This window comes from Furipterus horrens, unplaced genomic scaffold, assembly GCF_987537825.1.
Source record: "Furipterus horrens unplaced genomic scaffold, mFurHor1.1.pri manual_scaffold_7, whole genome shotgun sequence".
NCBI classification, from domain to species: domain Eukaryota; kingdom Metazoa; phylum Chordata; class Mammalia; order Chiroptera; family Furipteridae; genus Furipterus; species Furipterus horrens.
The window spans coordinates 2,501-59,601 of record NW_028327177.1 but is presented as its reverse complement, the minus strand read 5'-3'; the positions used below and the strand labels follow the sequence as shown (position 1 = coordinate 59,601).

The following is a 57,101-nucleotide window of genomic DNA, read 5'->3' as shown; positions in this document are numbered from 1 at the left end:
AGGGGACCCTCCATGGAGGGTCAGGGCAGAGCGGGGAGGGGACCCTCCATGGAGGGTCAGGGCAGAGGGGGGAGGGGACCCTCCATGGAGGGGGAAGGGCAGAAGGGGGAGGGGACCCTCCATGGAAGGTCAGGGCAGAAGGGGGAGGGGACCCTCCATGGAGGGTCAGGGCAGAAGGGGGAGGGGACCCTCCATGGAAGGTCAGGGCAGAAGGGGGAGGGGACCCTCCATGGAGGGTCAGGGCAGAGCGGGGAGGGGACCCTCCATGGAGGGTCAGGGCAGAGCGGGGAGGGGACCCTCCATGGAGGGTCAGGGCAGAAGGGGGAGGGGACCCTCCATGGAGGGTCAGGGCAGAGCGGGGAGGGGACCCTCCATGGAGGGGGTAGGGCAGAAGGGGGCGGGGACCCTCCATGGAAGGTCAGGGCAGAGCGGGGAGGGGACCCTCCATAGAGGGAACAGGGCAGAGCGGGGAGGGGACCCTCCATAGAGGGAACAGGGCAGAGCGGGGAGGGGACCCTCCATAGAGGGAGTAGGGCAGAGCGGGGAGGGGACCCTCCATGGAGGGTCAGGGCAGAAGGGGGAGGGGACCCTCCATGGAGGGTCAGGGCAGAAGGGGGAGGGGACCCTCCATAGAGGGTCAGGACAGAGCAGGGAGGGGACCCTCCATAGAGGGTCAAGGCTGAGCGGGGACGGGACCCTCCATGGAAGGTCAGGGCAGAGCGGGGAGGGGACCCTCCATGGAGGGTCAGGGCAGAAGGGGGAGGGGACCCTCCATGGAGGGTCAGGGCAGAAGGGGGAGGGGACCCTCCATAGAGGGTGAGGGCAGAGCGGGGAGGGGACCCTCCATAGAGGGTCAGGGCAGAAGGGGGAGGGGACCCTCCATGGAGGGTCAGGGCAGAAGGGGGAGGGGACCCTCCATGGAAGGTCAGGGCAGAAGGGGGAGGGGACCCTCCATGGAGGGTCAGGGCAGAGCGGGGAGGGGACCCTCCATGGGTTAGGGTTAGGGTTTAGGGTTAGGGTTAGGGTTAGGGCTAGGGCTAGGGCTAGGGCTAGGGTTAGGGTTAGAGTGTTAGGGTTAGAGTGTTAGGGTTAGAGTGTTAGGGTTAGGGTTAGGGCTAGGGTTAGGGTTGGGGTTGGGGTTGGGGTTGGGGTTTCAGGCAGAATCAGTAGCTCTGCAGGCAGTGACTGCTTTTGTTGCAATATTTCTGTGTATTTGTGTCTTTGGAGGTCTATCAGTTACCATTACTCTAGTAGTCATTTGTGGAATAATCAGAATGACCCCGTGCTGGCACTTCCATGCACAGTTTTATTTCGTCCTCACCGTGGTCAGTTTTACAGAAGGCAAAACTGATATGCAGAGAAGGAGGTAACTTGCTTTCAGGTCAGACAGCAGGTGTTAGAGGCTGGAAGGAACCCAAGCCGTCCACCTGAAAATCCTGTGTTCTTAACCAGCGTGCTGTTATCCCCTCTCTTCATACTCAAATCTGAGTAAGACTAGGTCTCCAATTTTAAGAAGCGCAGGCTAATGCCTCATCATCCTTAATAGCAAATTTCTGCAACTAGGTGAAAGTTGTTTCGCGACCGACGATGAAACTCCGAATATTGGAAAGAAAAGGGAATTGTCAGATGGTATGGACTCGTGTATTCATTCGTGTATGCATTCAACAAAGTGAGCACCTACTATGTACTTCGTATATCTTTGTATATTAAAATCATGTATGTCTGGCTGGTGTGGCTCCATGGATTGAGTGAACTAAAGGGTTGCTGGTTCGATTCCCAGTCAGGGCACAGGCCTGGGTTGCAGGCCAGGTCCCCAGTCAGTGTGGGTGCATGAGAAGTAACCACACACTGATGTTTCTCCCCCTCTATTTCTCCCCACTTCCCCTCTAAAAATACATCAATAAAATCTTTTCTAAAAACATGTAAATTAAAGCACGTTTATTTTACATCTACCGTTGATACGTTTATTTTACTTCCATACATGTTTTCTAGGTTTGAAATTTTGTGTCAAGCAACCCCCTAACTGGTCATTTAAAGGCTTCTGTTACTCGGAAGTTAAATAAGTCTGTACTAAGTACCGAGTGCTTCTTAGGGAACTCTGCCTATTTCCATGAGAGTCCTCTGATTTAACTTAAAAACATACCTGAACTGGAGTGCTCCTTATTGATCACAAAGAATTGTATTAATATTTCATCTTAAAAGTACTATTAATAATAGTCTAACTAATAGTTTGGTTCACTAATGATGACGAACTTTTAAAAGTTATTTGTAGGAGAGAAGCCAGTACGCTAACTTTTAAAAATTTGTTAGACAGGATTAGCCGAACCGTTCTTTATTGCAAAACATGAAGATAGCTTGTTCAAGGATTTATTTCGAGGCGACGAAAGATGGGTCCGTCCTGTGGAACACCCACGAATGACAAGATAAAAATCCAGTTTGGCCTCGCCATATCTCAGTTAGTGGGTGTGGTAGGTGTGCATGTCATTCTGTATTCAATGCCATCCTCCTCTGTAGGTCAAATCGCTCGGGGGGCCGTCCGCTAAGCTATTTATTCTTCTGTCCTCTCTGCGACTATAGGGACGCCCGGCGGCGGCACTCTAGGGACGCAGAGTGTACGTCCAAGCTTTACGAAGCTGCCGTTCTAGCTGTGGCCTCGGTATTTTTTTCTACGTAGCAGCTTCACAGAGATTCAAGTCTGTGCCTCAGCTCCTTGGGTGTCGGTAAGCTTGGAGAGGAATACACTGGGAAGGAGGACAGGGCGTGTCGGGGTCTGAATAGGATGGTCTGGAAAGGTGTCCCTGAGAAGCGGCCTGCCGTGGGACTACCCCAGGGAGGGTGTGTCAGGCCGGGGAACTGTCGCGAGTGCAAAGGCCCCGAGGCTGGCGTGTGCCGGTGTGTTTGCGGAGCAGCGAGGAGGCCCGTGTGGCTAGAGGCGAGTGACCCCTGGGGAGGAGTGCAGGAGATGAGGTCAGAGAGGCAGTGGCAGGCTGGCCACTCGGAGATTTTGGCTTTGACAAAGATTTTGGCATCAGAACCTGGCGGCGGCTGGAACGCCCACCCGGACTTTTGACGTACGCAAAGGAACTGCATGCAAATGAACCTAGTCCCAGCATCTCCCAGAGGAAATAAAAATGGACTTGGCTCCTTCTCAGAAGAAATGTTGATGGACTTAGCATGATATATGACCGGCCTGGCGGGGAGAAAAGCAGGGCGATATAAATAGCCTGCTGAATGTGTCGCCGCGTAAACTCGCTGTAAGTGAAATGTACTGTTTGGAAAGATGTGGAGGGAGGTCTTGCACCGCCTCCGCCCCGCTTCCGATAGGCTGCCGGCACCTGGTCCCCGCCCCTGGAGGGCTTAGAAGCCGCCTCCGGGGAGGTCTGACCTTCCGCCGCACTTCCACCACGCTTCCGCCACCTTGGTCCCACCCCAAAGGGCTTCCCGGTGTTCAGCCTCGCCCCGCTTCCGGGAGTCTTCCGCCACCTTGTCTCCGCCCCCGAAGGGCTTCCTTGTCCTCGGCCCCGTCCCCGGAGGACTTCCGTATCTTCGGCCCGTTCTCCCCACCCCCCCCACCCCGCGAGATCGTTCTGCACACGCGCGTGGGCCACATGGGCAGCGGACACTCGGCGGGGCGACAGTGGGTTCTTCCTGTGGCGTGAGGCCCTTCGTGTAGCCCTCGATTCCAGTTTTTCTTCTCCGGTTAGTACCTGCCTTCGGGCGCCGCGGGGGTACCGGCTGCGCCGGCCGGCGTGGAGCATGGGGATGAGGACTCTCCGGCAGCCTGGTCGCAGGTCACTGCCTCCCAAAGTGCCAGGCAGGCCCCGAGGCCCCGGCCCACCTTTAAGAAATCTCGTCTGGGCGCGCCGGTCCTGCGGCCTTAGTCTGGTGTTCCGCTATTTGGGAAATGTGCTCTGGGGGCCGAGGTCGCCCCACGCCCCCACCCCCAACCCCCCGCCTCCTTCCGCATGCAGGACCCCGGCCCTCCCGGGAGAAGCCTCTGCCCCTCTTCACATGTCCGTCCTCCTGGACTCCGTGGTCAGGATACTGCCTTAGCTTTCGAGCGGCTGCGATTCTTTTTTTTTTTTTTTTTTTTTTTGAGCTTCGGCCGTTTGTCTCTTGCCCGTGAGGCGTCTGACTCAGTGTTTTCTGCTGAAGCTTCCTGCTCCGCCTGGACGCCCCGTTCTTTCTCCTTCCCCAGTTCTTCCTCTTGGACCTGCAGGGTCTCATCCCTCTTTCTGCCTCTACCGTGTCTCATTTGGGCTCCTTTTCTGCGTTGGTTTTTTTCCAAAAAAGGGCTTTTTCGATTTTCCCGTCCAGCCCCGGTGCCTCGGTCTCCACCTGTGTCAAATCGTGTTTGCGTCCCTCACCTCGGCCAAAGAAGGGGGTGGACGGAACGGTTTTAAGCCGTGGAAATGCTTTTTCAGTTGTAACTTTCGTTTTAGTAAGGATCTTACTTTCTTTTGACAGGAGCCGTAAAGTTCAGAACACACGGTAAGTTCCGCACACGTCCGTAAGCTATCGCCTGACAAAGGGTCTGGTACTCAGCTTACAGACCTGCGTGAGAAAATGGGGGTGGGAAGAAATGATCGGTTCCCTGCTACACACTGGACTCTGGGTGCCAGGATGTGTTTTATGCAGGAGTTACTTTCAGTGGACGGGAGTCATGGGTATATATTTTCCTTTGCGGTCTCGAAGCTATGACTCCAGGACCACTATATTTTCTCCAGGAGGCAAAGTAGGAATTGTAGAATCTGTCTCAAAAGTATTTTTAAGTGCTTGACTTTTGGGGGGGTGGGGGTGGGGGGGCGGAAGTCAAGACACTTTTTGTATAGTTCATGCTCTCTTGTGTTTTGATGTCATTATGGTCACCAGGTCGATCGCGCGCAGCACGAGAGAACGAGAGAGGGACTCGAGGGTAGAGCCTGTCAGGGTTCCCGCTGACTCTCTTGGCCCAGTGGTGCAAGCACCCAGAAGGGAGTCTCGGTTTCTCACTGCTTGTGTTTTGCAGGTCGCTTGTACCAGGTTGAATACGCCATGGAGGCCATCGGACGTGCGGGCACCTGTCCGGGAACTTTAGCGAACGACGGTGTTTGGCTTGCAGCAGAGCGACGCAACATCCACAAGCTGCTTGATGAAGTTGTTGTCCCTGAAAAAATTTATAAGCTCGATGATGAGTAAGTGAGCTCACAGGGGGGAGAGGGTTTCGATACCTCACGTGCTCACATACGTAGGACCTCACGTATTTCGGGAGGCCTGGCCCGTGTGCCGCAGTAAACTTGAAGCGAACGCTTGTTATTGTGCCTTTACTGGTGGACATTTTTGATTCTTATTTGAAACTTCCTTGAGGCTTCGGACGATGCGTTATCCTTTTGACGTGCAGGGCTAAGCCCTAGGTGGAGAAACTATTCTATACTGTTCGGAGTACAGGCGTGGTAGGTGTGCAGATCTGGGTTAAGTCTGTGTGGCCTCGCGCCCGTTGCTTTCCTTCTCTGGGCTTCGGTGCCGCCTCGAGTGGTGGTGGCCGTTTAATGAACTAGAGTGAAACGAGTGAAATACACTGGCGCAGGGTCTGACACGTGGCAGGCTCCCCGAGTGTTCAGAACGGCTACTCGGGAATTGTGTGGAAGTGTCCTGAATCTTACCCCTGGAGGTCTGGGAACAGTTTAGATGAGCCCCGTCAGTTTTGCGTCATTGGGCGTGCGGGACTCCTAGCTGGCGGGGCACTGGGTTTGCCTGTCAAGAGACTTCCCCCCTGAGTGGGGGACGAGGCGGGTGCCGGTTCTAGGGCCTTTGGATGCGTGTCCAAGGAAGCGTCATCCCTCCAGAGTCACCGCCGGGCCACGGGCCGCTCGGCAGCCGGCAGGCTTGCGGAGGTGTAGTGACAGCAGGTGACAGAGGGTGCCAGCTCTAGGGGAGCCAGCGCAGCCCTCGGGGAGCGGCAGCAAAGAAAGGAAAGGCGCCTTTCCTGGGAGCCTAGCCCCTGAGCCCCCTCCCTCCGCCCCGGCCAGCCAGGCCTTTGGAGGTGAGAATACCGATGACCCAGGAGTGGGGTAGTTTTTCTTCCCCTCTGGCAAAACCTCTGTCTTGCTTCTGGACCCTCTCGGGACTTGCTTTAGCTTCCTAGTGCTCCTTCTCTCGCCCTGTTCGGCGTCGTGGCGCTGAATACGCCTATCGAAGAACTGGAGGGGGCGCTGTGTATCTTTCATGTTATAAACGACGTCAGGTTTGTCCTGCAAAGATAAACCTTCTGTAGTTTCTGTCTGTTCAGAAGAAAACCAGAGCATTGACGCGAGCATGGTAAACTTATCATGGAACTTGGGGCTTTGCAAATACTTCTTAAAGGCCCTCTCAGACACCTGCTCTGCTTACAGACACATGAATACATTTTTTTTTTTCTTCCTCCAGGGGCATGGCTTGCACCGTGGCCGGCGTAACTTCTGACGCTAACGTTCTGACCAACGAACTGAGGCTCATTGCCCAAAGGTATGGTCAGAGAGAGTGTGACTGACGATCTATAAGTCAGTTTGCTTGATATCTCTAAGGAGAACTCGTTTTTGCCAAGATGAGAGTCATCGCAGATTTATTAATTGAAAATTGCTTCTTTTTTCTAACCCGAACTTATAAAATGCTATGGTCATAAGATTGTTAGGATGTTGACATTCCCCTGCTCCCCTTTCAAATGACAGGTGACTGTCAATGTCCCCCCATGGCGCAGGTTTATGTCCAGAATATGTTTTGCTTAGATTTTTGTGTCTTAGGAAAAAATGATGACTATGCCAGTGTTTTCATCCTAGGTATTTATTTATTACAGTATCGGGAGCCAATTCCTCGTGAGCAGTTGGTGACAGCGCTCTGTGATATCAAACAAGCATACGCGCAGTTTGGAGGTAGGAAATCTGGGGCATATTTATTCCAGAAAGGGGAAACATTTTCTAGGTAATAATTTTTTTATGAGATGGTAAAAAGAAATTGAAAAGTAAGTGAAAAACTTTTTGTACATTTGCGCTTCGTGGTTTCCGCGATATGTATTATCATATGTTTTATTAATAGACCATCGAGAGGCAGAAATAGCCTTTTTAAATCTGGAAACCGATTGCTTTTCTTACCTAATAATTAAACTCAGCACGGAGTAGCGGTCCTCCGGGTCTTAACTCCGTCTCCTGGCTGTGCCCATCTCCCGGAAGCAAGTGGACGTTTTGGTGGGCCTTAGTCTGTGGTGGCCAGAACAGAGCCACTTACGAATGCTCAGCTTCACAAGAAAGGTGCTTCAGCTACGTTCGGGGAGCTCGAGTGACTGTAGCGATACTGCCTTTGGGCGGCTGATGTGCTTGACGGTCCTCTTTTCTTGGTTAAAGGGAAAAACGTGCCTTTGGCGTCTCGCTGCTGTCCATTGGCTGGGATAAGCGTTACGGCTTTCAGCTCTATCGGAGCGACCCAAGCGGAAATTACGGGGGATGGAAGGCCGCACGCATTGGCAATAACGGCGCCGTGAGTATTTCTGTGTTGCTGTAAAACCTAGCGATAGGTACCTAACGTGATTTTGCAACGGCGATGAATGTAAACGGTATTTTAAGGTAGCTGCAACAACTTTAGCACCTGTGATTGCTATAACGCAGCCGTGCGTGTGTGTGTTTGCCCCCAGTGGAAATGGCCACGCCGACCAGAGAGAATGGAAAGACGGTCATCGGAGTCCTCGGACAGAAGGAAGTGGAACAGCTGATCAGAAGACACGAGGAAGAAGAAGCTAAGGCTGAGCGTGAGAAGAAAGAAAAAGAACAAAAAGAAAAGGATACGTGGAAGACAGAATTGGGGGTCTTATAAATCTTTTGAGCCCCATTTCAGCCGCCCTCTTCCACAGTGAGCACGTGTTGGCTTTTGAACCCGGACGGTGGGAAAGAGGGATGGTAGCCTCTGATCGGGGCCTCGCCTTTCTGTAAGTTGAGCGGTGACTGCTCTTCATGGGCCTTTCTACCCCCCTCCCCCCTTTTCTGGGAATAAAACTCGGTAAGAATGGAAACGGTGAAGGAGAATTGTCTGTAGCAGTCACTGTTGTTCACCGGGGTTAGTGGGTCTGTGATCCTTCATGCTTCAGTGTCCTGGGGCAGCCCTGGAGGTGCCGGGACACAAGAGGCTAAAGTTGGTGGGTGCGAGTGTCATCAGCAGGGAAAGATGGGACTTGTGCCCTGAAGGCCTCCCTTGCTGTGTCCATACCGTCTTGGAGAACCCGTGGCCCTCGGCCTCTGTGGGAATCACATTCTTGTACCTGTTGCCAGTCATCGACATCGATGGCTCTTCCTAGGACCGGAAGTGTGTGCGTGCACATGTATACACACACGCGTTCACGCAAACCGCTCCGAAAACACGTGAAAGGCCCGTTTACAGTGCAAGCCCTGCACCCGCTACAGTAATCGGTCATCAGTGCTTCTGAGCACCTCTGGATCCCTCAGACCCCATTTCCCTCTCCCCTTCTACTCCAGAGAGAGAACTCGAGTTTACCTTTCCCCTTACCTATGGTTCTTACAATGCGTTTGTCTGTTCCTCTGACCCAGGTGGCACATCCCTCGGGGTAGCCGGGTGTGCCCTCTCTCCGTCTCCAGCGCTTGGTTTAAGAACGACCGTGGGCTGAGCCGACCCAGACCAGACGGGCGGGGGGATGACAGCTGCGGACGCCGCGGCAGGCCCACGGCGGGCACGTGGCAGGTCCTGTGCAGGAGAGATTATGGCCACAGAGGAAAAGGGGCCGCAGACGAGAGCAGTCGGTCTTGGCTGAGGCGGGGCGGTGGGTGGGGGGTGGGGGGCCCTGGTCTCAGCCCAGGAAGGCTCCAGGGCCACCGCCGCAGTGCCGGCCTCCCACACTTGTCCCCTCCAGCTCTCCTCAGAGCACATTGAACCCTTCCGTCGGTTCCCCATGCGAGACTTTCAAAGATCTGCTGCGAAGTGAGCGAAGCTTAAGCTTCAGGACCCCTCGCTTCCGAGGCCTGGGAAGGGACCCTCACAATGTGTTCCGTGCTCATGCTTTTTGTAAAGTCTGCAAAAGTAAGGTCTTCTACCTGCGGTTAATAAGCGCTACCGTCTGTTTCTGCAGCGGAACATACTTGTCCGCAGATACTTCCATGCGTAGTGAGGTTATTGTTACTCACCTCAGGGTCGAAATGGCTCTCGGGACGTGTTCCTCACCCACCCGATGAGCCTGCATACCCAGTATAGTGACAGGAAGGCACAGGAACAGAAGTTGTCACCATCGTTGGAAGTTCCTGGACAGTGGGAGAGGAACAGGGCTTGACATGGGCCAAGTCAGAAGCAAACTTCATCCTTAAGGTGTGTGCAGTTACCATCTGGGGATTCAGGTCCCGTGATGCCGGAAACGCCGGGGGGGGGCGGGGGGGTGCCTTACGGGTATGTCGGCTCATCGAACCACCGCGGTAATTTGGTGAAGTTTCTCATTCTGATTTTCAGTTTGATACCCAATTTTGTATTTGTACTGCCGTATTCTTTTGCTTTAAGAGGACACCCTCCCACTCCGCTACACACACACACACACACACACACACACACACACACACACACAGATAGTATCTTATATATAAACCCGAATCAGCCCCTGCTTTCCCTCGTCCTGAGAATGAAGTCCACTTTCTTCATTCTGACCTGCAACTCGCCACTGCCTTGTTGCTGATGCTCTGTCCTGGACCCCCGCCCCCCCTCTGGACCGCCCTCTGTCTGTCCCTCACCCTCTCTGGAATGCTCTTCTCTCTGCACTCTGTGTCTCCCGCCCCCGAAGAACTACCCCGTCCTCTTCCCTGTCCCCGTGGGACTTCGGGACCCTCTATCCTGCTCCCGAAGGTCTTACATACCCTGCGCCCCGCTTCCGACATGCTGCCGGCACCTCGGCCCCGCCCCTGGAGGACTTAGGAGCCGCCTCCGGGAAGTCTGACCTTCCGCCGCACTTCCGGGACACTTCCGCCCTCCCGGTCCCACCCCAGAGGACTTCCGGGCGACTTCCGCTTGCGGCCGACCCGCCATCTTGTTCCCGCCCCAGGAGGTCTCACGCAGCCGAGGCCCAACCCCCAAAGGTCTACGCAGCCTGCCCCGCCATCTTGGTCTCACCCCGAAGGTCTTCCGGGTGTCCGGCCTCGCGCCGCTTCCGGGTATCTTCCGCCACCCTGTCCCCGTCCCCGAAGAACTAGAACTACCGCGTCCCCTTCCCTGCCCCGCACTGGCACTTCGGGGTCCTCTATCCTGCTCCCGAAGGCCTTACACATCCTCCGATAGCGTTCCGGCACCTCGCCCCCGCCCCTGGAGGACTTAGGAGCCGCTTCCGGGAAGTCTGACCTTCTGCCGCACTTCCGCGGTCCTGGTCCCACCCCAGAGGACTTCCGGGCGACCTCCGCTTCCCGCGGACCCGCCATCTTGTTCCCGCCCTAGAAGGTCTGACGCAGCTGAGGCCCAACCCCAGAAGGTCCACGCAGCCTGCCCCGCCATCTTGGTCCCACCCTGAAGGTCTTCCGGGTGTTCGGCCTCGCCCCGCTTCCGGGAGTCTTCTGCCACCCTGTCCCCGCCCCCGGAGAACTGCCTCGTCCCCTTCCCTGCCCCACCCCCGCCCTGGGACTTCGGGGTTCTCTATCCTGCTCCCGAAGGTCTTACACATCCTCCGATAGAGTTCCGGCACCTCGCCCCCGCCCCTGGAGGACTTAGGAGCCGCTTCCGGGAAGTCCGACCTTCCGCCGCACTTCCGGGACACATCCGCCCTCCCGGTCCCACCCCAGAGGACTTCCGGGAGACTTCCGCTTCCCGCGGACCCGCCATCTTGTTCCCGCCCTAGAAGGTCTGACGCAGCTGAGGCCCAACCCCAGAAGGTCCACGCAGCCTGCCCCGCCATCTTGGTCCCACCCCGAAGGTCTTCCGGGTGTTCGGCCTCGCCTCGCTTCCGGGAGTCTTCCGCCACCCTGTCCCCGCCCCCGAAGAACTGCCGCGTCCCCTTCCCTGCCCCCCCCCCGGGACTTCGGGGTCCTCTGTCCTGCTCCCGAAGGTCTTACACGTCCTCCGCAATTCTATGGAGAGGTTTACGGTATCAAATTACAATAGTAAACTCAACATTTACTTAATCTGATGGTGCTCAGACTTTTTTAGAAAGTGCAAATCATCATCTCTCGATTCAGACACCAGGCTCTGGGATTGCCAAGAAGCCACTTAAGTCCACTGAACTCAACGCGCTTCACCTGCTCCTGTGCGCTCCAGAGGAACTCTTCCATCAACCTGTCAGTGTGCTTGCCGGCTGTGGCTCCCCGTCTGTCTCAGTGCTGCCCTCCTGTGGAGAACTCTGGGAATTACAGCTAAGGGAAGCTCACCGAGTCCACTGTACGGATAGGGCTAGATGGCTAGGCTCAGGGTTGATAGGTTTAGCGTTAATGAGCCTAGGGTTAACAGGCTTCTATCTTTAATAGACTTAGCCTTCCTGGATGGAGCTTCAGAAGAGCTAACAGATTTCCAGAAACGCTTCGTATGTACCCCATCATCAGGCCCAGTGCTCTTTCGGGGTGGCTGTAGGAACCCCGAAAGCGAGGAGTAAGGCCAGCAGGAGACTGTGCAGAGCGCACGTCTGTCCCACCACACTAAGTGTGAGTAGTCGTAGCGGGGGTAAAAAAAAAAAAAGAATGGCAAACTACCTAGATACTACCTGACTTAGTGAGATAATATAGCTTATTTAATTTTTTCTGCACAACAGTGAGGCAGCAAAGCAGAAGTTATTCTTTCTTATTAATTTTCTAGAATTAAAAAATTTAAACATACATAAAACATTCAAATATAATGACTTGAAGAGTTCTTGCCATACACTTTTAACAATTATTGACATTGTGCCAATAGATATCCATATTGATGTAGGTTAGGATATTGTGGCATGTGCAGGTTCACAGCTAAACGAGTGGTGGTGCCAAGTATTCAAAATAAGGTTTTCAGCTTTGCAGTCCTTTGTCCTTCCTTAATCACCAAACTTTTTAGGTAAATCATTCTTCTAACTCCCCAAATTTGAGACAGTACTAGAGAAATGATATTCAAAGTTAAAATTGAATTTGTACAGCCAAAACTTAAGTCTCTCAGAGTGTTAATGTCATGTTTCTTATTTATACCTTTTATGTATCCAGTTTACTTTGTCTCCTGTTATTGGCAATTTTTTGGTCTTGTTTTAAATTGTTGTTCTTTTACAGTTGTCCCAGTTTTTCTCCCGTGTTGTTTGTATTTTTAACTATTGGTCCAATACCTTCTTATTTTTGTTCTTATACTGTTTTTAGTGTGCGTCACTGCTTGAACCCCTTCACTTTTTTTTTTTTTGAAATATGTCATCTGTGTGCTATTAGTAGGTTGCTCTTCTAATTATCATTATTAGCTTTAAAGGGTGTAGACTCTGGGAAAGCTTCTTATTGAACTGTCATTGTACTGTGCAGAGAGTGCCCAGTTCCACAGACAAGCTCTTCCCTCGTATTTTGCAAGGTTCCGTTCCTCGGGTGATCTGTAGGGAAACGACCTTTAGTGGCCCTCCGGGAGGTTTCAGGCAGAATCAGTAGCTCTGCAGGCAGTGACTGCTTTTGTTGCAATATTTCTGTGTATTTGTGTCTTTGGAGGTCTATCAGTTACCATTACTCTAGTAGTCATTTGTGGAATAATCAGAATGACCCCGTGCTGGCACTTCCATGCACAGTTTTATTTCGTCCTCACCGTGGTCAGTTTTACAGAAGGCAAAACTGATATGCAGAGAAGGAGGTAACTTGCTTTCAGGTCAGACAGCAGGTGTTAGAGGCTGGAAGGAACCCAAGCCGTCCACCTGAAAATCCTGTGTTCTTAACCAGCGTGCTGTTATCCCCTCTCTTCATACTCAAATCTGAGTAAGACTAGGTCTCCAATTTTAAGAAGCGCAGGTTAATGCCTCATCGTCCTTAATAGCAAATTTCTGCAACTAGGTGAAAGTTGTTTCGCGACCGACGATGAAACTCTGAATATTGGAAAGAAAAGGGAATTGTCAGATGGTATGGACTCGTGTATTCATTCGTGTATGCATTCAACAAAGTGAGCACCTACTATGTACTTCGTATATCTTTGTATATTAAAATCATGTATGTCTGGCTGGTGTGGCTCCGTGGATTGAGTGAACTAAAGGGTTGCTGGTTCGATTCCCAGTCAGGGCACAGGCCTGGGTTGCAGGCCAGGTCCCCAGTCAGTGTGGGTGCATGAGAAGTGACCACACACTGATGTTTCTCCCCCTCTGCTTCTCCCCACTTCCCCTCTAAAAATACATCAATAAAATCTTTTCTAAAAACATGTAAATTAAAGCACGTTTATTTTACATCTACCGTTGATACGTTTATTTTACTTCCATACATGTTTTCTAGGTTTGAAATTTTGTGTCAAGCAACCCCCTAACTGGTCATTTACAGGCTTCTGTTACTCGGAAGTTAAATAAGTCTGTACTGAGTACCAAGTGCTTCTTAGGGAACTCTGCCTATTTCCATGAGAGTCCTCTGATTTAATTTAAAAACATATCTGAACTGGCGTGTTCCTTATTGATCACAAAGAATTGTATTAATATTTCATCTTTAAAGTACTATTAATAATAGCCTAACTAATAGTTTGGTTCACTAATGATGACGAACTTTTAAAAGTTATTTGTAGGAGAGAAGCCAGTACGCTAACTTTTAAAAATTTGTTAGACAGGATAAGCTGAACCGTTCTTTATTGCAAAACATGAAGATAGCTTGTTTAAGGATTTATTTCGATGCGACGAAAGATGGGTTCGTCCTGTGGAACACCCACGAATGACAAGATAAAAATCCAGTTTGGCCTCGCCATATCTCAGTTAGTGGGTGTGGTAGGTGTGCATGTCATTCTGTATTCTGTACCCCGTCCTCTTCCCTGTCCCCGTGGGACTTCGGGGCCCTCTATCCTGCTCCCGAAGGTCTTACACACCCTCCGCCCCGCTTCCGACAGGCTGTCGGCACCTTGGCCCCGCCTCTGGAGAACTTAGGAGCCGCCTCCGGGAAGTCTGACCTTCCGCCGCACTTCCGGGACACTTCCGTCCTCCCGGTCCCACCCCAGAGGACTTCCGGGCGACTTCCGCTTGCGGCGGACCCGCCATCTTGTTCCCGCCCTAGGAGGTCTCACGCAGCCGAGGCCCAACCCTCGAAGGTCTACGCAGCCTGCGCCGCCATCTTGGTCTCACCCCGAAGGTCTTCCGGGTGTTCGGTCTCGCCCCGCTTCCGGGAGTCTTCCGCCACCCTGTCCCCACCCCTGAAGAACTGCCGCGTCCTCCTCCCTGCCCCCGTGGGACTTCGGGGTCCTCTGTCCGGCTCCCGAAGGTCTTACACATCCTCCGATAGGGTTCCGGCACCTCGTCCCCGCCCCCGGAGGACTTAGAAGCCGCTTCCGGGAAGTTTGACCTTCTGCCGCACTTCCGGGGCACTTCCGCCATCTTGTTCCCGCACACTGCCGCTTCCAGCAGGCCCGCCATCTTGTTCAACCCCTCTTTCCCCCCACACTTCTCTTCCCTCTGCTCTCCACCACGCTGCAAAGTAGGCAGGGAACCAGCAGTGTCCCCATCAGAAATGAGAAACCGGGACCCACTCAGCCCTGATTCCAAAATCAGCGTTTCTATGGAATCCCCAGTGATTTGCAACCATGTCTGAGACCCGCTGTCAAGGAGCAAGAAGGGTGGGGGTGCTCAGGTCCTGAGACTCATCTGAGCAGGATGAGCCTCTCAGTGACCGTGGAGGCAATGTGACAGAACCCCTGGGCTGCTCCAATTGAAAACAAACCCACGGGCTCTTTAGTCAGGGGCCCGATTGCCCGCCACCAAAATGATAACTCTGAATACCAGAATTTAGTGAAAAGAAAAAGAATTGTTTATTTAACAGTTATCTAGATTTAGATTATATGTGGATTTCTGCTGTTAAGTATTATGTTCTTTAAAACACCCATAAACACATATCCTTGCCTCCCCCCTACCAAACCAGGCTAGTTTTAGAAAAGTTAGAGAAACCGTTTCCCCACTTTCCAAACACAGTTCAGTTTTGGCAGCAGCTGCCAATCACTCAATTCTGATTAGGGAGGTCCTTTCTGTGCTGTGGTGCCCTCCAGGTCTTAATGCAGAACCGCCTGGATTCTCAGCCTCCTTGGAAACTGCCTTCTTCCTGCAAAGCGCATGGATCTCCTCTCCTCAAAACCGCATGGCGAGAGCCTCTTAAAGCAGCCTGGAGACCCCTTCTCTAAGCCACATCGAGAACTTAGCTTCTTTATCCCGCATGGAGAAGGCCCCTTCACCAAGCCGCGTGCCTTTTATAGGCACCCGTCCCACTTGCACACTGGATTGGTGCTCCTCTAGCTGCTTTCCTGGCCGTTGTTCCCAGAGTGGGTGGGTGGGTGGGTGGGTGGGTCTGTGGACATTCAAGGACCTTGGGGTCCTTTTAAAAAAGCAGACTGTGCTGAGACTATCAGTTTCTGCCTCTGCTTCAACCTCCACTGGTTTGTATAGTCAGAAGCAATGAGGCTTGATTTTCCCAGGTGCTGGGACTGGGTGCTGAGAGGGCTGGTTTGGTGCTGGGACTGGGTGCTGAGAGGCCTGGTGTGGTGCTGGGAGCACTGCCCAGGTGTCTCTGCTGAGTTTTCAAAAACGTGTGGGTGTACTTTCTCCTGGCGTGCTGCTGTTGCCAGTGCCACCACACCGTGCCGTATCTGGCCATGCTGTGCTGCTCCTACTTGGTGAGTGTTTCTTCTCTCCACGTTAGTTTGCTGGACTTCCGTGCAGCTCGATGTTGTGGAGCTTTTGGTTGTGTCTACTTTTGAGGTCGTTGTATTCTTTCTCGGTTGTGGAGGGAGATGCAGCGTGTCCGTCTAGGCCTCCATCTTTGCTGGAAGTCCCTGTGGTGTTTTTTCATGGGTCTATGGAGCGGTTCAGGAATTTGCTTGTCATTGGTTTGTAGGGGCCATGCTCACGTTCTCATCAGTGTCTGAAGTATGAAGTTGGTCTGCTTGTTTTAGGTCCCTGTGTTTTAGAAATGATTGCCTTTTCCTTTTTAGAGCAGCATGTGATCAAAAAAACAGGTGTCTGTAGGCCATATCCCAGGGAAGGGTGAAGATATGCAAGTCATGTAGGAAGCAGGGAGGGATCCTCAGGGAGGCTTGGCCAAGTCTTCCAGTGTCATAGCAGGTGAGCTACTGAGAAGGATGTGTGTCCCCGAGTGGGGCCTTTCATGCGTGCCATCTGTCTCATGGGTAGGAGGGCAGATAGGGATGGGAGGTAGTCCTGTCTCTTGTCAGTATTCCACGATGGAGTGGGTTGTTGAGTTGGCCACTTTGGGTATGTGGTGGAGCAAGGTAGAGGATAAGTCATCGTTGTCTACTGAGGGGTTGGGTGCTTGGTGTGCTGGGGTCCAGTAGATTTTCCTGTGAATATAGGGGAGGCAGCCTCCCTTGCCTACTTTTGGGAGATGGGTGCGGAAATTAGAATGGGTGTCCATTGGAATGTCACCGCCAGTTACCCAAGTGGATCTATTCTTTGGCAGAGAAGAGATGTGTCTTTTCAGAATCTCTGGCTATTGTTCTGGCCTCCAAGTAGAGTTGATGGCATCGGAGTAGGGTGCCATCATCCCTATTCTGACAGTCAGGGTATGTCCCGTTGTCCCCTACGTTGTGTGGAGGTCCATCTGTATTGTACTGCAGAAGAAAATGAGCCTCTTTGTTGTGATACTTTTGAGTGTCCAAGTTGTCCTAGTTGAGAGTAGTGAATTCCAGCTGTGATAGAGCGGGGTTGGGGTGGGAATGGAGGGCATCTCTGTTTCTTGGCTGGTGTCCTATTGAGAAAAGAAAAGAAGAGAAAAGGCAAGGCAGGGGGAGGGGAGGAGGAGGGGGAGGGAAGAGAAGGTGAGAGAAGGAATGGTCCAGGAGAAAGAGAAACACAAAGATAAGAGAGTTCTGGGCTCTGAGAGGATCCCCGTGTCCTTATTCCCGGAGTCAGCTAGTGGGATGTAGGGTGTCCCTTGGGTTTTTCAGCATAAAGCTATTGGATATCTGTGGTGAGAGGAGATAGAATGAAGGCGAGTTGCTTGTTGTATTTGGAAGTGTCCCCCTGGATCACCTGAGGGGGTGGACAGCGGTTCACGGGGTGTCCCGTCGCTCCCCACCGAAAAGCAGTGTATGTGTCTGGTGACATGATGCTGTGGTCAGGCTGCAGAGATTTGTTGTATCCATGTTGTTTTCCAGAGAGCAGGGATAGTTTTAGATGAAGGTGGATCATTTGTATCCATGTCAGTGTTTTTCTCTGTGTGGCTACTTTCCTGGAAGGAGCAGGAGAAGGAGGGAGAGGGGGAATGGTAGAAGTTTGATTGGAGATGTTATGCAAGGAATGTCGGTTGGTAGGATGCTCTTGCACTGAACCGGAGAGGTTTGTAGTGTTTTAAAACATCTGCCCCCTAGATGTCTTTGGCTTACTCCACTTTAGCTTTGGTGGGTATATTTTAGGAAAATGGAGGATGCTCTTAAAGAGGAGTCATCAAGGCATCTGTGTAAAAGCATTCCTGGTGAGAGGTGGGCTGGGATTGTAGGCTAACCTGTTTTAGAAGGATCTCCTCTACGATGGTACTTGTTGTCTGAGGGCAGGGTCTGGAGAGAAGCAGTGAGAGGAGAGGAAGGTTCTGGCAGTAGTTGAGAAATGGGCCGAGTTTTACCGTGACCCTGTTTTCTATGCTGTGTCGTAGAGGCAGGTATTTGTCATTTTAAGTGTAGAATTGACAGCCTTTTGTAAGAAAAAAGGAAAAGCGGTGAGTCCCAAAGCAGTGAAAAATAATTAGGAGTCAAGGGCAAATGTCATTAGAGGGTCTGTAAGTCAGAATGGACTGTATTAGCCTGTTGACCAATGAGGAAAGGGGCTTTCCACAGCTTAACTCTGATAGCTTCTGAGGACCCAGGATATCGGAGATGAAAGGAGGGGAGGTCGTTGTCACCAAGGTCCTGGAAGTGGGAAAATGTAATTGGACAGCCCAGCCAACCAGAAGGAGAAAAGTGAAAGGAGAATCGGTGGCAGACCTATCACCGGAGCAACGTGAGTTAATTTTCACCTTGAGGGAAGTTAGGTCATCCTGTGTGATTGCCACTGTGGAGTATCCAGCATGAAACACAGAGAAGGAGGGGGACAGGGGAGGTGGGCGGCTTTAGATGCTATTAGGGACAGAAGCAGCCAGCTGCATCTCTTCATTATGTACGTAGGTTTGGCTTTTTTGGCTGTGGGAAGGGCTGCAGATCTGTGAATATACAACTGCCTCACTGAGCGGTGAAGTAATACCTGAAGGTGGAAGAGAACTTTCAGTAGGCTGTTATAGACTCTTGTAGAATTTCCTTCCTTGAGAAGCATGGGCAGGGGCTTTAAAGTCATCATGAATCCTGAGCGGCTGAGAATGTATTTTCTGTGGTAAGAAAAAGGTGAATCGCAGAGATATCGGAAGGACTCTTTGCAAAGTATGGGAGCCCAGTGGGAGGTGTTAGAGATTTAGAACCTTGTGAGCCTTGTCAGCCAAGGAACAGGTGTTGAGCAATTATGTCAGACTGTGGAAAGTGACGATGGAAGGTCTGTGACACCCGCACAGCCTACCCAAGCCTGGTTTTAGACTGTTGGGAAGCAGGAGAGTTTGAAGCTTAGTGAAGTAGTTCAGGAAGCAGAGGACATGTCATCGTTCTGCCAGGCATGACTGTGGCCATTTGGCAGTGGCAGTGTCACAGAATGGGGGGGGGTCCAAAAATCCGCAGAGACTGTGGGTTGTGAGATGGGGAAAGGAGACTCCTAGGAAGGTGTCTTCCCACGTGTTTGGATATGGGCTAGTGTCCTTGTTGTGCAAATCACTTTGGTTTTTCCAAGTCCAAGGCAATGGGAGGGGGTCAGGAACCAGGAACGGTGTGGAAGAGCATTCACAGTGTGTTGAAGGTTCTGTGAATGGTCATAACGGGTTATCATGTCCACTGCGTCCAAGGTGCAGTCAGGGATTTAGTAAGTGGCAGAGGTTTTAGGGACAGAACATCATGTGGCTTGGAGGTGAGAACACCATGCGGATTTAAAGGAAAGGGAGAATTCTGTGCAGTTCCCAAGAAGGCTGGGAACTGCACGTGTTTCTGGACGAAAAGCTGGAGGGCAGCTCACCATAGGGAATGAGTCCCCAGTCAGGGTCGAAGGATTTGGAGATGCCGATCAAGTTAAACTGTGTCTAGAAAGTAGAGTAAACTGTATGTGTGACTTTTTTAAGAGGAGTCTGGTTTCATAGGGGAGACCAGACTGTGTTTGAGGGTGTTTTTAGGGAAAATAAGACATAAATGCAGAAATTTTGCAAATCATGGAACTGTCTATAACTATGAAAGAAGGAAAATTTTTAATTGTCACTAAAGTGTGGTATGGAGAGTTATGCTTCTGGTGGTGGGCCATCGGGCACGTAAGAACCGCACAGCTTGTGGGATATGTTTCCATCGTAGAAACCCGTGGGTTTTGTTACAACAGAAAAAACCATGGCCTTCTTCATGTTTCTGTTAATCTATGCATTTCTTCTTTGTTGCTGGTTATTCCACTCTTAAAAAAAAGTGTCTGTTGTATGAAGGGAGGCGTGGGATAGTTCTTGGTGCCCTTGTCTGGTGAGTGTGGGTATAGGGGGTCTGGGTTCCATTCGTAGCTGAGAAGAAAGCCTAGGGTCAGTGAGGTTGTGGATGGTGTTCCCTAGGGTCAGAGGATCCTTTGGGCCCTTTGGGGGAATATGAAGCTGTTAGGGTAGCCCTGCTGTGAGAAATCACCTAGAGACTGCTGTGGGAACAGATCACTGGTTTATTGAGGGAGCCAAGGAAGAGGTAAGGGTGTTCAAGGGAAAGGAAATTCTCCGTACTGAATGAACGTCTCTTAGGAGCCAGGGAGATGGGTGGCGGAGGCGGTGGGGGTAGCTTCTGGTCCTCCTGGTGGTCCCGTAGGAATCGCCATGGTAGGTCCTGTCTTCAGGCAGCTATTTTTTAGCCCTTTCGGTAAGGGGGAGTTTGCTTATTGATATGTTTAGTGTTAGTCGGATATTAACATCTCATGGGTTTCCCCCTCCCACAGCAGCTTAGTTAACATTTTGGGCTAAGTCTATGAGCATTTCCTTTTGGAAAGTTTCAGTCTCTTCACCTATGTTTTGGGAAATGCTAGATGCAGGGTCTGTTTGATCACCAAAGTTCAGGTGTCCATGACCTGACAGAACATCATTTCCAGTTGCCTCCTCTCAAGGACCCAGAAACGGAATGAAGTGATTTGTGTATATCGATTGAGTCCTCAGGTTCAACTGTCCTAGGAAGAGTAAATTTTGTTTGGGACCCAGGTAAGCCTGCCACACAGCACCCACCCTGGACCCGGTGGCCATCCAGGGACGGGGTCCTCTGGTGAATGTTGCAGGCCGGTATGGTGTACGTCGCCATTTTTGTCACAGCAGGTTTTTTGTTTCCGAAAAAATGAAGGGTGTTCTGGGCTTTAGGCATGTTTCCCAATTTAGAGAATAAAGTTAGGTATGAGGTATCAGGAAGTCTGTTAGTATGCATGGAACGTTTGATTCGTGAAGGGGAGCAACAAGGGTAGGGTGGGCAAAGCTCAGGGTGGGAAGCTTGCAGTAGGTCGGCCGGGTTGCCCACGGCGTTCCAGAGCCTTGGAGTCCATGAGTGCCAGTCCTTTGCTTTGAGGAGGGACGTATTTGGGGGTGGGTAGGGGTAAGGGAGTTGAATTTGTACGGAGAGGGAGAGGTGTCTGCATTATAGGACCTTGGTCACGGATCCTTAGAAGTGTGAGTGGGTTTTCTCCAAGGTCCTATCTGAGGTTTTCCATGTATTTTGCCCTGGAATGTGAATATGTTCTGAAATGGTCTCCTCAGGTATTATGGAAGGATGCTTAAGAGTTTCAAGAATTTTTGTTTCTGCAGTCATTTTCGTTGTTGAAGCTGGAAGAGCAGGCAGTAGGACGGGAGAGGGCCCGGGAGGGTGGAACTAGGGTCCTAGGCACGAGTTTTCTATTCCATTTGTTCCCTATGAGGTGAGTGGTGGTCTCCAAAAATCCTTGGAGTCTGCCGGTTGGGGGATGGGGAAAAGGGAACAGCTTTGAGGAAGCGTTTTAAGGTACCTTTGCATGACAATGGCCAGTTGCTAGTTTCTGAGTTCTGCCAATCACTCTGGTTCTCCCAAGGCCCCCAGGCGATGGATGGAGCTTTGAGCATGGGAACGGTGCAGAAAGAGCCTAGAGCCTGCGCAAAGTTCTGTGAGTGGTCAGAACTCTGGGTTACAGGACGCAGTCAGGGATTCAAGAAAAGGGGGCAACATTTTAGAAGGGGCGATGAGATCCACGGCGTGTATCAGGAGTGCAGAGAACTTGATGGTGCTCTGATAGGGGCAAGCACACGTTTTCCTGGATTGTTATAAGGAGAGAGAGGACATCGTCCAGGAGATCCCAAAGGAGAGAGGTGACCGATCTGGGATGGGGAACTTCTGGGCCTGTTTTTGGCTTGGGGAGCAAGGGATGTGCTGGGTCCTGTGGGAGAAGAGGGCTAGTGAGCTGAAGTGCCTAATGTCTCCCCCAGGTTGGGATACTGAAAGTAAAGACCCGTTTTCCTCAACACTAGTTGGGTTTTACACCAAGGGCCCACGTGAAAGAATCTGGTTTTACTCTGTCACCATTGTGACGATGACGTATGTGGCTCGTGGAGCCTGTAGTCAGGTGTGCTCTGTGTCAGTTTCAGTGCAGCGGATGTCCATGCGACGTGTGCCGTTCCTACTTTCTTTAGGACAGCCGTGTTTGTTAGTACTGTGTCACCGTGGTAAAGCTGGTCTGCTTTTGAGTGGAGAAGTGAGAGGTGCCGTTTCCCCCTAGGATAGAGGGGAGGCGGTGGCTTTGTCTTTCCCAGACAGTGGACAGAGTCATGCTGTGTTGGTTGTTTGTAGTCACTCTTGTGCTGCCTTGTCTGTGTCGTGGTGCTGTTGAGGTGTTCATTCACAACTGTGGGGTTTGTTACCCGTGTCTCTTTGTCTGTGTCCTTTCCTCCCTCCCTCTGTCCCTGTGTGCTTCTTTCTCTCTGTATTTGCAGTGTATGTGGAGTTCCTGTGTTTAATGGTTGTTGCCTCTTCCTGAAACGTGTGGCCCTGGTGTGCACTGCAGTGTGTGGTGGCTGATGCCGGGCACTTGTGTACTTTTAGGAAGCAGTTTGTTGGCTGTGGAGTGGCCGTAGGTATGTGCCCATTGGGAAACTAAGTGCTGTATTTTCTGGGGCTGGCTGTGTGCCGGGGAGCACCCCCCCCATTGTGACTGGGTGGGGTCTTGGGGGGCCAGCTGTGTAATTAGATCTCTGTCTTTTACTAGGGCGTGGCTCCAGCTCTAAGATCTGAGGACTGGAAAAGCACCCTCTGAAGGGTTGTGGGAACCGGTCCAGCGGCACAGCTGTTCATCGTCTGGGGAGTGGACATCTGGATACCTTCTGAGTGCCTTAGGACTCCCGGTCCCTGCATGGATCTTCTGGCTGCTGCTTGTGAGTTGCAGTCAGTCGTGTGGAGTAGGGCAGCTGCAACAGAGGCCCTGTGTGTCCTTTCAAGCTCATCCTGAAAGGAGGACTATGGTTGGGGCAGCGGTGTGAGGGTGGCACTTGTAGACAGATGGATGGTCACCCTCCCCCATTTGTTGCCATCCTTGGGTTCCTTGGAAGTGCATCTGCTCTGCAGTGCTGCTGGCTTCAGGCAGGCAGGTGTCCCAGTCTCAGTTCTGTGCGATGGGACCCCCGGTGCCTTGGGGAAAGAGAGCCCTTAGCTGAAGGGCTTTTGGGGAGTTGGAATGAGCGGCCTGGGCCGCTTGCCTTCCTATCGGAGCCCTTTGAGTCTAGTGTTTGGTTACATTGATTCTCTGCCCTCCTGTGATGGGTCTGTGGGGTCCAACCTCTGTCACCCCTGCACCATGAGCTTCTCATCTGCCAAGTGTGCCCCTTAGTTGTTTGGGGCTGAGTCCAGCAGTCTTGGGTTATTCCCTGGAGGCAGCTTGAGTTTTGGCCTTGATCAGAGAAGCCTGGTTGGCAGAGGAAGAGGAGAGTGAGCTCAAAGAGACACTGCGGAGACATTGATACGAACAGGGGCCTGAAGGGAGGTCACGTGATTCTTGACCGGGTGTCCAGCATCTCAGAGCTGAGGAGGCTGGAATGGCTGGCTGTATGTGGAACTGCCATTGTGGTTTGTCTCTGAGGGTTCTGGAGGATGGCCTATTTTGGGAGCTGAGGGCCACTTGCGGTTGGATCACCCTTTGCACACTCTTCAAGATGCCTTTCTCTACCTTGCATGTGGTCCCTTTATTGCCCTGTGGTCCTGAGAGGGTGAGGGGGTCGTGGGTGTGTGGATGGTGCCAGGAACGTGCCTTTGACTCATCCTGGCATGGCAGGGGTTTGACCGCATCTGTGTTGTATGTGTGGAGGGTGCTCGGGAGAGGCAAGGACACCCCGGAGGGGGCCCGGCCCTGGTTCCTTGGGCCGCTGATGTGGGTGGTGGCCGCAGAGTGGGGGTTGAGGGGATCGCCTGTGCCTTTTTCTGTACCTTCCCCAACTAAGAAAGTTTGTTGCCACTGAAGAGGAATGTCGTGGGGGGCCTATGGAGAGTGACGTGCTGAGTGGAGAAGTTGGCATCTCTGAGCCAGAGGTGGTGGAAGGAGGGACAAGTGCTGGCCCGTGGTCCTGTCCATGACTGCGTGGGGAGAAAGTGGGTGCCCTGATGGAGGGACATGAGCTGGGGGGGCTCCTGGGGATCGTGCCTTGGGGACCTCGGAGCCTTCCGCCATTCCCCATAAGGTGCCTCCACCCACCCTCAGGAGTTGCTCCCGTCTGATGGCCTTGGCTACCCTGCAACCCAGGGCCCACTCCGTCTGCCCTGGCTCCTCCTGGCACTGCACCGTCATCTACAGCGGGGCTCTTCCCTTGTCTGGTGGGGTGTGTGTAGGAGAACCGGGGTGAGCCATCCCCATTTACCTTAGATCTGAGGGCGGACTGTCTTGTGTGAGGTAGCTTCCTATTTCAGTCCCTTGATGCTACAACGGTGGCGGTGCCGCCTGTGGGATTGGCAGCTGTTAAGAGGGGGATGTGGATGCCGCCAAGGAGGCCGGGCTCCACCGTTGCCTGATTCCCCGAGGGGTTTGGAGGGCGAGTTTCCTTGGTCTCCCAGTGCCACCCTACAGCCCTGGCCGCGTGATAGTGGCACGGGTGTGCGGCCTATATAATGTACGGCCTCCCTGAGCGTGGTTGCGAGATGTCTGCCAACACCTGCACCTTTACCCAAGTGCGGTCCTTGGCTTCTGTGATGCTTCTCCAAAGATGAGTTTTTTCCCTTTCACTCATCTTCCTGATTGAATGAGGTGCTTTCTTCTCATGGCTTTTCCTGTGGTGCAAAGGAAGTTTTCCCTTTCCATGGGAACAGTGAGCTTCATAGGGTCCTGTGTGCTTTTTGGGTAATGTGTATCCTGTCCTGTGAACGGTGGGTGTATGTGTGTCTCTGCGTGTCTGTGTGTCCCCACCCCTGCCTGGCTGTAGGTGTGTCCTATCCTATGGGTGAGGGAGTGCCCCCCCCCTTGCTGTGGGCACAGGAGCACCCTTCTGGAAGCCATCATGGCCCTCAGCACCTTTCCACCATCCCTGGGGCAGAGCCCCCCCATGGCAGCAGCGGTACTGCCACTACCCCCGGGGTCTCCTGTCCCTCGCGGTGCTCGTCAAGGCGGAGTCCCTGCAATCCCGATGGCAGAAACCACCCCACTCCCTGTTCCCTAGGTCTTCTGACATTCCAGTCACCTTTCCCACCCATAGCCGCCCCTTTTGTGTTATTTCCGCGGCCCAGCGGGAGCAGGGCTGTGACTCGCCCCCCGCCCCCGGCCCCAACTCCTCTGTGTGTGTGTGGGTGGTGGGGGTGTGGCCGGTGTAGGGCTCCTCGGGTGTCAGCCAGACAGTTGGTGGCGCAAAGGTGTGAAGAGACGGCGGGTGGAGGGGTTCCGGTGGTCGTCACAGAACTTTCAGAACGTGGCGGCGGGCGGATGTTATCTGTCCAGTGGGGGTCAGGAGGCACCGAGAGGGGGCGAAGGAGCGCGGCAGCGGTGAGCGACATTGCCCTTGTCGGAAAGCACTTGTGGCTTCCCGAGGCGAGTGTGTAGAGAGGGCGCAGCCTTTCCTCCCGTGACTAAGGTCAGAACCCGGGGAAGCGGGTCTGCCATCGGGTGCCTAGGCAGCAGCGGGGAGAGGGACACGAGCTGAGGTGGGTGGTGATTGTGCCTGGGCACCCGGGAGGCCCCCTGCCGTCCCGAGAAAGTGTCCGCCACAAGCCTCCCAGGATGCTCCCCTCTGAGCCTCGTCGGTCCTTTCCCGTTCGGATACTGGGCTCCCGCTCGGCCCGCACCCCCTCGGCGGCGCCCTACTGAGCACCTGCGGAGCCCCGGTGTGGGGCTGAGAGCTGTTTCCTCTGCCGCTGGGTTTCTGCTGATGGGTTTCCTCTTTCGCAACCCAGAAAATGATGTCTGTGTAAAAATGTTGCGATCAGCGACGCTGTGATTCGAACCCCTGCCCTTCTGTATGCAAGGCAGGCGCTCAATCCATTTGCCCATTCTCACCTGAGCTGCTTCGCTTGCTTCCACAGATACTTGACCGTGCTGCATGGAGCGTGCTTTCACCTGGACTGAATCGCTGGGCTGTCTCGGTGCTGCCGTCTTGTGGACACGTCCATGAACTGCAGGCCTTTGCAGGTGAATAGGCAGAACTGCTTGCTGTGCCCTGTTTTCCTTTCGGTGACTCTGTGATGAGACGCGGTGTCTGTTGCTTTCGTTCCCGGCAACTGCGTTGGAGAGGTCCTGGGGAAGAGGACCGCCTGCTCTGCCCTTCCCCGCACCGTCTCCGGTGCTTGTGGTGAACGTGCTGGGTCTGATTTCCTTGTTCTCTTTCATTGCTGGCATTGTTCACGGAGGGTTGGTGGTGTGTGCAGCTTTCTTATCTGGGCAATCGAGGTCCCAGTACTCCCGGTTTCAGGGTCCCCGTGCTCTGCTTTCTGTCTGCTGTCGCTGAGCATGACTGCCCCGTGTGTGTTCCATCTCCCCTTGGCACTGCTGTACTTCCTGACCGTTTGTGTCTGTCCTTGTTGCGGGAACAAACACTGTGGCACCCTTCCACGTGTGTTCCTCTGTCCTATGATGATGAAAGGAGGCCTATTCGGTGATCCGTGCACGTGTGCTCTCCAGGCTAACGTGTTCCTGCCGTGGACTTTGCCTTCCCTTCCTTGACAGCGCTCTGTTAGTGCAAGAACAGACTGTGCCTTGTGTTGTCTTCCTGTGCATGTCATGAATCTTCTGGGGGAAGATTCTAGAGCCGCCACTGTTGTTAGATCCACCGTGTGACTGCAAGGATGTCGGCCCATGAAGATGGAATACGACGGTGGTCCAGAATGTTGGCCCACCACAGGGACTTTACCGCTGACCCTCTGGCCTGTGTCATGGCAGTTACTCCACTGAGCTGCAGTGGGATGTGTTTCTCCTGGAGCTTCCTGTTGGGGATTGCTTGCCTTCTTCTGCCAGCCCTGGGAATGAGGGCCAGCCCCTGTCTGTTTCTGCTGCTGGCGCTTCAGTGTGGTTGGTGTGTGGTTCTCCAAAGAGATACCCCTTACAGCAGCTTCCATGTCCGGATCTGCCTTCAGAGCACTGTGGTCTCTGCTACTTCAGTTCATGGAGGTGATGTGGTAGGTGTCCCCTGTGGTTGCAGCCAGGAGCACTTTCGGCTCTCCCACTGTCCTTGGCTATGGGTGCTCGATATAGTTCTGGTTCAAGGGCACTCTATTGCCTGCGCCTTGCCTCTCTATGGGAAGGAGACACTGTTCCTTCTTGTCATTGTGTCCCGGCATTCTGGCAACCTGTGGCTCTCTCTCGCATTATTACCACCGGATTGGCTCCACTTTGAATGGGATTGCTGTGTGTATCTGTCAGCTCTGGGTCCCGATGGCTTCTCTTCCTTGACTCATGGAGATGTGGGGAGCCTGGGAAAAGTGATAGGTGACGGCCATCCAATGGCCGTCTCTCCTGTGCTCCAAAAAAGGCCACCCCGGCCAAGTGCAGATGTCCCTGCTCTCGCCAAGACCCAAACTCAGGTCATCAGCGTTCCTAGGGAAGCACTTACTCCACTCATCCACCGCAGCATCAACTGAGCGCACAGCTGAAATACATGCTCTTGAGTATCTGTAGCACGACCCTGTTCAGGGCGAGCACCTCTGACAGCGCCTCTGTGCTGCCGTCTTGTGGACATTTTTGGGTTGCAAGGAACGCCGCTCTGCTGCCGTCCTGTGCCTTTCCTTCCCTGGGGAGAGCCCCGTGATGCCGGCTGACGCCCGTGTCCCCTCCCCTTCGCTACCGTTTGTCTTCCGTTTCTGCGCACAGGACTTCCGCTCCGTTCTTGTCCTGTGCCTGTCCTTTCCTCACCTGTGACTACTCTGGACAGAAAGGATTCTATGTTGCTGGATGTTGTTTTCCACTTGGTTCAGCTGAGCTAGAGTTGTCCGCGTTCCATGTCGACGTGCTTGGCAACGTTGCACTTCTGTGTCAGGCGATTGAATTTACCTTTGTTCAATGCCTGTGAGGGCAGGGTCCTGCCCCATCGGTTTCCTGCTCTAAGACCGTTGCCCACCTTTCCTTTCTGAACCCCTGAGGATGGGATCCTCTTCGTAGGTTGGCTGTTATCTCACGTGGTTGCCGTCTGTTCTGCCATACACTGTGCTTGGGAGCGGTCCGCTTTGAATGTCCACTTCCTGGGAATTCCACCGGGAACCCTTGACGTTTCCGAATGCTGACAAAACCATACACCTGTAGGTGCGTGGCCCCATGCCATCTGCTCTTCTCTGAATGTCGCCTCATTACAATGCAAGTTGCCTTGGTAAAGGAGCTCGGGCCAGCAGGGTCCACGGCACTGTTGCTAGTGTGAAGAAATGCTGAGGGACTGTAAGAACGTTTTGGAGAGTAGTGCAGGAGGCTGGTCAGTTTCCAGAGGGGACAGTGCTCTGTGATCTAGCCTGAACACGGTTTTCACGGTTCCGTACATGTACTGCCGCCAAGACAGTTATGATTCACTGTGCCGAACCTTGCATTCTATGATTTCTACTTGCATGTCACGGGACAGACTGTCACATGTGCACGACTGAAGAAGGAAACTCCCGTTGCCACCTTCCGTTCCCCGTGAGCGCATCAGAATGGACCGCAAGACAGTGTTTTACGGTTGTGCGATCCATGCCTGCTGTTCTCACTCCAGGGTGAGGCGGTCCTTAGGAAGAACGCGAGCTGTTGTGCAACTGTGGAAACACAGGCCCGGTTTTGCGTGGGAAACCGGTCTGTTCCCGGTGGTTCCTGTAGGCTGGGATGAGCTGCAAGTACCTCTGTTACATGCCCAAGCTCAGCCTATGATAAGGTTCGGGCTGCATTTCTGACGGACCGCTTTCCTGCTGTGGGCATCCTGTAGAATGACAGCTTCGCTAAGGCTGTCAGGAGACTGGCATCATTTAGGCTCCTCGTATAACTGGAGTGTTACGGGTTGGGGTTCCGTCGCTCCCGGTTGCTGCCTCCGGGTGCTTCTGCACTTCAAGTGCGATGCCGATCGCTTCCTCTCACGGTCCCGCTTGCCTGCTTATCAGTACACGGTCATCCTGTCGCGGGTACTGTTGTTCTGAGGTGGTCATTCCCAGTTTCCATGACTTTGGTCACTCTACAGGTACCCAGTGCGCTGTCTCCTTGCCAGGTTGTCTCAGATCACAGTTTACCAGAACATGGAACCTAGGTATGTGTAACACATCAGCAGGTTGCCATTTCTTTGTCATTACGTCTGCAGGTACTGGGTCAAAGACTGCTTGTTTTCAGTTATAATCTCATGTGTTACTTGTTACCTGCTGATCTGCTGCTGTTCCTGACATACCGCTCATGGATACCAGCTTATCCCTTGTTACATACCAGGTCCTAGGGTTTCGGCTCACAGGTTACCATGAGGTGGTCAGCGTGCCGGTATATTAGGAGGCCCTGCACCCCTTCCAGCGGTTGCAACTGACGCTGTAATTACTTACCGGGTATTCTGTTCCCAGTGATGATGTCTGCAGGTTAGGGTTGTCAGCTTAGTGAATGTGCATCGTGAGGCCGCTGCGTCACATCAACCTGACTGTCCGCTAATGGGTGCCGGTGTCCGTTTCGGGTTCGTGCCGCCGTTCACCCCGTTCCCTCCGGACCGCTTCAGGGATACCTCCTGCTGGTTTCTCGTTCACCTGACAGTGCCAGGGTCTCCCGTTGTCCCGTTTCTGCTTCCTAGGTTACGGTTCTCAACTTGTCACGTGTCTGTTACCATTTACTGTGGCACCGTAAGACTGCCGATGGTGATCAATTTTCCCCGTCACATCGATGTGGTGTCGCACTCGTTGGGATTGGGGGTCTGAAGTGTCTATTCCCTGGCTCGTGCCACGATGTTACAGAGTCCTTTTGTCCGCTTCTCTGCCTACAAGTTGCCTTGCCTGCAGTTTTCCCCTCGGTGCTGTGTATGTTGCCTGCCACTGTCAGTATGCAGTGAACCGCTGTGCCTGGTTTTGGATGACTTCTGTGGGGATAAAAGGTGGGGACATATGCCAGCCGCAGCAATCCTTTCATTCTTTTCCTTCTGTTTGACCTGAGGCAAAAGGGGCATTTAAGGCAGGCCTGGTACTCGAACCCCGGGCTCCCGTGTTAGCAGGCGGCTACTTATTCCAATGAGCCACTCCTGCACGGCTGCCTGCTGTACGGTTCAGGGGAGCTCTTCAGTGTTCATGAGGGCTGCTGCCAAGTACTGCGCACTGCGTTACTCTGTGTTGCCATCATGTGGACAACTTTTTTCATTGCTGGTAAGTCCATGTCTACGTGGATCCTGGCAGTGGTCGCCTGCAAACTTGGTATTGATGCTCAGGTAACCGCTCCGGAACCCTCTTTCTGGTTACTGGTACGCAGGTCCTCTTTCCCTGGTCAGCAGCTATTGGTGAGGAGGTTTGCAAGTTACTAGTTACTGGCTCATTTACTGCTGGATTCCCCTGCTACCGGTTCAGCACTGTGGTGTTAGGTCGTTGTTTTCCGATTTGGGTTTACCGAGGTAAGTTTACCAGGTCACTGGACACCAGTTTAATGGAGACCAATAACCGACCACCGTTAACCTGGTCAATGGTCACCGATCACAGATCACGGGTAACCGATCACCGACTACCGGTAAGCGGTCAACGACGACCGGCCATCGATTAGCGGCAATCGGCAACCGATAACTGTTCACGAGTCCCTGATGAACGGTGACCGGTTATCGGCGATCGGTTACTAGTTAAACTGGTTACCAGACAACAGATTACCGATTACCAGTTGATGCGCTGGTCCGCTGGTTGCCACTTACTAGTTAGCCCCCGTGGCCAGTTACCAGTTAACCTGTTGCCGAATGCTAGTTAGCTGGTTAATGATTAACTGGTTGCCGTTGCCTAGTTGCCAGGTGTGGGTTTCCTGTTTACCTCGTTAGGGTTGCCTCTTACAGTTGCTGTGACGGGTTGTAGCTTCATGTTGTGTGGTTACCTGGCTTGTATCGATTGATTAGTATTGCCTGCGTGTGTCTCTTCTTTGCTGCCGTCTTGCGGACATTTCTTTGTACTGTATCTGTCCTGCACTTGACAGGACAGCTGGGTACCTACTGTTCCTTCTTCACTATAACATTGTGATCGCTTGTGGACCGGCAACCTGTTTGTCGCCTTGCTTCCGTAAAGGTTTTCTTCAAGGCCGCAATGGGACGGGAGTTCGCAGTCACCCCTGTGATCGGATTCTCGTCCCAAATGTTACGGTGCCGGCTGGTGTGACTCCTTTGGATCGCGGGCCGCCAACGAGGGAAGAGCATGCTTCGTGCAGGCTTGGCATAGCTATCACTTCCTTTTCTGTGCCGCTTCGGTGTCTGGCATCTTTGACATTCATTTCAGTGCGTTCCATCTCGCTCCGCATGCTGCGCTGGATCATGCTCGTATATGCCACTCTCCTTCTCTCTGGTCCCTGTTTGCTCGCTGGCTATGGTGAGGGCTGGGAGGGGAAGGGGTAGGGACACGATCATCCTTCTGTGCCCGCTTCTTAGGAATTGCTCCCCGGTGTGCACGTGGCCGTGGCTCACTGTCTGGCATCCTCAGGAACTGAGTCTGCGGTCCTACGGTCTGCAGGTGTGCGCTTGATCCTCGGAACTCACTATATTTGTGGATGGCCTGGTAGCTCTCTGTGGGGGTACTGTTCGCCCTCTTCCTCCGGGAACAGCACAGGATGGCTTCTGAGTGTGACTGTCTCCAGTCCTGTGTTTGCATTCTCCGTTGACTACTTCTGAGGGTAGGTAGCCGGGAACACTGCTCACCTATGGTGTCTATTGTTAGGAGACTGCTTCTGAAAATGCCCTTGACTTCTCTGGATGTGATGTGAGAGCGTTCTGCTTTCCTTTCCTATATTCGTGCTTCTGTCTCACCCCCTCTTCTGTTCTCTTATTCCTCTGCGCCGGCTAAAGCGTGCTTCCCGGTGAAATGGCTGCACGGACCCCGACGTCTCCCAGCTTCACAGCATGTGTTGCTGCATGTTTTCGTGCTCCTGTGTTATGCACACGCTCCTTTGGTGCCTCCCATGAGAGCCCTGTGAGCAGCGAACCTCTCCTCGGGCTGTGTTTCCTTGGCTGATTTTCATGGTGGCAGAGCAGGAATGTCCCTCCCAGGGGGATAGCTAATGACATGCAGTTTCTTCTCCTCTGAGGGTCAGAGTGGGGCACGGCACTGTTCTCCGCCTCTGCCATAGACAGGAGACCTTGGTGTCCCGTGGTCCTTTCCCCTTCCCGGGTGACACACTGGTCAGTCCCTCCATAATGCAATACTTACTCAAGCTTTTCCCAGTGTCTGTTCACGGCTGCGGAGGAGGGAGCCCTTTCCTTTGCCTGTCTCCTGGGCCTTAGGAACCTTGCTGCCAACACATCGTGAAAGGCAGCATTTCCGCTTTCCCTGCTACGATGTGCGTGGACCCTTTCTGAACAGTGGGTGTAGAGAATGCTCGTTTCGGTTGGGTACTTAGCGATGGATGTTGTGATTCTAAAAGTTTCTTGTTGTTATCGACCGATTTCTGTTTTCTAAGTGCTTTGACCGCCGGTTCAGTCCGCCTAGCTCTCCAGAGAGGGCATGGTTTCACTTTTGTAGACAGGAGATGCAACAGGTGCCCGGTATGTTCCCACTCTGTGTGTACAGTTGCCTGTCCTGCAACCCAGGAACCGCATTTATGCTGCACAAGCCGTGTGCTCTCCCTCCGAAGGGATGTGAGCTGAAGTGTCTCAGACTACATACCGTAATGCTATCCCATGAGCTGCATTGTATTTATTTTGTCAAGGGAGGTTCAGGGCTTGGTCTTGATAGACTTTCAGCTACGTTTCCTGCTAAGCATGATCTCCCAGGGTGCGTCCTTGCTGCCGCCCCGCGGACATTTCTGGGTACTGCACGTCACTGGCTATGCGTGAGGCAGGAAGCCGGTTGTCTGGGCTGCTTCTTCCCTCCTTCCATTTCCAGTGGTGTGTCCTGCCACCTCCTGCAGGTTCTTACCCGGACTTTCCTGTCTGTTTCCCAAGGGCCCACGAGGAACCTCGCAGGACCGTCTTTTCAACCTCCTTTTCCTCGATGTGTGCCGTGAAGGTCCCCATCCTATCGTTGTTGCTCTTCACAGGACCTGTGTGTTCCGGCTCTGATGATACGGGTTGAATCACCATCGCCCGTTGTCACCGTCACTCCTTTGACTCTGCTTCTGCCTCCTCCCTGTGTGTCTGGAAGGTTTCACTCCTTCTGTACATTGCTGTGGGTGCCCCCCGTGACTGCTGCTCTCGTTTCTGACTTGACAGCATCAGGTAGCCTCTAGTTATGCAGAGATGTGTGTCCGGACACCTCCAGGGAGATGCGCGTTTTCCCGTGGCCGCTTCTCAGGATCCCCTGCACGGCATCTCTTCCGTTGTCCTCGTCTGTTCCCCCGACGGGAACCCAGGCAGATACCCTTTTGTTCCACTGCTGCCCGCTGGCTCTGTTGAGACATAACGTCCAGGGTGGTCCGTGCATCTTTCTCTCGCCACCTCAGTCAATTCCTTTCTCAGGCACTTCCCTCTGCGGCTTCTCACTGTGAGTTTCCTTGTTGCTGCAGTGGTTTGCTTCATTCCTTGGTTTTCCAAGCAGCCAATGAGAAAACCTGCATTTCTGTCCCATGTTCCCTTGATAACATTTTGCCACTGCTCTCCATGCCTTTCCCGGAGCTCTGGGACGAGCTGTGTTGCTCTGCCGCATTACACAGGACTTCCAGGCCTCTCATGGACCGTTTCCCGTCAGGGACGGTGACAGCTGAACTGACAAAGGGAAGAGTGCCATGCTTGGCCGGGATCATGGATCTGCTAGGTCTTGCCGGATTGTGTGCCGTTGCTGCTGGATCTGGTCCTCTGAAGGTCTGGCCTCAGTGACTATGTGTGCAGCATGTAGCTTATGGGTCAGAGAGGATGGAGTCCCGGGGGCTAGCGACTAAGTGGGAGCAAGGAACACCCTGACTGCTACATTTCTGTAAAAGTTACTCGTAGAGTATATGAGCGCGCTCCGCACAGAGCTTTCTCAGCATTTCCTCATCCCTTTTGTTTCTTATTAGTTTCGCTTCCTATTTTTATCTCATGACTGTTGAGGTTCGTCACTCCTATGATGGAGCCTTACAAATTCAGTTCCTGCACTCTGTCCTATGTCCCCGTCTCGTCTACTGACTGCTTTGGACTACCTAACTGTCACTTTTCTTGAAAGTTGTTTCTCCGTTGACCCGTCCCGCAGGTCAAGCAACGAGGACCCTAGAGGGGGAGTGAGGATAAAGAAGGGACAAGAGACACAAGGAGAGGAGACAAGACAGTGCTCTGATCAAGTCTCCTTTATTCTTAGTCAAAACAGTATTCTTATAGTTCAGGAGAAGAGGAATTTCTCATTCGGTGGGAACGCAGCTGCAGCTTGGGCGTTATCTGGTAGATATGAGTTAAACTACAGGACAACAATCCCAGGAACAGAGAGAGGGTTGTTGCCCTAGTAAGGAGTAAACAACTATTATGGGATGGTGAGGCCATGCCAAGCAGAACTTTAGGATGCCAGTTAGTAAGACTTCAGCTGAGAAACTTTTTAGTTTCCCACAGGTCCCCCTTTTTTATTTTATGTAAGCTGAGAGCCTCGCGGGGACTGCGCCTGTCTTAGGTCGGGAGATCGCCACACGGAGCCAGCCTTACCTTACCCGTCATTGGTTACCTAAGGCAGCTTCTTTTAGGCCAGATACCTGTCTTAGGCGGCGGCTGGCAAGGCGTGTGGTCTCCAGTTGCCCGTCAATGACTGTCCAGTCCAGCTCACCGAGGCATTAGTTACGTGTATGAGCATCATGGTAAGTTGCAGTCTCAGCTTGTTCTAATTTATGATAATGGACCTGTATTGGCTGCATTTTTATGGCATCTATTTGTTGCTTGATAAAGGCCATCATCTTATTGAAAATGAAAGGTCCTAAGGATAGCAGCAGGAGTAGCCCTAAGAGAGGTCCTAAAAGTGGGAGGAGATAGGGAAGGGCCCCATTAATTCCGCTCCACAGGGGATTTTCGAAGAGTTCTCTTCTTCTTTTCACTAGGTCTTCCTGCAGCTTCTTTATTTTGTCTCGGACGATGCCCGATTTGTTGGCATAGAAGCAGCAACGTTCCTGCAAAGCCAAGCATATTCCTCCCTGTTCTGCTGTAAGTAGGTCTAGTTCTCGCCTATTTTGGAGAACTACTTCAGCTAGGGAGTCTAATTGATCTTGGATGTCATTAATGGTGCTGGACAAAGCTTGAACATCATCGATTAGCTGATTAGAGAGCTTTGTGTAGGAGTGAACTGCAATTTCTAACCCCGTTGTCCCTGTGGCCAATGCCCCTGAAACGCCTAACCCTACTAGTAGGGGGATGAAAGATACGGCTCTTTTGTGGCGACCTGCAATGTAGTCAAAACTGGGAATGGGAACAAGGTCATCTTCAGAAATTATATCTATGTCTGACAATAAGGTAGCTAGGACGCATATTCCTGTCCTGACCCGTCCCGCAGGTCGAGCAATGAGGACCCTGGAGGGGGAGTGAGGATGAGAAAGGGGCAAGAGGCACAAAGAATGGAGACAAGACAGTGCTCTGATCAAGTCTCGTTTATTCTTAGTCACAACAGCATTTTTGTAGCTCAGGAGAAGAGGAAGTTTTCATTAGGGAGGACCACAGCCGCAGCTGGGGCGTTATGTAACAGATAAGAGTTAAAATGAAGGACAGCTACTCCCAGGAAGAGAAAGAGGGAAGTTGCCCTTAATTAGGAGCAGACAACTATTATGGGATAATGAGGCCATGCCAAGCAGAACTTTAGGATGCCGGTCAGCAAGACTTTAGCCGAGGAACTTTCTAGTTCCCCACAGGTCCCCCTTTTTTATTTTATTTAAGCTGAGAGCCTTGCGGGGACTGCGCCTGTCTTAGGTCAGGAGATCGCCACACGGAGCTAACCTTGCCCTACCCGTCATTGGTTATCTAGGGCAGCTTCCTTTTTTGGCCAGATACCTGTCTTAGGCGGCGGCTGGCAAGGCATGTGGTCTCCAGTTGCCCGTCAATGACTGTCCAGTCCAGCTCACCGAGGCATTAGTTACGTGTATGAGCATCATAGTAAGTTGCAGTCTCAGCCTGTTCCAATTTATGATAATGGACCTGTATTGGCTGCATTTTTATGGCATCTATTTGTTGCTTGATAAAGGCCATCACCTTATTGAAAAGGAAAGGTCCTAAGGATAGAAGCAGGAGTAGCGCTATGAGAGGTCCTAACAGTGGAAGGAGATAAGGAAGGACTCCATTAAGTCCGCTCCACAGGGGATTTTCGAAGAGTTCTTTTCTTCTTCTCAATAGGTCTTCCTGTAGCTTCTTTATTTTGTCTCAGACTATGCCTGATTTGTTGGCGTAGAAGCAGCAACGTTCCTGCAAAGCCAAGCATATTCCTCCCTGTTCTGCTGTAAGTAGGTCTAGTCCTCGCCTATTTTGGAGAACTACTTCAGCTAGGGAGTCTAATTGACCTTGGATGTCATTAATGGTGCTGGACAAAGCTTGAACATCGTCAATTAGCTGATTAGAGAGCTTTGTGTAGGAGTGAACTGCAATTCCTAACCCCGTTGTCCCTGTGGCCAATGCCCCTGAAACGCCTAACCCTACTAATAGGGGGATGAAAGATACGGCTCTTTTGTGGCGTCCTGCAATGTAGTCAAAACTGGGAATGGGAACAGGGTCATCTCCGGAAACTATATCTATGTCTGGCAATAAGGTAGCTAGGACGCATATTCCTGTCCAATTTTTGGGCAAGGATGAAAATGCCAAGTTTTCCCCACAAACAAACACCTGCCCTTTGCCTGGGCAGAGGGAGCTGCTATGGTTCACTATGCTACTACAGTTAGCAAATTCAACCAATCCAACATGAATGTCAAAGCTATTATTCTGAGACTTACCTTGGAGGCAGAGGGAAGCAGGAAAATACATGGGTTGTACTCTAAGGGCAAGCTGGGGCTACAATTTTGATGAGACTCATTAAAGGAGGCGATATTAGCAGGAATGGCTAAGGGCATAGGCGTGCCTAAAGTCACGCATAGCCAGCAGTCTGCAGCTAGTTGGGGGTTGGAGATGATAAGGGCTCGGTGGGTGGCCGTCAAGATATCAGTGGTCTGGGTATCTAGATCTATTCCCCGTGGTTTAGGTAACGCCAGAGGGTGGTAATTGATTTTTGGATACAGGCTTGTTATGAGATGCTCTATTTGTTTTTGCACTTTAATTTCTCTTATTCTATCTTGAGGACCACCACCACCAGAAACATGTACAGGGGCCTTCTTATGCCAGCATACTGGCTTTCCAACAGTGCCTTGGCAAGAGGCCTGCAGATACTTAGTAGACCCAATTGGTGAAGGGTTGGACCCCCAATCTCCTCGGTCAATAGCATTTTGCACTTTCTGTAGTATGGCAGTAAAATAAATGACATTAGAGGAGGTACATTCCTGTACTGACTCATAACAGGTAGAATGCATCCGATTATAGATGGTGGTGCATTCCTTGGGACATGCTCCTGGTTTGCCATTGGTAGTGGGTATGACAGGAGGCTTATTTACACAATACCACCTCTGTTCAGAGACCCCTGCAAAGGTCATGTTATATATGAGAAAGGCCTTTTTGGTGCCACAATCTACAATTTTGGTATAGTGACTGGGTGTGGCGTAATTGGTGGCAATACCTCCCCAACAGCTGCAGGGGGGCCCGAATAATGCAAGGTAGGGTTCTTCATGTTGCAGCCCCCCAAGGCCACCTTCTATGTCCGGGCAAAAATGCAGTAGCACCCCGAGCAGCAGGATTACGTTCTTCTTGAACATGTCCTGAAATAGAAAATAGGGAAATTTTCCTCAGGGCAAATCCTTGTCCCTGGGTTTAGTTATGCAGTTATTTATTGTGTCAGGCTTGTTATTTATTTGTTTAACCAGACGTTCCGGTAACCATCTGGCAGACTTCATGTCTTTAGAGTAGATGCACACTGATTCTCGGCCCCAGATGAGTACTGTGTCCGGGCCATGCCAGGAATTAGTTAGTGGATCTTTCCACAAGACCGAAGCGAATTGCTTTTCAGTTTCGGTTTCCCAAAAGCGAGTGGCTGCAGACCGGCCACTAGCATCTAAATTTAAAAAATTGAGTATAAAGAGGGCATGGGAGAGGATGTTTCTTGGTGACCCCCTTGTGGGATACCATTCCCCCTTTTTTATTTTATTTAAAGTAATTTTAAGAGTTTGATTTGTCCTTTCTACTATTCCTTGCCCTTGTGGATTATAAGGGATACCTGTAATGTGTTGGATGTTGAGACGTTTGCAAAACTGAGAGAAATTAGAGCTAATGTATCCTGGCCCATTATCTGTTTTTAGTTGTTGGGGACATCCTAATACTGCAAAGGTGGCCAGCATATGGCTAATGACATGTTTGGTGGCTTCGCCCGTTTGAAGGGAAGCAAAAATGAATCCACTATAGGTATCTATAGTGACATGTATGTATTTAAGGTTGCCAAAGTCAGAAAAATGGGTAACATCCATTTGCCATAGAGCGTTAGGAATTAGCCCTGTAGGATTTGCTCTTAGATGAGGGGTTGGTAAATGGATAGCACATGATGGGCAATTCTTTACTATTTGCCTAGCTTGTTCTTTTGTGATGTGATGCATAAGACATAATGTTTTTGCATTAAGGTGATGTAGTTGATGGCTATTTTGTGCAGCAGCGAGTTTGTCCTGAATGTTGTTATTGGCCACAAATAATTGAGAGACCTGGGGAGTTCGGGTGGCAAGATCAGCTTTTTGGTTTCCTTCAGCTAGGGGACCCGTTAATCCGGAATGAGCACGTAAGTGTCCTATGTAAAATGAATGTAACCTTTGAATGATTAATCTTTGTAATTGTCTAAACAGTTCTCCAGCATTGGAGGTGCTCTTTATTTGGCCAGCCGTCTCTAGTAAGGGTACAGAATGTGCAATGTAAGCACTATCAGTATATATGTTAAGCGGACGGTCGGGGAAAGCAGAAAAAACCGCCAGCACTGCTTGCAGCTGTGTTATTTGAGCAGAGGTGCTTTTGGTCATAAATGATACCTTTTTATCTAGATATGTATAAGCTGCTTTGCCAGCGGACGATCCATCAGTGAATACTAACAAGGCATTTGCTATCGGCTGTGATGCCGTGCGTAAGGGAAAAACAAACTCATGCCTGTTAGCGAACTCAATGAGTTTCTCTGGAGGATAGTGATTATCTAACGTCCCCTTAAAGGAAGCTAGGGAAATGGGCCAAAAATCGGTAGTTTGTATGAGCCAATTAATTTGATCAAGGGTATAGGGTTGGATGATTATGTCTGGCTCCTTGCCAAAATAGCATTTACCCTGATCACGGCCTTTTATAATGAGCTCAGCTACAGATCGATAATATGGTTCAATGACCTTTTTTGGCGTGGCCGTTAGATGGATCCTCATAGGAGGTGCTGTTTGCCAAAATACGGCAGTAGGGGAGAGTGTTGTTCTACATATGATAAATTTTAGAGGTTTGTCATAATTTATGAAAGTAGTAGTCTGGGAATGAATGGCATGCTCAACCTTGTGTATGATGTAGGATTAGCGTCCCCGTGAAGGATATCATATAGTGGCTTAAGTTCCCCTTTGCTAATTTTCAAATAGGGCATTAACCAATTAATGTCTCCTAGAAGTTTTTGGAAGTCATTCAGTGTCTTAAGTTTATCTAATCTTAATTCTAGTTTTTGTGAAGATACTTGGGACCCTCTCAGTTGAAAGCCTAGATAATTATACGGGTCCGTAAGTTGTACCTTGTCAGGAGCTATTTCTAAGCCATTGTTCTGTAAAGCAACGCGCATTTCATCATAGTATTTTAAAACTTGTATTCCTGCCTTGCCTGCAATTAATATATCATCCATATAATGTATTATATACATGTCAGGCCAGCGGTGTCTTATAGATTGTAGAGCTGTGGCTACAAAAGATTGACACAAAGTAGGACTATTTGCCATCCCTTGGGGCATGATACGCCACTGAAATCTTTTCACGGGCGTCCTAAAATTTGTTTCTGGCAGGCTGAACGCAAAGCGCTTTTGATCTTCCGGATGTAAGGGAATGGTGAAAAAACAGTCTTTTAAATCTATGACTATTTTGAAATAGCCTAAAGGTATGGCGACGGGTGAAGGGAGCCCTGGCTGTAGGGCTCCCATGAGTACCATAGTCCGATTCACTGCTTTCAGATCTTGTAGTAACCGCCATCTGCCTGATTTCTTTCTGATAACAAAAATAGGGGTGTTCCATGGTGAGTTACTGTGGACAATACGGCCAGCCTCGAGTTGCTCCTGTACCAACTGTTGTGCGGCTGACAATTTTTCACTAGTAAGAGGCCATCGATCGACCCATACCGGTTCATCAGAGAGCCAAGTAATTTTCTCAGCATGGGCCACAGGAGTGTCAATGGCCCCTAAGAAAAATGGCCTAAACCTGCTCTGTCATCTTTTGGAGGAGTGTTTATAGGTGCCGTTATACCTGTGTTATTCTTTCCTAGTCCCCGACCTGGTATGTATCCTGCTTTTAACATTTGGGGAGTGATAGTGGTGTTGGGACTCCCTATTATTAGCCCCATTTGAGATAGGAGGTCCCTTCCCCAAAGATTTATAGGTAGACCGGCTATAACATATGGTTGAACGGTACCTTGGTTTCCCTCCTGATCTTTCCAAGTTAACAATTTAGAGCTTCTCTCAGGGTTCTGACTTTGTCCTATTCCCCTTAAATGCGTTATGGTGGTATCTAAGGGCCAGGCTTCAGGCCAATCTTCTCTTTCTATAATTGTAACATCTGCTCCACTGTCTATTAGGCCAGAGAACTCCTTGGCGTCTAGCCATAGTAGCATAGAGGGTTTTTGTGCTGAAATAATTTTAGCCCAGAAAACGTCAGAGGATCCAAATCCTCGATCGCCTCTGTACTGCGAGACGGCAGTATTAGCAGTAGAGAGTAAAGGCAGGAGCAGTAATCGTGCAAATCTTTGGCCTTAAGCAATGGTGTTAATATGTTTAGGGGAGGAAAGCATGACCTTGATTTCTCCAGCAAAATCATTATCTATGACTCCTGGGAGGACCTGCAGACCATTCATGGTGGAACTACTGTGACCTATTATTAAACCAAAGGCATTTTCGGGAAGAGGGACAAATATTCCCGTGGGAAGAGCCTGGACACCCATTTCCGGGGTTAATACCGTATGGGTGGAGGAACTGAGGTCCAATCATGCGCTTCCTGCTGTGGCTCTGAGGAGGCTTGAAACGGATTGCTGGTTGATGGAACAAAGCTTACTGCCCCATAGATTTGTTTGGGTTTGGGGGCCTGGGGCTGGCCCCCTGTTCCCGTTTCCCTGTATAGGTGGCAAACTGTTGCCCTGGTCATCCATTTTAGATTTGCGTTCATTTGCCCAATGATTTCCCCTTTTGCATCTAGGACATAACCCCGGAGCTGGAGTTTTATTATTAGATTCCTTTTTCCCTTTGCAATTTCTTGCAAAATGACCAGTTTCTCCACAACTGAAGCAATTTTTCTTCCCTTGTTGAGCTAGAAACTGCTTCACAGTAAAAGCCTGCATCGCTGCAGCCACAGCGAGGCCTTGTTGGTAGGCCGCTCTGATGTCAAAGCACAAGCATATATATCCGCTTAAATCAGTTTTCTTTTTGTATGGCCTAATAGCTGCCCGGCAGGCAGCATTCGCATTTTCGAAAGCTAATTGTTTAACAAAGTCTGTGCCAGCGTCGGTGCTACCAAAAATCCTACCAGCTGCAGTAACGAGTCTATGGACAAAATCTGCAAAAGGCTCATCTTGTCCTTGTTTAATGTTGGTGAGAGAGGAGCTCATATCACCCTTAGTGGGGAGCTTCTTTGATTGTCACTAATTCCATAGTTGCCTTCTCTAATTAACATATCAAAATTCCACCCATTATTTGCCTGCATATTGCGTCTAGCAGTATTCTTACAGATTTCTACATATTCTGATTTCCATAGGAGATAGTCCCCTCCAGCTAGAGTCGCTCGAGCCAATGTTTGCCAATCACGTGGCGTGAGCCACTGATCTGTGACCGATTCTAAAATGGCCATAGTGTAAGGAGCCGTGGCTCCGTATTGAGCTACTGCAGTTTTTAATTCCTTTACGACTTTGAAATCAAATCCAGTGTGGTGTCGCCAGGCCTGTCCCTGGGCGTCTACTGTTTCCGACACTGGAAATGCCTCTATTTCCTCCAAGCCTGGTATTAGTCGTGACCGAAGGGGAAGTTTGGGGGCAGCTTCTCTGACTGGGGGCCTCTGGCTTTGGGGGCCCTCTACAGAGGGTTCAAGTTCTTTTCTTTGCTTTCCTATTTTTAGCCCCTCTAATTGTCTTATTAATTCCTGATGCTCCTTTTCTAATTGTATTTGTTCTTTTAAATATTCAATTTTATTCCTCAGTTCTTCTCGAGGATCAGTAACAGGGTGTGCAGAAGGGTGAGCGGAGGGTGAGATATAGGGCGGTGGCCTTGTTTTGAGAGGCGGCCTTTCAGGGTTATGGCATTCGGCTGCCTCTTCTGCCAAGCGATCCCAATCAACCTCTCGCTCGTCAGAATGATTTGCAGTATATTCTGATAGGTCTGGATATAACTTCTTTTTTGATTTTACCGACACTTGTTTAGGTGCCGCAGCTCCCCCTTCAGTAGTGTGACCCTTTGACAGCTTACTGTTCGGACTGTTCTGTTTTCCTTTCGGTTTGACTACCTCGTCCTCACCGTCATTCTCAAGAGATATTAAATCCTCCTCCTCTCGGCCGTCATGGCGTTTTGGGAGTATGTGACTCTGCCTTCCGTTACCATTCACTGGTTGGCTCTGGTTTCAGTAGGACTGATCTGCACGTCGCTTCACTCTCGGTCGTGATGTCTTCTCTTCCTGGACTTATGGAGAGGTGGGAAGGCTGGGAAAAGTGATAGGTGACAGGCACAAAATGGCCGTCTCTGCTGTGTTCCAAAAAGGCAAAAAACGGGCTACCGTGGGTGTTTGTGCTCTCACCAAGACCCGAACCCAGGTCTTCAGGGTTCCTGCAAAAGCAGTTCTTCCACTCGGCTACCGCTGCCTCAGCTGAGAACCCAGCTGAGACACATACTCTTCAGTGCTTCCCGAGCAGCCCCATTAAGCGCTAACACCTCCGACAGCGTCTCAGTGGTGCCTTTCTGTGGACATTCTTGGGAATCGCATCACAACAAAAGTTGCGAGTTACACTCGTTTGTTGCGGTCCTGTCTCTTCCATTCCCCGGGGAGAGGTCTGTGAGGATGGCTGATGCCTCTTTCTCATCCCCGTTAAAAGGACATTTTGAAGAAGAAGTAGCGGCGGGAGCAGAAGAAAACTATGAAGGTTAAAATGACCACAAACTCCCAGCTACCGAGAACTGAATCTCAAGGATAGAAAGAAAGTCCAACTGGGCAAATCAAAACGGGGATAGAATCATAGGTATGGGGAATCACCGAAAGGGTTGCCGGCTGGGGGGAGGAAGGGGGAAGAAGGCGGAAAGGGAGCAGGGAGGAAGAGGATGAACTGGTTGTTACAAAACAGACAGGGGGAAGTGAAGGGTCACCTAGGAAAGGGGGAAGCCAAAGAACTGACAGGCAAGACCCGTGGACATGAGCGGAGTGGGGCGGGGGTGGGATTGTTGAAGTGAAGAGGGGTACCGGGCAGAGGGAAGGGAAGGGAAAAACAATTTTGACTGCTGTAACGACATAACCAGCCACGTTTAAAAGAAAAAAAAAGAAAGAAAACAGAGGAAAACTAGAAAAGAAGAAGAGGAGGAAAAGGATAAGTGAGATCCGTCTGTCGTCGTCCCGCAAATGGTTGTCCTGTTTGACGGTAGGTCCCTGGGCCGGGCGCCCCGATTGTTCTAGGCCCTCCGGGGAGCCCGCGGCGGCCGCCACCGCCCGGCCGCCGCCGCCCCGAGATTTCCCTTCCGAGTCCCCCTTCTGCTGCCGCGGTGGCATCGTGCCGGCCGGGAGCTCCGAGGAGGACGTGGGGTGCCGGGGTGAGATCGGTCCTGCGGGCGGGCGGCGGGGCACCGTGGCCGGCCCGCCATCGGGATCCGTCCCGCTGCCGTGGCGGGAGGTTGTCGGACTCCAGCTGGCGGCCGCTTTGATAACGTTTCTTCCCTCCGGAGCCACGGTGGAGGAAAATGCGGCCGCGGTATCCGCCGTTCACTTCGGGAGGGCCGGCGCCTGCGGCGAAATCATGCCGTTGGCGGCTGGGCGTTGCCGCGCGGCCCACGGGCCGGAGATTGGACCTGCAGGACTATTGAGGGCGTAGCGGGCGGCGCCGTGTGAGGCCGCCGGCACGGGTCGGCCAGCACTCGCCGGCGCTGCCCGGCTCCTCGCCCCCCCTCCCCGCCCTCCGGGGGTGGAGGAGGGGTGCCGAGCGACCGGACCGTTGCCGGCCGGCCGCCGCGGGGGAACGGGAGAGGTTGGCGGCGCGCCGACCGCTCCGGAGGTGGCAACCGACTCGGGTGGCGTGGCGTGGGGCGGCCTGCCGGGGCCCCGTGGGCCCGGCCGCGTTCGCTCCTGGGGCCGGCCCGCGGGCCGGCGGCGCCTCAGAGGCGTTTTTCTTCTAAGTCCCGATCCGATCCGGAAACGTGAGGGGGGCGGTGGCCGTGGTCTTCCGTGCCCCCGGGCGCGTTCCCGCGTGGGTCCCGGTCAGCGGGCGCGACTTCCCCGCCGAGGTTTCCGAGTTCCCGCTCGGGAGGGCGGTGACCGGCAAGGGCCGTGGGCCGAGGCCCGCGGAGGCCGTGGTTGGCCGGGACGCGTGCACGCGTGGGTCTCGGGCATCGGACTCGGTTTCTGCCCACTCGGAAGTTTTCTCCCGAGTTCCCGCTACCGAGTCGGGGAGCGCGGCGAGCCGTGTCCTGCGTGTGGGCGTGGGTCGGCGGTCCCGGTCCCAGCAGGCATCCCGGCGGTATGATTTTCCAAGTCCCGATTTGGAAGCGCGTTTGTAGCGGCGCGGGCGGCCCTCTCCTCACGCTCACGCGTGTCCGCGGTCCCGTCACATGGGACTCGGTCCCTGCGGGTAGGCGGGGAGGGGTCGACCAGATGGCCCCGGCATCGTTTTCTGCCCCCCCCGCCCCCTTCTCTGTGGGTGATGGGGAGATACCCGGTGGCCTGTGGCCGCGCTTCCGTTCCGGGGCGTCCCGCTACCCGTGGCTGGGTCCCCGCGACCGGGAGCCGTTATTGTTCTGCCCCGAGGCGGCAGATTGTGCCACGAGATTAGTGTCGACACGCTGGCCGTCAGCGGGTCTACTGGGGCTCCTCGGCTGCGATTCTGAGCCCGGCTCTCGTTCCCGGCGCGGGGGAAGAGTCCAACGACTGACGCCCGAGCGGCCGTGCTCCCCGCCCGCTGCCCTCCCGGGCGCGGCGGTCCTTTCTCTTTCTTGCCTTGCCAGATCGATGTGGTGACGTCGCGCTCTCCCGGGCCGGCCCTAAGCCGCGCCGGACGAGGGACGGACATTCATGGCGAATGGGATCGCTCTTCTCGCTCCGCGTGCGGGCTCCTCTCCTCTCCTCCCCGTCCCGTGGCGGTGTGTGGAAGGGAAGGGGTGCGGAACCCGGCCCGACCTTCGGGGATCCTGCCTTCTCGTCTCGTGGCGCTGGCGGGCCCCGTGGTCACCTTGACGCGGTGGACCCTCTCCACCTTGCCCCCGTGGCTGTGTCTCGCGAGCGTTCCCTCCCCGCGTTGGGGAGGGGAGCCGCTGCGCTGAAACGCGCACGCACCTTGCCCGGCCCTGTGTGGTGCCCCTGGAGCGCTCCGGGTTGTCCCTCAGGTGCCCGAGGCCGAGCCGGTGCTGTCGTTTTCCTGTTCCCGTCTGGAATCGCCCCGCCGGGTTGCCCCCGCTGTAGCGGTGCGCCCGTGGAGTCGAGTCTGTGGTGGTCCATAGAAGGGGAGAATGCGGGCCCTCCCCCTTCCCACGCTGCTTTTTTACCCTGCCTACTGTGACCCGCGCCTCCCCCCGCCGAGTTGGGGGAGGGTCCCGCCGGGCCGGGCTGGTGTTCTGGCGCGGGGCCGCCCATGTGTGGTTTCTGCGCGTGTGGCTCTCCCGTGGCACGGGTTGAGCAGGGGGGCGTGCGGGCGTCCGCCCGTCCCCGGGTGTGCCCGGTTTCCCCGCCTCCGCTGCGATCCGCTCGTGAGTTGCGGCCGGCGTCGCGCCGCGCGTGGCACGGTTGGGAGCCGGTGTGTGTGCCTGAAGGTTGGGGCGTCCCCCTTGGGCTGCCGAGCCCCCCCCGGGTCCGGCCCGGGTGGGGGTTTGACCGTTGTGTGTCCGGAGGAGACGTGGACGAACCACCCTCCCCACCGCGGCGCGTGTCGCGTGTGGTACCCCGGGGGCAGGGGCCGGGCTTACGCGTTTGGGAGGAGGAGAGCTGCCGTGGCGTGTCTGTGTGCGCGCTCCGTAGGGCTGGCCGGCGTCGCGGGCGCCGTGGGGTCGCCCTGGCGGGCTGGTGTGGCGGTGGGATACCCGTGTCGTTTTCCTGGTGGCCCGTCCATGACTGAGGCCCCTACCGCCCCCACCTTGGAGGCCGCCTCCTCCCCCGCGCCCTTCTTCCCCGTCGGGTGCTGGTTGTCGCTGTCGCTCACTCACCTCCGCCTCCACCTGGTTGACCCTGCCAGTAGCATATGCTTGTCTCAGAGATTAAGCCATGCGTGTGTCAGTACACACGGCCGGTACAGTGAAACTGCGAATGGCTCATTAAATCAGTCATGGCTCTTCTGGTCGCTCGCTCGTCTCCTGCGTGGAGAACTTTGGCCATTGTCGAGCGAATACATGCCGACGGGCGCTGGCCCCTCCAATGGGCGGGGAGAGGCATCCTCCGTCCGCCTGGCTTCCCGCCTCGGCGCTGTTGCTCTCGCTGACTCACCTGCGCCACTATCTGGTTGATCATGCCGGTAGCATATGCTTGTCCCAGAGATTAAGCCATGCGTGTGTCAGTACGCACGGCCGGTACAGTGAAACTGCGAATGGCTCATTAAATCAGTCATGGCTCTTCTGGTCGCTCGCTCGTCTCCTGCGTGGAGAACTTTGGCCATTGTCGAGCGAATACATGCCGACGGGCGCTGGCCCCTCCAATGGGCGGGGAGAGGCATCCTACGTCTGCCTGGCTTCCCGCCTCGGCGTTGTCGCTCTCGATCGCTCACCTCCGCCTCCACCTGGTTGATCCTGCCAGTAGCATATGCTTGTCTCAGAGATTAAGCCATGCGTGTGTGAGTACGCACGGCAGGTACAGTGAAACTGCGAATGGCTCATTAAATCAGTGGTGGTTCCTGTGGTCGCTCGCTCGTCTCCTGCGTGGAGAACTTTGGCCATTCTCGAGCGAATACATGCCGACGGGCGCTTGCCCCTCCAGTGGGCGGGGAGAGGCGTCCTCCGTCCGCCTGGCTTCCCGCCTCGGCGATGTCGCTCTTGCTCGTTCACCTCCGCCTCCACCTGGTTGATCCTGCCAGTACCATATGCCTGTGTCAGAGATTAAGCCATGCGTGTGTCAGTACACACGGCCGGTACAGTGAAACTGTGAATGGCTCATTAAATCAGTCATGGGTCCTCTGGTCGCTCGCTCGTCTCCTACGTGGAGAACTTTGGCCATTCTCGAGCAAATACATGCCGACGGGCGCTGGCCCCTCCAATGGGCGGGGAGAGGCATCCTACGTCTGCCTGGCTTCCCGCCTCGGCGTTGTCGCTCTCGATCGCTCACCTCCGCCTCCACCTGGTTGATCCTGCCAGTAGCATATGCTTGTCTCAGAGATTAAGCCATGCGTGTGTGAGTACGCACGGCAGGTACAGTGAAACTGCGAATGGCTCATTAAATCAGTGATGGTTCCTGTGGTCGCTCGCTCGTCTCCTGCGTGGAGAACTTTGGCCATTCTCGAGCGAATACATGCCGACGGGCGCTTGCCCCTCCAGTGGGCGGGGAGAGGCGTCCTCCGTCCGCCTGGCTTCCCGCCTCGGTGCTGTTGCTCTCGCTCACTCACCTGCGCCACTATCTGGTTGATCATGCCAGTAGCATATGCTTGTCCCAGAGATTAAGCCATGCGTGTGTCAGTACGCACGGCCGGTACAGTGAAACTGCGAATGGCTCATTAAATCAGTCATGGCTCTTCTGGTCGCTCGCTCGTCTCCTCCGTGGAGAACTTTGGCCATTCTCGAGCGAATACATGCCGATGGGCGCTGGCCCCTCCAATGGGCAGGGAGAGACGTCCAACGTCTGCGTGGCTTCCCGCCTCGGCGTTGTCGCTCTCGCTCGCTCACCTCCGCCTCTACCTGGTTGATCCTGCCAGTAGCATATGCTTGTCTCAGAGATTAAGCCATGCGTGTGTCAGTATGCACGGCCGGTACAGTGAAACTGCGAATGGCTCATTAAATCAGTCATGGGTCCTCTGGTCGCTCGCTCGTCTCCTGCGTGGAGAACTGTGGCCATTTTCGGGCTAATAGATGCCAACGGGCGTTGACCGCCCCAGGGGGCAGCTGAGGCGTCCGCCGTCCGCCTGGCTTCCCGCCTCGGCGCTGTCGCTCTCGCTCGCTCATGTCCGCCGCTACCTGGTTGATCCTGCCAGTAGCGTGTGCTTGTCCCAGAGATTAAGCCATGCGTGTGTCAGTACGCACGGCCGGTACAGTGAAACTGCGAATGGCTCATTAAATCAGTCATGGTTCCTCTGGTTGCTCGCTCGTCTCCTACGTGGAGAACTGTGGCCATTCTCGAGCTAATACATGCCGACGGGCGTTGACCCCCCAGGGGGTGGCTGAGGCGTCCGCTGTCCGCCTGGCTTCCCACGACGCATTCAAACATCTGCCCTATCAACTTTTGGTGGTAGTCGCCGTGTCTACCATGGTGAGCACGGGTGACGTGGAATTACGGTTCGATTACGCAGAGGGAGCCTTCGAAACGGCTACCACATCCAAGGAAGGCAGCAAGCACGCAAATTACCCACTCCCGACCTGGGGAGGTAGTGACGAAAAATAACAATACAGGACTGTTTCGAGGCCCTGTAATGAAATGAGTTCACTTTAAATCCTTTAACGAGGATCCATTGGAGGGCAAGTCTGGTTGCCAGCAGCCCCGGTAATTCCAGGTACAAATTGCGTATATTAAAGTTGCTGGAGTTAAAAAGCTCATAGTTGGATTTTGGGAGCGGGCGGGCGGTCCGCCGCGAGGCGAGCCACCGCCCGTCGCCTCTCGGCGCTCCCTCGATGCTCTTAGCTGAGTGGCTCTTGGGGCCCGAAGCGTTTACTTTGAAAAAGTTAGAGTGTTCAAAGCAGGCCTGAGCCGCCTGGATACCGCAGCTAGGAATAATGGAATAGGACCGCGGTTCTATTTTGTTGGTTTTCGGAACTGAGGCCATGATTAAGAGGGACGGCCGGGGGCATTCGTATTGCGCCGCTAGAGGTGAAATTCTTGGACCGACGCAAGACGGACCAGAGCGAAAGCATTTGCCAAGAATGTTTTCATTAATCCAGAACTAAAGTCGGAGGTTCGAAGACGGTCAGATACCGTCGTATTTACGACCAGAAACGATGCCAACCGCCGATGCGGCGGCGTGATTCCCATGACCCGCCGGGGAGTTTCCGGGAAACCAAAGTCTTTGGGTTCCGGTGGGAGTATGGTTGCAAAGCTGAAACTTAAAGGAGTTGACGGAAGGGCATCACCAGGAGTGGAGCCTGCGGCTTAATTTGAGTCAACACGGGAAACCTCACCCGGCCCGGACACAGACAGGATCGAGAGATCGATAGCTGTTTCTCGATTCCGTGGGTGGTGGTGCATGCCCGTTCTAAGTTCGTGGAGCGATCTGTCCGGTTAATTCCGATAACGAACGAGACTCTGGCGTGCTAATAAGTTATGCGACCCCGAGCGGTCGGCGTCCCCCAACTTCTTGGAGGGACAAGTGGCATTCAGCCACCGGAGATTGAGCAATAACAGGTCTGTGACGCCCTTAGATGTGTGGGGCTGCACGCTCGCTACACTGACTGGCTCAGCATGTGCCTACCCTCCGCCAGCAGGTGCGGGTAACCCGTTGAAGCCCATTCGTGATGGGGATCGGGGATTGCAATTATTCCCCACGGAGGAGGAGTTGTCAGTAAGTGCGTGTCATAAGCTTGCGTTGATTAAGTCCCTGGCCTTTGTGCACAGCGCCCGTCGCTACTACCGATCGGATGGTTTAGTGAGGCTCTCGGACCGGCCCCGCTGAGGTTGACCCACGGCCTCGGCGGAGCGGTGAGAAGAGTGCCGAACTTGACTGTCTAGAGGAAGTAAAAGTCGTTACAAGGTTTCCGTAGGTGGAGCTGCGGAAGGATCATGGACGTGGAAAGCGAGACAGAGAGCGGAGGAGTCAGTTCCTCCCTCTCGTGGGCTTTGTTCCCCGCGTGGACGTGGGTTTTTGGCCACGTGCGTGTGCGGGCCGGCCGCCGTTGGCGGCCCGCGAGAGTCTCGGAGAGAGAGCGAGCAGAAGGGGAGTGTAGGCGCAGGGGAGGAGAACGGGGTGCTCGGGGAGGGCCGTGCGTGCCTCAGGGCGTCCCGGCCGGTCGCACCCCTATTGCCCGCCCGCCTGTGTGTCCGCCCGTCCCGCCGCGTCTCGTCCAACCTCGACCCGCCGCTCCCGGCGCTACAGTGGGCGTGCGGCTCCCGTTCCGTGTTTCGGCTCTCCCGGCGTCATCGCCCCCCTGCCGGCTGTGCCGGCCCCTCCCCTTCCCCCGACCGTGTCTCCCTGCTCACAATCCCGCTTCCCACCGCAGCCCCTCGCCTGCCAGCGCGGCAATAGGGGCCTGGGCTGCGCGGGTTTGCGGGGAGGCGCGGAGGGGTGTGGGTGCGGCGTTCGGTGGTTGGGGGGTTGTGGGGGATGTCCGGGTAGGCCCGGGATGCGTGAGGCAGGGAAAGGTGGCGACGTCATCGCGGTTGGGCGGCGGTTGTGTCGCCCGCTCCGTGGGTGTGTGGGGCGTGCCGCGTCCGTTCTCCCCGGCACGGCAACCCCCGCCGCTCGCTCTCCTCCACCCTTTCCAGGTACCTAGCGCGTTCCGGCGCGGAGGTTTAAAGACCCCTGGGGGTGTCGCGTGCCCGTCTCTGTTCGGGGGCGTTTCGTCCCGTTCGGGGGCGGGGCGAGCCGTCGGGTGAGGGGGCTGGGGGGATACGTTGCTGGCGTACCTCTCCCCTGCCCCGGTTGCCTTTTACTCACCCTTGCGCGGACTCCGCCTACCCGGGGCCACCATGCGCACTCGGTGACGATGGGGGCTCGTTAGGGAAGGCGGGAACCCCCCGGGCGCCTGTGGGGCCGTTATGGGGGACGCCCGGCCGCGTGGTCCCGGGTTTGTCGCTCCGGATGGACCCCTGTGGTGAGACGCACTTGACGTGTCTGAGTGTGTTCTAGTCTTCCTTCGCTGGGCGGCCCAAGGGATGCTCTCCTCCCCGTTGGCAGGAGGGGCAGTGCCGCGCTTGGATCCGTAGGTGAAGCTGCGGAAGGATCATGGACGTGGAAAGCGAGACAGAGAGCGGAGGAGTCAGTTCCTCCCTCTCGTGGGCTTTGTTCCCTGCGCGGACGTGGGTTTTTTGGCCATGTGTGTGTGTGCAGGCCGGCCGCCGTTGGCGGCCCGCGAGAGTCTCGGAGAGAGAACGAGCAGAAGGGGAGTGTAGGCGCAGGGGAGGAGAACAGGGTGCTCGGGGAGGGCCGTGCGTGCCTCAGGGCGTCCCGGCCGGTTGCACCCCCGTTGCCCGCCCGCCTGTGTCCATTCGTCCCGGCGCGTCTCGTCCAACCGCGACCCGCCGCTCGCGGCGCCACTGTGGGCGTGAGGCGCCCGCTCCGTGTTTCGGGTATCCCGGCGTCATCGCCCCCTCGCCGGCTGCGCCGGCCCCTCCCCTTCCCCCGACCGTGCCTCCCTGCTCGCCATCCCGCTTCCCACCGCAGCCCCTCGCCTGCCAGCGCGGCGATAGGGGCCTGGGCTGCGCGGGTTTGCGGGGAGGCGCGGAGGGGTGTGGGTGCGGCGTTCGGTGGTTGTGGGGTTGTGGGGGATGTCCGGGTAGGCCCGGGATGCGTGAGGCGGGGAAAGGTGGCGACGTCATCGCGGTTGGGCGGCGGTTGTGTCGCCCGCTCCGTGGGTGTGTGGAGCGTGCCGCGTCCGTTCTCCCCGGCACGGCAACCCCCGCCGCTCGCTCTCTTCCACCCTTTCCAGGTACCTAGCGCGTTCCGGCGCGGAGGTTTAAAGACCCCTGGGGGTGTCGCGTGCCCGTCTCTGTTCGGGGGCGTTTCGTCCCGTTCGGGGGCGGGGCGAGCCGTCGGGTGAGGGGGCTGGGGGGATACGTTGCTGGCGTACCTCTCCCCTGCCCCGGTTGCCTTTTACTCACCCTTGCGCGGACTCCGCCTACCTGGGCCCACCATGCGCACTCGGTGGCGATGGGGGCTCGTTGGGGAAGGCGGGAACCCCCCGGGCGCCTGTGGGGCCGTTTTGGGGGACGCCCGGCCGCGTGGTCCCGGGTTTGTCGCTCCGGATGGACCCGTGCGGTGAGACGCACGTGACGTGTCTGAGTGTGTTCTAGTCTTCCGTCGCTGGGCGGCTCGAGGGATGCTCTCCTCCCCGTGGGCAGGAGGGGCAGTGCCGCGCTCGGATCCGTAGGTGAAGCTGCGGAAGGATCATGGACGTGCAAAGCGAGACAGAGAGCGGAGGAGTCAGTTCCTCCCTCTCGTGGGCTTTGTTCCCCCCGCGGACGTGGGTTTTTGGCCATGTGTGTGTGCGGGCCGGCCGCCATAGGCGGCCCGCGAGAGTCTCGGAGAGAGAGCGAGCAGAAGGGGAGTGTAGGCAGAGGGGAGGCGAACGGGGTGCTCGGGGAGGGCCGTGCGTGCCTCAGGGCGTCCCGGCCGGTTGCACCGCCGTCGCCCGCCCGTCTGTGTGTCCGCCCGTCCCGGCGCGTCTCGTCCAACCCCGACCCGCCGCCACCGTGGGCGTGCGGCGCTCGCTCCGTGTTTCGGGTCTCTCGGCGTCATCGCCCCCCCCCGCCGGCTGCGCCGGACCCTCCCCTTCCCCCGACCGTGGCTCCCTGCTCGCCATCCCGCTTCCCACCGCAGCTCCTCGCCTGCCAGCGCGGCGATAGGGGCCTGGGCTGCGCGGGTTTGCGGGGAGGCGCGGAGGGGTGTAGGTGCGGCGTTCGGTGGTTGGGGGGTTGTGGGGTATGTCCGGGTAGGCCCGGGATGCGTGAGGCGGGGAAAAGTGGCGACGTCATCGCGGTTGGGCGGCGGATCCGGTTGTCTCGCCCGCTCCGTGGGTGTGTGTGGCGTGCCGCGTCGCGCCAATACCCACCGCTCGCTCTCCTCCACCCTTTCCAGGTACCTAGCGCGTTCCGGCGCGGAGGTTTAAAGACCCCTGGGGGTGTCGCGTGCCCGTCTCTGTTCCGGGGCGGTTCGTCCCGTTCGGGGGCGTGGCGAGCCGTTGGGTGAGGGGGCTGGGGGGAAACGTTGCTGGCGTACCTCTCCCCTGACCCGGTTGCCTTTCACTCACCCTTGCGCGGACTCCGCCTACCTGGGCCCACTATGCGTACTCGGTGGCAATTGGGTTCGTTGTTGAAGGCGGGAACCCCCCGGGCGCCTGTGGGGCCATTATGGGGGACGCCCGGCCGCGTAGTTCCGGGTTTGTCGCTCCAAATGGACCCGTGTGGTGAGGTGCACGTGACGTGTCTGAGTGTGTTCTAGTCTTCCCTCGCTGGGCGGCCTGAGGGATCCTCTTCTCCTCGTGGGCAGGAGGGGCAGTGCCGCGCTAGGATCCGTAGGTGAAGCTGCGGAAGGATCCTGGATGTGGAAAGCGAGACAGGGAGCGGAGGAGTCCGTTCCTCCCTCTCGCCGGCTTTGTTCCCCGCCGTGTTTGCGGTGGGGACGTGGGGTTTTGGCCACGTGCATGTGCGGGCGGCCGCCATTGCCGGCCTGCGGTAGTCTTGGAGAGAGAGCGAGCAGAAGGGGAGTGTAGGCGGAGGTGCGGAGAACGGGGTTCTCGGGGAGGGCCGTGCGTGCCTCAGGGCGTCCCGGCCGGTTGCACCCCTGTCGCCCTCCCGCCTGTGTGTCTGCCCGTCCTGCCGCGTATCGTCCAACCTCGACCCGCCGCTCCCCGCGTCACCGTGGGTGTGCGGCGCCCGCTCCGTGTTTCGGGTCTCCCGGCGTCATCGCCCCCCGCCGGCTTTGCCGGCCCCTCCCCTTCCCCCGACCGTGCCTCCCTGCTCACAATCCCGCTTCCCACCGCAGCCCCTCGCCTGCCAGCGCGGCGATAGGGGCCTGGGCTGCGCGGGTTTGCGGGGAGGCGCGGAGGGGTGTGGGTGCGGCGTTCGGTGGTTGGGGGGTTGTGGGGGATGTCCGGGTAGGCCCGGGATGCGTGAGGCGGGGAAAGTTGGAGACGTTATCGCGGTTGGGCGGCGGATCCGTTTGTCTCGCCCGCTCCGTGGGTGTTTGTGGCGTGCCGCGTCACGCCAATACCCACCGCTCGCTCTCCTCCACCCTTTCCAGGTACCTAGCACGTTCCGGCGCGGAGGTTTAAAGACCCCTGGGGGTGTCGCGTGCCCGTATCTGGTGGGGGGCGGTTCGTCCCGTTCGGGGGCGGGGCGAGCCGTCGGGTGAGGAGGCTGGGGGGATACGTTGCTGGCGTACCTCTCCCCTGCCCCGGTTGCCTTTTACTCACCCTTGCGCGGACTCCGCCTACCTGGGCCCACCATACGCACTCGGTGGCGATGGGGGCTCGTTGGGGAAGGCGGGAACCCCCCGGGCGCCTGTGGGGCCGTTGTGGGGTCTCCCGGCCGCGTGGTCCCGGGTTTGTCGCTCAGGATGGTCCCGTGTGGTGAGACGGACATGACGTGTCTTAGTGTGTTCTAGTCTTCCGTCGTTGGGCGGCCCGAGGGATGCTCTCCTCCCCGTGGGCAGGAGGGGCAGTGTGCCGCGCTCAGGTCCGTAGGTGAAGCTGCGGAAGGATCATGGACGTTGAAAGCGAGACAGAGAGCGGAGGAGTCAGTTGCTCCCTCTCGTGGGCTTTGTTCCCCGCGTGGACGTGGGTTTTTGGCCATATGCGTGTGCGGGCCGGCCGCCGTCGGCGGCTCGCTAGAGTCTCGGAGAGAGAGCGAGCAGAAGGGGAGTTAAGGCGCAGGGGAGGAGAACGGGGTGCTCGGGGAGGGCCGTGCGTGCCTCAGGACGTCCCGGCCCGTTGCACCCCCGTTGCCCGCCCGCCTGTGTGTCCGCTCGTCCCAGCGCGTCTCGTCCAACCTCGACCGGCCACTCCCGGTGCCACCGTGGGCGTGTGGCGCCCGCTTCCTGTTTCCAGTATCCCTCCGTCATCGCCCCCCCTGCCGGCTGCGCCGGCCCCTCCCCTTCCCCCGACCGTGCCTCCCTGCTCGCCATCCCGCTTCCCACCGCAGCCCCTCGCCTGCCAGCGCGGCGATAGGGGCCTGGGCTGCGCGGGTTTGTGGGGAGGTACGGAGGGGTGTGGGTGCGGCGTTCGGTGGTTGGGGGGTTGTGGGGGATGTCTGGGTAGGCCCGGGATGCGTGAGGCGGGGAAAGGTGGCGACGTCATCGCGGTTGGGCGGCGGCTGCGGTTGTCTCGCCCGCTCCGTGGGTGTGTGAGGCTTGCCGCGTCCGTTCTCTGCGTCACGCCAACACCCACTGCTCGCTCTCCTCCACCCTTTCCAGGTACCTAGCGCGTTCCGGCGCGGAGGTTTAAAGACCCCTGGGGGTGTCGCGTGCCCATCTCTGGTCGGGGGCGGTTCGTCCCGTTCGGGGGCGGGGCGAGCCGTCGGGTGAGGAGGCTGGGGGGATACGTTGCTGGCGTACCTCTCCCCTGCCCCGGTTGCCTTTTACTCACCCTTGCGCGGACTCCGCCTACCTGGGCCCACCATGCGCTCTCTGTGGCGATGGGGGGCCTTTGGGGAAGGCGGGAACCCCCCGGGCGCCTGTGGGGCCATTATGGGGGACTCCCGGCCGCGTGGTCCCGGGTTTGTCGCTCAGGATGGTCCCGTGTGGTGAGACGGATGTGATGTCTGTGAGTGTGTTCTAATCTTCTGTCGCTGGGCGGCCCGAGGGATGCTCTCCTCCCCGTGGGCAGGAGGGGCAGTGCCGCGCTCGGATCCGTAGGTGAAGCTGCGGAAGGATCATGCAGTTGGAAAGAGAGAGAGCGGAGGAGTCAGTTCCTCCCTCTCGCCGGCTTTGTTCCGCGTCATGTTTGTGGTGCGGACGTGGGTTTTTGGCTATGTGGGTGTGCGGGCCCGGCGCCGTCGTCGGCCCGAGAGAGTGTTGGAGAGAGAGCGAGCAGAAGGAGAGTGTAGGCGCAGGGGAGGTGCACGGGGTGCTTGGGGAGGGCTGTGGGTGCCTCAGGGCGCCCCGGCCAGTTGCACCCCCGTCGCCCGCTCGCGTGTCTGCCCGTCCTGGCGCGTCTCGTCCAAACCGAAGCCGCCGCCACCGTGGGCGTGCGGCGCCCGCTCCGTGTTTTGGGTCTCCCGGCGTCATCGCCCCTCCCCCCGCTGGCTGTGCCGCCCCCTCCCCTTCCCCCGACCGTGGCTCCCTGCTCGCCATCCCGCTTCCCACCGCAGCCCCTCGACTGCCAGCGCGGCGATAGGGGCCTGGGCTGCGCGGGTTTGCGGGGAGATGCGGAGGGGGGTGGGTGCGGCGTACGGTTGGGGGGTTGTGGGGGATGTCCGGGTAGGCCCGGGATGCGTGAGGCGGGGAAAGGGGGCGACGTTATCGCGGTTGGGCGGCGGCTGCCTCTCCCGTTCGGTGGGGGTGTGGGGCGTACCGCATCCGTTGTCCGCGGCACGGCAACCCCCACCGCTCGCTCTCCTCCACCCTTTGCAGGTACCTAGCGCGTCCCGGCGCGGAGGTTTAAAGACCCTTGGGGGTGTCGCGTGCCCGGCTGTGGTCGGGGGCGGTTCGTCTCGTTCGGGGGCGGGGCGAGCCGTCGGGTGAGGGGGCTGGGGGGAAACGTTGCTGGCGTACCTCTCCCCCGCCCAGGTTGCCTTTTACTCACCCTTGCGCGGACTCCGCCTACCCGGGCCCACCATGCGCACTCGGTGGCGATGGGGGCTCGTTAGGGAAGGCGGGAACCCCCCGGGCGCCTGTGGGGCAGTTATGGGGGACACCCGGCCGCGTGGTCCTGGGTTTGTCGTTTTGCATCGAGCCCTGGGGTGAGACGAACTGAGTGTGATGTTGTCTTGTGTCGCTGGCCGCACTGAGGGATCCTCTCCTCCCCGTGGGCAGGAGGGGTAGTGCTGTGCCAGGGCCAAAACGGTTTAGGGCGGAAAACGGTTGTTAGGGTTAGGGTTAGGGTTAGGGTTAGGGTTAGGGTTAGGGTTAGGGTTAGGGTTAGGGTTAGGGTTAGGGTTAGGGTTAGGGTTAGGGTTAGGGTTAGGGTTAGGGTTAGGGTTAGGGTTAGGG

The 57,101-nt window shown here is 55.0% G+C and overlaps 1 long non-coding RNA gene and 1 pseudogene across 1 annotated transcript; both read left to right on the top strand.

Annotated features, from left to right (window-relative positions):
- The first annotated feature begins 3,623 nt into the window (after positions 1–3,623).
- On the top strand, positions 3,624–5,169 carry LOC150003846 (uncharacterized). The gene is made up of 3 exons (XR_016512240.1): positions 3,624–3,699; positions 4,468–4,491; positions 5,009–5,169. It is a non-coding gene; the product is annotated as an uncharacterized LOC150003846 (long non-coding RNA).
- A 43,092-nt stretch (positions 5,170–48,261) lies between these two features.
- Positions 48,262–50,021, top strand: LOC150003845 (18S ribosomal RNA; annotated as a pseudogene).
- Positions 50,022–57,101: the final 7,080 nt, after the last annotated feature.